The sequence below is a fragment of the Chenopodium quinoa genome, unplaced genomic scaffold (assembly GCF_001683475.1).
Source record: "Chenopodium quinoa cultivar QQ74 unplaced genomic scaffold, ASM168347v1, whole genome shotgun sequence".
In the NCBI taxonomy this organism is placed as follows: Eukaryota; Viridiplantae; Streptophyta; class Magnoliopsida; order Caryophyllales; family Amaranthaceae; genus Chenopodium; species Chenopodium quinoa.
In genome coordinates this window covers 1,492,233-1,564,321 of record NW_018745324.1, presented here as the reverse complement: position 1 = coordinate 1,564,321, position 72,089 = coordinate 1,492,233, and the positions used below count along the sequence as shown (strand labels likewise).

Below are 72,089 nucleotides of genomic sequence, written 5' to 3'. Positions count from 1 at the left end.
CTGTTTGGGCGTGAAAAGAATGAGCCAGCTTATGAGGAAGACAACTCCTCACTCATTCAAACGGTCCTACAAAGCGAAAACTTCGATCCCTCGAAGCTAATTACTCCAGCTGAAGGATTACTGCAAGGGTGGCGCAAGACTATCAAGGTGATTACTCCAAGTGGGAGGAAGATATCAATCACAACAGGACAAGGGCCAATATTTGAAGAATCGTCAGGGTCAGAGTCAGAGTCTGAGTCAGAGTCTTTCCCTTTAGAATCTTCTAAGTCTTTAGTTATAACGCCTTCCCTTCATGTTTCTTCTCCTAGGATAGTTAGTGATCCAGTCCCTGAGGACATATCACTCTTTGATGTAATGATCTCAGAGTATAATAATATCGCTCATTCTCCTTACTTCTCGTGTTCTTCCCTAACCCAAGATGACGAACATTGCTTAGCTAACGATGAAAAAGATAAAGAATTTATTAAAGCAATGGAAACACTTGAAAAGAAAACACCAGTAATTGAAGAGACTGAAACAGTTGACATCTCAAATGATTCAACTCATAAAAGAGAAGTTAAAATCGGACTAACATTGAATAAACAAGAAAGAACCGATTTAATTAACTTGCTTAAAGAATTTATCGATTTATTCGCTTGGTCATATGAAGATATGCCAGGCATTAACAGAGAAATAGCTCAACACACTATACCATTAATTCCAGGAATGAAACCTGTAAAACAAAAGCTACGTCGAATGAAACCCGACATAGCACTTAAAATAAAAGAAGAAGTTCAAAAACAAATAACTGCAGGTTTCATCAAGGTATCCAAATACCCCGAATGGGTCACTAACGTCGTCCCAGTTACAAAGAAAGATGGAAGGGTAAGGATGTGTTGACTATCGAGATCTAAATAAGGCAAGTCCAAAGGAAGACTTCCCTTTGCCACTCATCGATATTCTGGTAGACAATACAGAAAATCACGCGCTCCTCTCATTCATGGACGGATACGCAGGGTACAATCAGATTCTCATGGCGGAAGAAGACATGGAGAAGACAACTTTTATCACACCATGGGGCACTTACTATTACATGGTAATGCCATTTGGGTTGAAAAACGCAGGTGCTACTTACCAACGTGCAGCAACTGCCTTGCTCCATGACATGATGCACAAAGAAGTCGAGGGATATGTAGACGACATGATTGTGAAGTCAAAAGACCGTCCAGGCCATCAAGTAGCCTTAAGAAAAATTTTCGAAAGGCTAAGAAAATATAATATGAGGTTAAATCCCTCAAAATGTGCTTTTGGAGTAACCTCGGGCAAGCTCTTGGGATACGTCATAAGCTCTAGAGGAATAGAGATAGATCCAACCAAGATTAAAGCAATCATGTCAATGCCACCGCCCAAGACCGAGAAACAGATTCGAGGATTCATTGGCCGGTTACAATACATAAGTAGGTTCATATCAAAACTAACAACGATATGTGAACCAATCTTCAAAAAGCTCAAGAAGAATGTACCAATAATATGGGATGACGAGTGTCAAAAAGCCTTTGACCGGATCAAAGCCTATCTCGCAAATCCTCCCGTATTAGCGCCAGCACTTCCCGGAATACCTCTTAGGTTATATTTGACGGTTACCAAAGAGACAATGGGAGCCATGCTAGCACAAGAGGTAGAAAACAAAGAGAATGCAATATATTACTTAAGTAAGAAGATGATCGAATACGAAACACGCTATACACCACTCGAGAAATTGTGCCTCGCTTTGGTGTGGGCCACAACTAAGTTGAGACATTACATGTTGGTGCATACCGTTTTCGTGGTATCTCGATTGGATCCACTCAAATACTTGTTCGAGAAATCAACGCTCAATGGACGTATTTCAAGATGGATAGTCAACTTAGCCCAGTTCGATGTACGGTTTATGCCACAAAAATCTATTAAAGGATCTGTGGTGTCAGACTTTCTGGCAGACTTTCCAATAGAAGACTCGACACCAATACAGGACAGTGAATTTCCAGATGAAGATTTGATGGTCACCGAAGATGATACTTGGACCTTATATTTTGACGGAGCCTCAAACCAAAAGGGATGTGGTGTCGGAGTGTTATTAGTATCACCTAAAGAAGAACACGTCCCAATCTCAATAAAGCTTGATTTCGACGTTACCAACAATGCTGCTGAATATGAAGCATGCGTGGTAGGCCTTGAAACAGCCCTGGCATTGGGAGTAAAGAAGTTAAGGATATTCGGAGATTCCTCTCTAATCATCAATCAAATATCTAAAAGGTGGAAAGTAAGGAGTGAAAGCCTAGCTCCTTACCAAACTTATCTGGAAACTCTTACCGATCAGTTAGAGAAGGTAGAATACACATATCTACCTAGAGAAGAAAATCAATTTGCTGATGCCTTGGCAAGATTAGCCTCAATGGTTAGGATTCCCACGGATATCGAGCAAATGCCTCTAACTATCGAAAAAAAGGCACAAACCAGCATATATACAGGCTATAGAAGACGACAACTTAGTCCAAGACGAAGATGAAGAACAAGAAGAAGAAACAAGGTACACAGACATTCTCAACTATGTCACCAATGGAGAATACCCTCCTCATGCTGCCAAAAGAGTTAAGCGAGCCTTGAGACTTTTGGCTTCTCAATATGTACTCATACACAACGAGCTACATAAAAGGGTACCTAAAGGTCGAGCTCTCCTATGCGTAGGGAAGGTGGATGCACAAAGAATAATGAGAATGGTCCACGAAGGAATCTGTGGAACTCATATAAATGGCAAAATGTTTGTCCGGAAAATAATGCGAGAAGGGTATTATTGGACTACCATGAATAGGGATTGCCATCAATATGTAAAAAGATGCCCTAAGTGTCAAATTTATGCCAATTTACAGCACGTTCCTCCATCTTTGCTCTACACCTACACATCACCATGTCCATTCTCTACATGGGGAATTGACATAATTGGCAAGATCGCTCCTCCAGGGACAGGAGGCCATGAATTTATTCTAGTAGCAATTGATTACTTTACGAAGTGGGTTGAAGCACAATCATATGCTAAACTCACCGCAAAATATGTAGCACTTTTTATCGAGAGAAATATCATTTGTCGATATGGAGTCCCACATGAAATGATAAGTGACAATGGAACTCACTTTCAAGCCGAATGTGAAGAATTTCTACATAAATATGGTATCCAACATCATCATTCGTCCCCTTATATACCTCAAGCAAACGGAGCAGTCGAGGCAGCTAATAAAAATTTAAAGACTATCATCGAGAAAATGACAGAAAATTACAAGGATTGGCCTGACAAGCTTCACTTTGCATTGTGGGGTTATCGTATGTCAATCCGTACGTCAACAGGAAATACACCATTTTCTTTGGTATATGGAATGGATGTCGTACAACCTGTCGAACTAGAAATACCATCTCTACGTATTGCGCTAGAAAGTAAACTCGATGAAGTCGAATGGACTAGGGCACGATATGAAGAATTGATCCTACTCGACGAAAAACGACTAGAAGCTCTACATCACACTCAGTGTTATCAAACTCGTATGGCTAGAAATTTTAATAAGAAGGTCAAGACAAGAAATATCAAAATAGGAGATTTGGTATTAAAGGCACTAAGGAAAAATGTTTTAGATCCAAGGGGAAAGTTTAGACCTAATTGGTCTGGCCCCTACATTATCAAAACAATCCTGTCAGGTGGTGCAGCAAAATTAACTGACATGGATGGCAATGAATTCTCAAACATGACCAATCTTGACCAACTTAAAAAATACTACCCATAAGTACTTGAGTAGGACACTCAAGAGAGCTACGTTCGGCCTGATTCCTTAGGAAAGGATACGTAGGCAACCCATTACGGGTGCGGCCACTTTATTTTTCGACATCTCCGCATTCCAGAATCAACAAAAAGTCAACAAAAGTTGGAAAAGCAACTGGCGTCGCAGAACAGAGCCTGGCGCCAGCAAAAGGCCATTAGCGCCAAACGACAGTATTGGCGCCTGGCGCCAGACCTCAATATCTGGCGCCAATTCGCAATTATTGGCGCCAATTCAGTAATAAAATCTGGGCGAATTTCGGCGTTTTTCGGAAAATTTTCAACTTCCGTACTCGAAGAATTTCTGGAAAATCAATTTTTTCGGTTTTTCATTGCTTTAATAAAACAAACTTAAAGTAACAATTTAATTGAAAGCTGAAATTTCATTAATAAAATAAAATTGCATTGTTAATGGAATTTAAATAAAGCTGAAATAAATTAACTTTAAATAAAAACTAAGAATCTAATAAATCGAAAGCTAATCAATGTTCTAATCTTTCTTCTCCTTCTTTGCTCTTTTCCAATTCTTTTCTGCCTCTTCCTCTTCATCCATTACTTTAGCTAGTAGGAATCCTTTAGAGGACCTACATTCAATCTTGGAATGGATTGTTTCCCCTTCCGCTAGCACCCCATGCTTCTTTTCCACCCAAACCTTTTTGTTTGTAGTGGTAGCTTTCCTTTTCCCCTTGTCTTTAGTAGAATTCTTCTTCTTAGGCATTATGGGTGTCTTTAACTCAATTCGTGCACCTAAGCGTTCCTTGGCCGGTGTCACCCTGTCACCTAGACGATTCTTCACATCAGTTCTACCCTGATCAATTGAAGACTTCTTCAGCAACCACTTCTTTACATCATTAGGCAAAGAAGGGGGAACCTTTTGGGTAATCACTTCCCATAAAGGTCTAGCGCTCCAGTACGTGTCAAATTTATCTACTTCTTGAGATATGGGATACTCATAGGGAGGACGAAGATCCCCGGAAGGAATATTTTGAAGCAAGCCATATTGTCTCTTTACTCTGCAGGGATAATAATATGTCATGAGAGACAAACTTGGAAGACGGCAGAAAGGTTGCTTGTTAACACCAACCATCCTTCCACCATGGGATGACCCACTTGATAGCAAAGTCACGCGATTCAAAGACTTTCTTCCACCCATGGCGCCCAATTTTAGGGATGCGCTTCTTTCTTCTTACAAAGCAAGTGGGCGTATAACTTTCAATGTCGTCCGGAGGGCTAATTAATCCTAGCCTTTCCATTAGCCACATCTGAAAAAAAAAATTAAATTAATATTACAATACAAAAATATATTTTTTAATTTCTGTAATTAAAAATATTATTTTTCTACCTGTAATAAAATTGGAGAACCGCGAAGAGGTGCTTTTGGGTCCCTTTTCAACTCATCTAGACTAATCATAGTCTCTCCAACTATTAAAGGCATCGGATTTCTCCCTGATTCAATTTGTTCTAGCACAGTGGTTATAATTGATCGACCCTCATTAATTTTACCACTACTAAGACAATATTGATTAAGCATGCAGAATAAGAACGCCCTTCTTCTATATATGTGAAGAGATTCATAAAGCGGTTTATCAAAATAATAGCGTGCGAATTCTTTTAAGTTCACCACGTTGCCATTCACTATCCTTGATAAATCCCTTTCCTTCAAATTAAAGAAGCGCTCAAAATCCTTATAGTAATATGCATCTACTATAGGGATCACTACCAGGTCTATTGCAGGGAAGCCTAAAATAGCACCAAATTCCTCTGGCAAAGGGCTAATTTCATCATACCCTATTCTAAAACAATGTGTGTCAATGTTCCAATATTCTAAAGCGGTATGTATGAAGTCTATGTCTAGATCTACCCCTTTAATGCCATATATTCCCCCCAAGTGAAATAAATCCAATTCTTTTCTTTCTCTAGCATTGAGAGATCGACACCATTCATGAGAATATTGGGTGAAGGTTTTAGTGGCTAAAGACATGATTATTATTTTTTTCTAAAGAGAAGAATAATTATTTCGCTGGAATTATGTGAATAATCGGCTGAGCAGGGGGCTATTTATGCACAAATTGCGAGGAATTCCAACCTCACTGGAATACGTAGTCAGCGTCAATTGGCGTCACACACCCGAAATTGGCGCCACACAGAAACTCTTGCTCAGTTTGCATTTTGATATTAAATTGGAGTCAATTGGCGTCACACACCCGAAGCTGGCGCCAAGTCAGCAGGACAGTCGCGTGCTCAGTTTGCGTTTTGATATTAAATTGGAGTCGGTTAATGACTTTATGGCCCTGTTTTAATTTCTTCTAAATATCTTTCTATCCTTTTCTTAATTAATTAAATATAAGCAATTATGTTTAGTTAATTTTTTTTTTTATTCTTTTTTTGGATTTTATATTAAAATTCAAAAATCAGCCTTTCTCTCCATTTTTATTTTTCCTTTTTATTTTTTTCTTTTGGGGGAGAGAGTCGGATAATACCCTCCATCAATAATAAAAATGACGGAATTTTTGCGCAAAATTGTTATCACATTTGCACACACTAACATACACTAACATAATAATAATATATAATAATAGATTTACAGAACAGAGTGTCCAAGTAACAAGTCAAAGGCAAAGTTCTATAAAAAGTCAAAATAAAATGCATATACAGAAATAAACTACGGCGCCGGAGGACGTAGGCCCATCATGCCATAAAACTGCGCCGTCCGAGGAGTCACCTCTCCACCAGCTCCAGCCTCAACACCAGTCCCAGTATCCGTAGGAGGAGGGAAACTCAAAACAGGACCGCTCCAGCCAAGGCCAACCTGAGGCTGAGACCGCGGAGGCTGCTGCGATGACGAGCCAACCTCGTACATCCCACAACCTCTGAAAGCCGAGGTAGCCTCTCCTAAAGGTGCAGCCGGAACCTCCTCATAAGAAGACCTGAGCCCTTAGCAACGTCGGCTCGAGCAGCCTCGGAACGGCCACCTCTACCTCCCGACGAAGTGCGACGACGTCTCGAGCTAGACCTCGCTGGCTCTCTTCTCCCCTCAGGCCTCGTACGAGTGTGAGAAGCAATCGGTTGACCCTGCAAAAAGAAATAAATCAGAAACAAGGTGAAAACTGAAGCATAGTGTAGAAACAATAAGTAAAGAAAAATTACCTCTCGGATAGCGTCGTCTCGACGACAGGTAGCTGGGTTCCTCATCCGGACGAGTTGGCTCCGGAAGGCATCTATGCATCGTGCCATAGCCGAAACCACCTCGCGTGAGAACTGTCAAGGAAAGTTAAGTCAGTAAAAATGCATGATAATTGAATACAAGATTCTACATTAAGAACTAGACTTACCCTGGTCTGGTGACGAGGAATCGACCGCTCCACGAAGCGCTCGCCCTCAGGAGCCGGAGAAATCATCTCCTCGATCGGCCCGTACATCCCCTGGTAGTGGATGGACATACGGGGTGGCACAAACTCAGTAGGACCATCCTGATAAAACAGAAAAGAAATCAGTAAGGTGTTACTTGGGGCTACTCAGCGAAAAACAAAAAGCCAAGAATCTTACCCTCACATCCTCGGCCGGCACAGAGGCTGGAGCTAACAAAGGAAGTAGCTCCTCAGCATAACTCCGCCCAAGGATCACATGGGACCGCCAAAGAGAAACAGGCTCTTCAGCCATGCTCGACAACTCTCTCTCGTCGAACATGTGGCGTGGTGGAGGAACAGGAACGACAAAGACATCGGAAGAGTGTTGTCTAGCAACTCTCTCTCTCCTAAATACGCAACTGCTCCGTAGGTCCCCAGAAAGTGACGGCGCTCAGCAGAGTACTGTGCAGCTAATCTAGGGACTGTCCAACCACCCCATGGCCGGTATTCTACCTCAGGTCCCTATAAAAATACCAATCGGATAAGAACATGTATAAAACATCACAGAAGAGCAAGATAAGCGCCAAAAATTGCACCGAGATGATCCGACTCCGGACGCGTGCAGTAGACAGGTCCACATGGTGGCCGCCCCAAGAGGCGCTCACTGGATACCCCCTCGGCGATGGTCTCGCCGGCGCAATGGAAGGAAAGTATTCATAGAACCAGATCTACAAAAGGCTAAAGCATGAGTAAATGCTAACTAAACATATAGGGCTAAATGTTATAGGGAATAATGTTTACCTCTACAACTTTCCAGAAAGCGGACAAAGCGACATTCGTCCTAAGAGACCGGTGGCGACACGGGTCCCTCAGTGCGAAAACGAAGTCAGTATAGGCCAAGCTGGCCCAGTCATAAGTCCGATCCGCCGGAGATCGCGAACAGTAGGGAGATAGTAAAGCAATGCCCTACTACCCCTATCAGGGGAGAATGTCCCTGACAATAACATCAGCACAAAGATGCGCACCCGCTGCTCTCGAGTGGTCGCATCGTCATCAAGAGCCGCTGCCAGCGTCGAGCGGTGAATCCCTCTAGCACTTAACTGAGTCGTCTCGACCTCAGCTCGGGCCCGAACAGCAATCGGCCTCAGTAGTTCCTCGACCTCTGGAGAAAAGACGTCGATACGGCCGTCGAATGGCAGCGGCACAGAAGAGAAATCCAGTCCTGTGATGAGACTGAAGTCTGTAGGAGTGACCATCATCTCACCCCATGGAAAATGAAATGTGTTGGTGGTGTCCCAAAAGAACTCCACCAGAGCGCGTACTACGTGGTGACCCCCGCTGGAGGCAACCATAGCCTCGGAGGTCTCAAACAGGGCAACCAACCCGCAAGACTCCCATAGGAGTCTCGTCTCTGGATCTCTGGCGATATGCATCCTATACAAATCGCCGATACCATCGCAGCCAAAGCCGTGATGTCGCGTCCTTCCCGGCTTGGTTCCCCGTCTCACCCTCTCAGAAATATGGTGGACAGGGGCAAAGAACAAGGTATGCTCATCCCACTCTGGGAACTGACCAAACGAAGTGGACGATGTAGTGTCGTCCTCAACAGGCTCATGCTCCCGTCTAGTGTTTCGGGACCGTGAACCGGAGCCTCGTTGTCTAGCCATGCTACATTGTGCAGAATCATCATAAATCAAGGTTCTATAGTTTCTAAAGGTTTGCCTAGCCGCATGATACTATGTTCGCAAAAACAGAGTACGTGGTACTAAAATAGAGCACAAATTCGAATTAAGCATGATAAGCATTTTTCAAGCAATCAAACAAATTCTTGCAACACTATAGTGATCATTGTGACAAATTGAACAAGAATTTCTAGCAAAAACATCAAGAACGAGCCACATTGTTTTTCACGACCTTAGGAGGTCCAACAATGGCGGATTGCTCATTTCTTTGCCAAATTGGGTCAAACAAGCCTCAAATTACTCCCAAGGCAATATACAAACATAAACAAGCAATTTAATGGCATAAAACTTGATAAATAAAGCAAATTGAGCATTATAAGTTTCGAATTTTCATAAATTCGTGAATGAACATGCCAATAATTCATAAAAACCGGTGTGAGTTGGAAGGAAACTTACATAGATCATGAATATGGATGAAAAGAGCTTTGATTTGCAACAAATTTGAGCAAATTTGGTTGAGAAACGAATGAGCAACGATCAATTGAAGTTTCGACTTCTTTCGAGCAGCGTTCGAAACAAACCAGAGCACAAATGAACTGAGAACGGGAATTTAAAGTGATTCCCGTGCTGGCGCCAATCCCTAGGAATTGGCGTCACATTATGTTCTTGGCGCCAGACGCCAATTTCAGCGCATGGCGCTAATACGATAAAACTGGCGCTGATCGATTTTCTGCGACGCCAAAGCAGCCAGCCACCTTTTGGGGTAGTGCTAGCCTCCTGCAATAAATTTTGGGTTCCTTGGTACGCCAGTTAGCCCTTTGAGCAATTTGACATGATTAGGTAATTGGCTTGATTACATGAAGTGATCGACCTGATGAAAAGATCGTCTCACTAAGCTTAAAGCGCCTAAGCATTGGCTCATTAGCAAAAGGCACTGACATACAGGTTCATTAGCAAAAGGCACCGACATACAGGTTCATTAGCAAAAAAAGGCACCGACATATAGGTTCAAGAGCAAAGAGCGCCGACGTACAGGCATAGCAAAAAAGCAAAGTTCAGGCGAACTTTTAAAGATCGACGGGCGTGGATCTTCGGTATTTTCCTTTGGGAGATTATCGCATCAAATGAGGATGACTTCAAGAGAAGATGTCTTCGGCATCATTCCCTAGCTTGCAGAAAGTTGTCACAAACAACTGAAGGTAATTTCGGGCGAAATTGTCTTCGATCATAGTTCCTAAGGCATGAAACGTGATCATAATACGGATGAGAATTATTTCAACAGAAATAATTTTCGATGGTATTCCCTTGGACGTGGAATATTATCACGGCGGAGGAGGATAGTTTCTAGCGAAGCAATCTTCTAATTTGGAAGCAGTTACAAGGCGTAGCGGTTTTCAAGCGAGATGACATTCTCTAGCTTGCAGGAGGTCATCAAAGCAATCGGTTACTTTCAGAGACGTGTGCTCGACGGTGCAAGATACACATTTCTTAACTCTTCTATCTGTTTAACTAAAGCTAGTTTTACAGGTATCGGCGTTATAAGATTGATTTAGGATCGCAGAACGTTCTGAATCATTCTCCGTCCCTATCGTTACTTTGACTTTCGTTTTCCGAAACTTGCGTTTCTCCGAACTCAGTCAAAGTGGGGGCTTCTGTAGACACCCATTTGTGTCTCCCCAAAACCAAACCCAGTAATGAGTACCTTTCACGTCGAATCATAATCGAATGAAACGAAAGTGTGGAAAGGTCTAGTGTTGCGGAAAGTTTTATTTCTTTTCTTTTCTCTTCTCTCTGTTTTTGAAAACTTTATTTTAGGAAAACAGCCAATCCAGTTTGGCTGGTACATGATATGGGTCCAATAGTGGTTTAGTTGGATGGGGCTTGCAGAGACCTTTCCAACGATATATTATAAGCCCAATTCCGATGAATATTGAGGAATTTATGGTCAATTTACTAAACTGGGCCTGGTTTGAGTTTTAAGTACGGCCCAATGATCTAGGGGAGGGCCTAATATGATTTATCATTCCTAATGTAATTAGGAATGGTTTTGGTCTTCTAGAAAATTCTAGAAGGTCTTATCATTCTTAATTCAATTAGGATTCTTTAGAGTTTTAATTAGATCAAATAGCATTTTCGACTGAAATTATATTATTTTATCTTCCAGTACGGTAAAATTATCAGATTTTCGAAAACGTGTTAAAAGCCGGTTTGGCGTCCAACCCCAGGCCTTGGCGCTTGGAACAAGGATTGGCGCCAGACGCCATCCATTGGCGCTTGGCGCTAGCCACTGGTCTTAGCGCCAATGAGCCAGGGCTGGCGCCAAGTTGTTTTTGCGATCTTCGGATTCTGTTTTGATAAATTATCTTTTTTGGCTGATTTTCTCTATAAATATCGTATTAATAAACTCCGTTTTGAGAGGACGGATCTACATCTATCATTCACCAATTCTCTTTATTCTTAAGTCTTCATCAACTATCTTCATCATTCACCAATTAGCATTCATCTACAGTCAAATAATCTTTTTCACTCATCTCTTTTCTTCAACTTTCATCATCATTCATTCATTCTTTCTTTTCTAATACTTTGCTTGTTTAATACAAAATTCCGCATTCACAAGATCTTAATACACCTAGCCATATTCGAAGTTGCCTTCGCCCTAGACGTGAAAGGTTTTAATTTCTGAGGGTTTGGTCCCAAATCTCTATTATTTAATTTAATTGCTTTGTTTATTATTTTTCTTGAAGTTACTAACGTGTGTATTTTGTAATTAGAAAGAGGTACGAGGCATCCAAGTAAGTACTTTATTGATTAATTGATTTTATGATGTAGACATCATGTTTATATTATTATTATGATATTCCTAGTATCATGTATAGGGTGTTTTTAATATTAAGCATGATTAAGAATATGATGCTTCCTATGTTCTTTCTAACATTTATGATTATGATTGATGACGATTATTTATTATGTTGCTTGATATGCATATTATTATATATTGTTATTGCTTGATCACCTTTTATTGCATGTTAAAGGGACTTTGGTACTTGTAATCACGCTTAATAAGATAATTAATAATCTTGTTTAGGGTTAATTTGATTATAATTCAAGTGATCGCCAATAATAGTTTGTTTGTGCATTAAATTCAACCAACATAGATTAAACAGGTTTAAGATTAATCATATTGATTGCATGTTAATTAGAAAGCGCATATGACTACGATCAGAATAAAGTAGAGGCCTATTATTAGGGTTGGTTCAATCTCTTTTAGGTTGGATTTGTACCTTCATCCCCGAACCCTTATTTGGTTCATGACCTTATGGAGTTGACGATCTCTTGGATCGTTAAGGGGTGTAACCTTCATCCTGTGAACAGTTTACAAGTTCCTAAAACTTGTTGGCGACTCTTTTGCTCTATCTTCTTCCCTTTTGGACGCCACCGTACTTTAGTGTATGATCACAGTGGGGTTCAAGCTAGTGGGATTTTAAAGGCTTGAAAATATTCCCCACAATAAGTGACTTTTATGTCACTTTTAGGGTGATTATTGAGTCGCTTTCCGGCTTATTTTACAATAATTTAGCCTATTTTGTTCTTTATTTCTTTTATATGCTTATTCTCGTCTTTTATCTTTACTTTGAGTATTTTAGTAGTTTTTAATAGTTTTTAGTTTATTTTCGTATTTTTAGTTAATAATTCGTAGTTTCTCTCATTTTCTTATTTTATTTTATTTTCATATTTGTTTTCTTTATTTTATTTAATTTCATTTGATTTTATTTTTAAGTTATTTTATTTTATTTTATCTTATTTTATTTTATTTTATCTCTTGGTATTACCCTCGTGTTTTTGTTGTAGGTCGAGTTTGGTGTTCCGGGTTTCAAAGTCATATTCGAGTTCAAGGTCCGAGGTTCGAGGCACATAATTTGAGCCAAGAAAGCTGCTGCCCCTTACCTCCTTTTGCTGCCAACTTATCATACACCCCACCTTCTTTATCCTCCACCACATCAACCTCACACAAATCAGCCCACCAATTCACGCACCCACCAATTCACCACCCCTGCTCACTCACCCTCACAACAACCACCTCCAATCACCACCACACAAACCACCAGCCTCCTACAGCAGCCCTGCTGCCCGCCGCGACCAATTTACCACCTCACCAACAGTCCCCTGCTGCCAGCAGCAGCATAACCCAGCCACACCTACCATTTTGCCACCAAAACCGCCAGCAATTACCACCTTTAATTAGACCCCCGAAGCAATTCCACTCACCTTCAATCTACCACCAAAAACCACCCCGCAACAATTCCACTCACCTTCAATCTACCACCAAAAACCACCCCGCAACAATTGCTCCCATAAACCGTAACCAACGTCACCAAACTCCAACCCAAACCACCCACCTTCAGCCACGCAATTCGCACAACAACCCAGCCACACCGCCCCAAACCACCTGAACCACCAACACCACCGCAACAACCAATTCCCCTGACCCGCAACTCCAATAAACAACAACAACCACCCGAACTCACCACCAATTAAGACAACCATCAGCCACCAAAACAACAACAACAATTGCAGCCGCAATTCTGCCAACACCCTAACTCACGGAGCAGCTACTCGCGGCCGCGCAGCCCTGTCAGAAAGCGCACAAATTGGAGTCCAAAATCGAGTTGAGGCAATAGCTTTGCGCGACTTGCTGTGCGACTTCTTTGCGGGCGCGCAAATGTGGGTCAATCACGAGCTTTTCACGTGATTTTAATGAATATCGGACGGCCACGATTCCTTCAATTAATCCAAAGGCCGAGATCTGGTGATGCTAGATGATTGTGGTTGATGAAGGGTGGTGATTTAGTGATAATTACTGATGATGATGGAGTATGAATGGTGGTGATGATGCGTGGTGATGGTGTTTGAAGAGCAGCCACGAAATGAAGAGCAAAAAAAAGGAGTCTGATTGTTTTTCTTATTCATTTCGTGGGTTTATCCTTGTTTTCCCCTTTTTATTTTCTTTTCCTTTTTATTTTTATTTTTATCTTTTTTAAGTTTTTCTTTGGTTTTTAGTTTAGTTATTTTAATTGTTTTATTTAGTTTTATTTCTTTTTAATTTCTTTTATATTGTTTTAACTTGTATTATAAATACCCTCTTTGGGGTTATTTTCTAAAAAAAACTTTCAATCAACATTTTTATTTTAGATAGTTTTAGATTACTTTAGCCTAATTTTATTTTCTCTCTCTTAGGGGTAGTTTAGGAGTAGTGTAGAGAGAGAAAGCTGAGATTTCCATGGAGTTTTTGAGAGGTTGAAGAAGCAAGTTTGTGGAACTTTTCTCATCTATTCAATGAGCATTTTCTAACTTTCTCTCATCTTTATTTCTTTGCTTAATTCTTAGTTTTATTCTTTTTGTTTGTTGATTTGAGTAGATTAATTAGTTTATTTGTTTAATCTTGTTTTTATTCTTATTTTACCTTGTTTTCCATGTCTTTCTTCATTATGTTAGCTTAGGTCTTGTTCTAGGGAATTGGATGAAGGTTATATTAATGAATTGAATGATTGATTGTGATTAGTATGAAATTGTTTCTTGATTATTGTGTATGGGTGATGCTTCTATGGATTAGAATCTTTCTAGCTAATCGATTCTATGCTCTTAATTGTGCTTTCAATCAATTGTGCTAGAGTGAGTTGGTTGAGAGCCCTAAATTCTTCCATACCTTTGCTAGGCTAGTTGCACGAGAGTGAATTAGTTTATTAGGATAATTAACATGCTTAATTGTGCGAGAGTGAGTTAAATGTGTTGATGTTCCTAATCGAGGTCATTTTCATCTAATTGTATGATGTTGTTGAATGCATTGATGTAATTGGATTCCACTTTCCATAGTCTTAGTTATTTGCTCTTAGTAGTATTTGGTTTAATCTCTCTATATCTCACAACCTTTCCTAGTAGTCTAGTTGGCACAAATTAATGCACTTATTCCTTTTGGGTTTGACCCTTTACTTTCCACTAACTAGTTTAGTGTAAGTTTAGGTATTATAAATGATTAATTTGGTTAGGGTAGTAGCATAACGACCTATTTACCCGCGATCAGGATGAAGGTACAAATCCAACCTAAAAGAGATTGAATTTGCCATAAAAATAGGCCTCTACTTTATTCTTCTCGTATTCATGTGCGCTTTCTAACTAACATCCAATCAATAGGTTAACCCTAAACCTGTTTATTCTATGTTGGTTGAATATTAATGCACAAACAAACCTATTATTAGCGATCACTTGAATTATAATCATATTATCCTAAACAAGATTATTAATTATCTTATTAAGCATGATTACAAGTACAAATTCCATTTAAACATGCATAAAAGGTGTGATCAAGCAATAAGAAAATAATGTAATCAAGCAACATAAATAATCACAATCATAATAATATTCTCATCAAAGTATAATAACATTAGCAAGATCTTTATGTTCTTTTCACGGATTAAACTCTCTCATGCTTAGGGCGATTAACTATCATGTGCTGAGTTTCAATGGCGAGGAAGAAGAAGTCATCTCTGAATAATTCGTCTATGGAGAAAGCGGCTGGAATGGTGGAAGGTAATAATAGTTCTGTTTCTCTTTCTTTGGGTGGTAGTAGGACTCCATTATCGGGACTAGGTGCTGGATTGAATAATGGATCTGGATTGAATAGTGGATCTGAGTTGGTACTCTCTCCTCTGGTTCACCCTAGTGCTGGATTGATAACTCGATCTGAACATGAGATTATACTTGGAAGCAATCGGGCTTTGGGTATTCTGGATATTGGCAATGGAACAGTAAATTCTGGGTTTGGGGGAAATGCTGCAATTCCAGTTGTAGATGAAACTCATGAGCTTGATGCTATGGGTGAAGTGATGAAGGAACATGTGAACCCACCATTGGGGGAAAATACTGGAGGAAATTCTTCTGCTCAGAGACGTCTCGATATGAATAAACAATCAAAGTGGTCTAGTTTTTTTTCATAGATCTCCTTTAACTAGCAAGGGAGTAGCTCTGCAATTTGTTGCTCCGATTGTTAAAGAGGGGAAAGTGGTTGCTCAGATGCAGAAAGCTGAAATTGATGCGATGAGTAAGAAATGGATGTCCTCTATTATCATGTAAGTTGTTGGTGACACTCCTACTCTTACTGCTATGAAGAGGTATGTGGCTTCTATCTAGAATCAGGTTCAAACACCTAATATTTTTCTACATGATGATGGTTATTTTTTGGTTCATTTTCATTCTATTGAGGATAGAGATTTGGTTTTAGTTGGGGGTCCTTATACTTTTCTTAACAAACCTGTAATAATTAAGCCATAGTCTGCTGGTTTTAAATTCTATGAGGAGATCTTAAAGGTTATTCCACTTTGGATTAAACTTCCTAATCTCCCTCTTAACTTTTGGAGTGTTGATTCTTTAAGTAGGATAGCAAGTATTCTGGGTGTCCCTCTTTTTGCGGATGATTGCACTCCCAGGCAACAGAGAGTGTCATTTGCTTGTGTTCTTGTGGAAATGGATGTTACTAAGACTCTTTCGGATCATGTTTGGATAGAGGATGAATTAGGGGTGGAATTTAAACAGGCGATTGTATATGACTGGAAACCCTCTTATTGTGCTAAATGCTCTATGCCAGGTCATGATTGTTCATTTCTTGGTAATCCTGTTCAGAAACATATCACTAAACAGCCCACTAAACAAATTTGGGTGCCTAATAAGCAGCAACAGGGGCAGAAATCCGTTCCTGCCCAAGTAGCTACTCCAGAGCATTAGACTCTTGCTGTTACTCAATCTAGTGCATATTTTGGTTGGTAAAGTGAGATTGTTGATAATGTGCATAACAATACTTTTTTCTTCTCTGCTTCCTATGGTTTACACACAATTGACACTAGGAAACAACTTTGGGTTGACTTAAGGAATATTCAAAGCATGATCGGTACAGTTCCTTGGCTGATTTTGGTTAATCTTTCTATTGATTCTCATGGTGGTGGTAGACCCTTTATATTTTTCAACTATCTTGTCAATCATAAAGATTTCTTACCTCTCATTGAATACTGCTGGAAGAAGGATGTTCATGGGACTGCTATGTTCAATCTCTGACCATAGTCCAATTTTGGTTAATCTTTCTACTGATTCTCATGGTGGTGGTAGACCCTTTAGATTTTTCAACTATCTTGTCAATCATAAAGATTTCTTACCTCTCATTGAAGACTGCTGGAAGAAGGATGTTCATGGGACTGCTATGTTCAATCTCTGGTCTAAGCTTAAAAAGGTGAAGGTGGTGCTTAAAACTTTACATTCTAAGGAGTTCAAGAGCATTCATGATAAAATTGATAATGCTAGAACAGAGCTTGCTAATGTTCAGAATAAGTTACAAGTTGCTATTCATGATTCTGAGCTTTGGAAGATAGAACATTAGTGTGTTGGAGATCTTAAGAAGTGGCTTAAAGTTGAAGAAACTGCTCTGAGACAGAAGTCTATGATTCAATGGCTTCATATTGGTGACTCAAATCATAAGTTCTTCTATTCTTTAGTCAAGGAGAGGCATAGGATAAATCGGATTTCTCTTTTGTATAATGATCTAAATGAGAAGCTTGTTTCTCATGATGATATTCAGCAAGAAATTTTGCAATTTTATGGGAAGCTTCTTGGTTCTTGTGCTCCTCATCTTCCAATGATTGATCTTCCTGTTATGAGAAATGGTTCCAGATTGTCTGGTGAACAGAGAACTCTTCTATGTCAACCTATTACAGATACTGAAATTGAAGCAGCTCTAAAAGGAATTGATAATAGTAAAGCTCCAGGTTTAGACAGGCTAAATGCTATGTTCTTCAAGCATACATGGCCTGTTCTTAAGGCTGACATTTGCAGGGTAGTTAAGGAATTTTTTGAGACTAAACATTTGTTCAGGCAGGTCAATATCACTTCAATGACTCTGGTTCCTAAAGTTCCCAACCCTTCAAGAGTTAAGGACTTTAGGCCCATTGCATGTTGCAAAATTATTTACAAAATCATTTCCACAATCTTGACACCTAGAATGCATCAAGTGGTTCATACAGCGGTTAGTGAATGTCAAGCTGGGTTTATCCCGGGAAGGCATGTTTCAGATAACATTCTTTTAGCCACTGAGCTTATTAAGGGTTACACTAGAAAGCATATCTCTCCTAGATGTATGATTAAGGTGGACCTAAAAAAAGCATATGATTCTGTGGAATGGGGCTTCTTGAAAAGTGTTATGCAAGAATTGAGCCTCCCTGAGCTTTTCTTAGTGTGGATTTTTGCTTGTTTGAGCTCTGTCTCTTATAGTATTCTTATTAATGGGAAACCTAGTCCTCATTTTTAAGCAAAAAAAGGACTAAGACAAGGTGATCCTTTTTCTCCTTACCTCTTTGCCATAGGTATGGAGTATCTCTCAAGGAACATGACTCATCTAAAGAGAAATCCTGATTTCAATTTTCATCCCAAGTGTGAAAAGCTTGGTAACACTCATCTAATGTTTTCATATGATCTTCTCATGTTTTGTAGAGCTGAATGTCTTTCTGCTGAGCTTCTTCTGCTTGCTTTTAAAAAATTCTCCTGCTCTTCTGGTCTTGAGGCTAATCTGGACAAAAGCAATGTTTATATTGGGGGTGTTGATATGTCTATGCGGCAGCAAATTATTAATAGCCTTAATATTCCTAAAGGTTCTTTTCCCTTTAGATATCTTGGGGTCCCTCTTGCCACCAAGAAGCTTTCCTATGCTAATTGTAAACCCCTTATTGATAAGGTTCTCTTAAGAGCCAAATCTTGGACTGCTAGATTCTTATCTTATGCTGGAAGACTCCAACTGGTAAAAGTAATTTTGCTGAGTCTCCAATCGTTTTGGTGTCAAATCTTTATTATCCCTAAAAAGTCTATTAAAGAAATTCAAAGATACTGCAGGATTTTTCTATGGACTGGTAGCACTGATGCTTCAAAGAAAGCCTTAGTTTCCTGGCATCAGCTCTGCTTGCCAAAGGTTGCTGGGGGATGGAATGTGAAGGACATGGAGCTGTGAAATAAAGCTACTGTGTGTAAGCTTTGATAGGATATTTCATGCAAAAAAGATAAGCTCTTGGTCAAATGGGTTGATGCTTATTATGTCAGAGGCAGGAATTTGGATGATGTGCATTGTCAAGCTATGTCTTGGGCTGTGAGGAAAATTTTCGATTGTATGGATCTGATTAAGAGTGCTGGTGGCTGGGACAGTTTTGTCAAAGGGGGTTGCTTCTCTATTAAAAGTATGTATAATTTTTTCCATGGTATTCATGATAAAGTCAGCTGGAGTAGGGTAATTTGCAACAATCAGGCTTCTCCACGAAGTTTATTTATTGCTTGGCTGGCTATCTATAACAGACTGCCTACTCTGGACAGACTTTCTTCTTGGGGAATTACTTATGATACTATGTGCAAGTTATGTGGTGATTTTGCTGAGTCTATTGATCATTTGTTTTTCAAATGTACTTTCTCTGCTCAGATTTGGGTTGATGTGCTTCAGATTTTGCATTGCCAGAGAAATCCTGGCTCCTTTGATTCAGAACTGCTTTGGGCTATCAAATGTGGAAAAAGAGGGACTGCTAAACATAAGATTTTCTTAATGTTTTTTTGCTGAGAGCATATATGCTATTTGGATCCAGAGGAATGAAGTGGTTTTTAATCAACACCATAGGCCTGCCAATACTTTGATGAGAGAGATTTCTTTTAAAGTAGCTTCCAGGTGTAATGATAGGCAACGTGAGATCCTTATTGTAAAGTGAGCTTTGTGTTGGTTTTTTTGTAGGTGTGTTGGCTGCTAGTTTTTGGTGTATTACTTGTTCTCTTGGTGATTAATAAAATTCTTTTAATTGCCAAAAAAAGACATTAGCAAGATCCTAGGCATGATACTAACATGATTAATAACAAACCCTAGCATGTCACTAAACAATAAAGATTAAAGCTTTATCCCTAACATGATACTAACATGATATTAAAAAATAAATAGGAAGCATCATAAACGTACATAGTATCAGAAATATTAGTTAGCCTTAAACAAATACTAGGAAGCAATAAAAACATCCTAACATGATACTAGGAATCAACAAAATAATCTAAGCATGATTTCTATCTCAAAAGATCAATAAAGTAATTAAATTACTTACTTCTATGTCTCGTATCTCTTTCTAATAACAAAATACATACGTTAGTAATTTTAAGGAAAATAATAAACAATTCAATTAAATAATTGAAAGGAAAATTTGTTAATTACTACCTCAAAAAAGGGGTCTTTGTGAATTACTACCCCTAAAAAAAAGTTGTTAATTACTACCCTAAAACTGATGCATTTTATAGATTGCTACCCTTTTCCCTAATCAGCCCCTAATTAGGTGATTTAATCTATTAATGATATCATTATATGATAATTTGTAATTAGTTAATTTTAAGGCATGATTAATTAAATAAACCCTAACACCACCCTTAAACCACCACTACACCTCCTCCGGCAGCCCCCTTACCCCATCCCCACCATCTCCGGCAGCCCCCTTACCCCATCCTCACCATCTCCGGCATCCACCCCACCTCTAAACCACCCATTTCACTACCTCTAAACCCCCCAACAATCCCTCCAACCCTCGAAAAAAATCCCTCCTCCCCACCCACCGGCAACCCTAGCCCCTCCCCCTTGCTAGAGAACCCTATTAGGCCCTCCCTAAGCCTCCTCCACCCCCTTCCCCTCTTTAATCACCACCCTAATGTTCCAAAATTAAAACCCTAAAGCCCTAAAATTGAAACCCTAGGGTGGTGATTAGGAGGGAAGGGGATAAAGGAAGATTAGGGATGGTCGAGCAAGGTTTTCCGGCGAGGGGTAGGGGGTCAAGGCCGCCGCGGGTAGGGGATGGGGGTATCGTGAAAGGAAGGTGGTTTTAGGGTGGGGAGTTGGAGGAGGTAGGTTCGGTAGTGGGTGGAGGGTGGTCGGAGATGGTGCAATGGTGGTGTGGAGGTGGTTCTAGGGTTTAATTAATTATTTAAGGTTTAAAAGCAACTAATTACAAATTAGTCGGATAATGATATCAATAATAGATTAAATCCCCTAATTAGGGGCTGATTAGGGAAAAGAGTAGCAATCTATAGAATTCATCAGTTTTAGGGTAGTAATTAACAACTTTTTTTAGGGGTAGTAATTCACAAAGACCCCTTTTTTGAGGTAGTAATTAACAAATTTTCCTAATTGAAATAGGGATTTGGGACCAAATCCTTAGAAATTATCAACCTTCCACGTCTAGGGCGAAGGCAACTTCAAACTTGGCTAGGTGTGTCTAGAACTAATGAATGTGGAATTTTGTGAGATGGAAGGTTTAGAAAAACAATAGAGAGAGAAAGCTTCTAGCTTTTAGAGAGAGAGAATAGGGAGAGATGATGCTTGTGAATAAATGAAAACGGGGTAATACGACCCCTATTTATAGAAAAATAGCCCGGAACCCGAATCAAGTCCCATTAAGAATAAAATACCTCTTGTCGCCAACGACAGGAGTTAGCGCCAGACGACAGACTTGGCGCCAGGCGACAGATGTCAGCGCTAGGCGACAGCTATTAGCGCCAGGCGACAGCCTTGTCGTCTTGAGCTAAGTCAGAATTAAAACGCGCTTTCCACATGGAGTCCTCTTCTCAACACGATTAAGAAGCTAATTTCATGTTGATCATATTAAAATCAGGTTTGTGACAAATCACATATTTTATACAAAATAAAACTCTTTAAAATACAATTATTAATCCTAATCTCATTAAAATTTAAAAGAACCTTCTAGATATTCTAAAAGATTAAAATCAATCCTAATAACTTTAGGAATAATAATTAATAGGCCCTCCTCTAGATCATTGGGCCACACATAAAATCATTTTGGGCAAAATTTAATTTAATCCATAACTACCTCATCATTCATCGGGATTGGGCTTATAATATATCGTTGGAAAGCTCTTTTCAAACCCAATCCAACTACACTATTATTGGACCCTTATCATGGACCAAACTAAATTAGACTAGCTATTTTCATAAATAGAGTGTGAGAAGAAATATTTTTAAAAACAAAAAGAAAGATATTTTAATAAAAACAACCACATCACTAGACTTTTCACACTTTCACTTCGTTCGATAATCAAATAACGTGAAATGTATTTATTACTGGTTTAGTTTCTGGGAGACACATTTGGGTGTCTACATATTCCCCCACTTTGATTGATTTTGGAGAAACACATGTTTCAAAAACAAAAGTCAAAGTAGCGATAGCCGATAGGGAAGGAGAATGATTCAGAACGTTCTGTGATCCTAAATTATTCTTGTAACGCCGATAACTGCAAACTAGCATTAGTTAAACAAATAAATTAGTTAGAAACGTGTATCTTGCACCGTCGAGCACACGTCTCTGAAGTAACCGATTTGTTGCTACATTATTGGTGACGACCTCCATAGTGCCTCGTGAATGCCATCTGAAGGTAACAGTACCTCGCTATCTTCATCTGCTTGTGACAATCCTCCATAGTACCTCGGGAAAATCGTCAAAGGTGATTGTGCCTCGCCATCTTTAAGGGGTTGTGGCAGTGCCTTCCACGGCTGTGCCTCGCCACTATAGATAATCTCCTCTCTACTTTGGAACATCATCAAAGACGTTGCTTCTAGCTATCTTCAGGGATGTGGCAATACCTAGCCACGGCAGTACCTCGCCGATGTAGACAATCTCCTCTTTACCTTAGGACATCGTCAAAGACTGTTGCTTATAGCTATCTTCAGTTTTATTGTGATAATCTTCCGAGGAAAATTATCACAGATCACCGCTTGTTGATCTTCTTGAATCTTCGCTTTATAGATGCTTTGCTGATTTTGCTGTTATGCCAGTACCTCGACGCATTTTATGAATGAGCCAATACCTTGGCACTTGTGCTTCTTTGTGAACCATTACTTCAGTGCTAGCGATGAGCCAATACTTAGGTGCTTTAATCTAAGTGTGACAATCATTTGTTAGGTCGATCACTTACTGCGATTGTAATTGAGCCGATTACTAAATCATGTCAAATTTCTTATAGGGGCTAATTAGCGTACTAAGGAACCCAAAATCGTTGCATAAGGTCCGCATAATCATTTATCGGGCCACACATCTTGTCGCCGCATCGGCACATGCTGCTATATGTTATCGACGCAATACCACTTCTGTCGTCATGCGACAAAGACCAAAGCCAGGCGGCAATCTTGTCGTTTGGCGACAGAGCTGCTATTCGTTGCTCGGCTTCGCTCCGAACCTTCAACTTGGTTGTTTCCTCTCAACCAAATTTGCTCAAATTTTTTGCAAATTAAATCTCTTCATCCTTAAATTACCGATCCATGTAAGTTTTTCTCAAACTCCTCTTATCTTTGAAGAATTTCATGCGTTTATATTCGCGGTTTTTCATAAAATCCGAGAATATTCTTGCTTGCTTGTTCTTTGGAAGTGATAGCTTCCCATGCCTTGAAACTCTGTCGAAAACCCTATCCTTCAAGATTTTACCGAGTCCAAGTTAATTTCCGTAGAGATCTTTCATCTTGGCAGTTAGAGCTAGACGACAGACTTAGCGCCAGGCGACAGGAGTTAGCGCTAGGCGACAGCTATTAGCGTCAGGCGACAGCCTTATCATCTTACGCTAAGTCAGAATTAAAATGCGCTTTCCATGCGGAATCCTCTTCTTAAAACGATTAAGCAGCTAATTCCGCGTTGATTAGATTAAAATCAGGTTTTTGACAAATCACATATTTTATTTAAAATAAAATCTGTAAAATACAATTATTAATCCTAATCTCATTAGAATTTAAAAGAACCTTCTAGTTATTCTAGAAGATTAAAATCAATCCTAATAACTTTAGGAATAATAATTAAAAGGCCCTCCTCTAGATCATTGGGCCACACATAAAATCATTTTGGGCCAAATTTCATTTAATCCATTATTTCCTCATCATTCATCGGGATTTGGCTTATAATTTATCGTTGGAAAGCTCTTTTAAAGCCCAATCCAACTACACTATTATTGTACCCTTATCATGGACCAAACTAAATTGGAATGGCTATTTTCATAAATAGAGTATGAGAAGAAATATTTTTGAAAACAGAAAGAAAGATATTTTAATAAAAACAACCACATCACTAGACTTTTCACACTCTCACTTCGTTCGATAATCAAATAACGTGAAAGGTATTCATTACCGGGTTTGGTTTCTTGGAGACACATTTGGGTGTCTACATATTCCCCCACTTTGATTGATTTTGGAGAAACACATGTTTCAAAAACATAAGTCAAAGTAGCGATAGCCGATAGGGACGGAGAATAATTCAGAACGTTCTGCCGATAACTACAAACTAGCGTTAGTTAAATAGATAAATTAGTTAGAAACGTGTATCTTGCACCGTCGAGCACACGTCTCTGAAGTAACCGATTTGTTGCTACATTATTGGTGATGACCACCATAGTGCCTCGTGAACGCCATCTGAAGGTAACAGTGCCTCGCTATCTTCATCTGCTTGTGACAATCCTCCATAGTGCCTTGGGAACATCGTCAAAGGTGAATGTGCCTCACCATCTTTAAGGGGTTGTGGCAGTGCCTTGCCACAGCTGTGCCTCGCCACTATAGATAATCTCCTCTCTACTTTGGGACATCATCAAAGCTGTTGCTTCTAGCTATCTTCAGGGATGTGGCAGTACCTCGCCGCTGTAGACAATCTCCTCTTTACCTTAGGACATCGTCGAAGACCGTTGCTTGTAGTTATCTTCAGTTTTATTGTGATAATCTTCCGAGGAAAATTATTGAAGACCACCGCTTGTTGATCTTCTTGAATCTTCGCTTTATAGATGCTTTGCTGATTTTTCTGTTGTTCCAGTACCTCGACACATTTTGTGAATGAGCCAATACCTTGGCACTTGTGCTTCTTTGTGAACCATTACTTCAGTGCTAGCGATGAGCCAATACTTAGGTGCTTTAAGCTAAGTGAGACAATCATTTGTTAGGTCGATCACTTACTGCGATTGTAATTGAGCCGATTACTAAATCATGTCAAATTGCTTATAGGGCTAATTAGCGTACTAAGGAACCCAAAATCGTTGCATAAGGTCCGCATAATCATTTATGAGGGCCACACATCTTGTCTCCGCATCGGCACATGCTACTATATGTTATCGACGCAATACCACTTCTGCCGTCATGCGACAAAGACCAACGCCAGGCGGCAATCTTTTCGTTTGGCGACAGAGCTGCTATTCGTTGCTCGGCTTCGCTCTGAACCTTCAACTTGGTTGTTTCCTCTCAACTAAATCTGCTCAAGTCTTTTGCAAATTAAATCTCTTCATCCTTAAATTACCGATCCATGTAAGTTTTTCTCAAACTCCTCTTATCTTTGAAGAATTTCATGCGTTTTTATTCGCGGTTTTTGATAAAATCCGGGAATATTCTTGCTCGCTTGTTCTTTGGAAGTGATAGCTTCCCATGCCTTGAAACTCTGTCGAAAACCCTATCCTTCAAGATTTTACCGAGTCCAAGTTAATTTCCGTAGAGATCTTTCATCTTGGGAGTTAGCGCCAGACGACAGACTTAGCGCCAGGAGACAGGAGTTAGCGCAGGCGACAGCTATTAGCGTAAGGCGACAGCCTTATCGTCTTACGCTAAATCAGAATTAAAACGCGCTTTCCACGCGGAATCCTCTTCTTAAAACGATTAAGCAGCTAATTCCGCGTTGATCAGATTAAAATCAGGTTTATGACAAATCACATATTTTATTTAAAATAAAATCTTTAAAATATAATTATTAATCCTAATCTCATTAGAATTTAAAAGAACCTTCTAGATATTCTATAAGATTAAAATCAATCCTAATAACTTTAGGAATAATAATTAATTGGCCCTTCTCCAGATCATTGGGCCACACATAAAATCATTTTGGGACAAATTTCATTTAATCTATAACTTCCTCATCATTCATCGGGATTGGGCTTATAATATATCGTTGGAAAGCTCTTTTAAAGCTCAATCCAACTACATTATTATTGGACTCTTATCATGGACTAAAATAAATTGGAATGGCTATTTTCATAAATAGAGTATGAGAAGAAATATTTTTGAAAACAGAAAGAAAGATATTTTAATAAAAACATCCACATCACTAGACTTTTTACACTTTCACTTCGTTCGATAATCAAATGATGTGAACGGTATTCATCACTGGGTTTGGTTTTGGGGAGACACATTTGGGTGTCTCAGTGCTGTAAATGTGGGAGAAGCATTGATGTTTGTATTACAATTAAATTGATTGTATGAGATTGTTTGTTAGTTCTTCATGATAGGATTAGCTACCCTTGACTTAGGAGCTTGATTTCATGATATGCTTAGTTTGACATGAAAATGTGAATTGAGTATGTCATTACTTAATGCAATTTTGTTATATATCTTCGATTGCTAAACTAATGAAGAATCTAAGTTTGGTAGTGTGAGTTGTTTTCCTATTGCATGAGGTTGATCTTACATATAGTCCTTGCTATATCTTGTCTATTTTACTCCCCGTTTGCCTAAATGCCTTGGTTTAATGGATCCTATTCCCTAGTGTCTTTAATCCATTAAATTAGAACCATTGTTTGTTTGTCTACTTGACAGACCCCAATTCACCATAAACTTTGAATTAGCTTAAGTGTTAAGATCTTTAGCAACCATATCCCGTTCCTTGTGGACTGAACTCTTACTTATCATTATGCTTGGTTTGTAGGATGTTTGTTTATAAGTGTGTTTGATTGAGTGTGGAATGTGCGACTGTTCTAACGCCCATCAACCCCTACTTGAGCAATCAAATTATAAGATACAGCAGCCTCCACACCTTTTAATTTTTTACTACTATCCCTAACCCCATACAACCATTATGCAACAAACCCAACCCCGGCCCTCACTCTTTCTTATAATGCAAGAAAATTTAGTACTACTTTTATACATAGTAGTATCATCATTATTACCTTGAGTGGTACGATCCACTCTCTGAACTCAGCATTGTCTTTGGAGATGGCTCCATATTGGTAGAAGGATTATTGACATGTTCAGCAAGACTATCAGCAGCCTTATCAACTTCACCCAGAGTACTAGCAGAACTCGGCACTAGCTTGGATCTTATTACCTGTTTCTTGCTAAGTGGGTCTGTTAGTATCATCAAAACTGCTTCTCTTTCCCGAGGTGACTCGGTATTCTCACAATTTGGTAAATTAAACAGCAACTTTCCGGCAGCCCTTGGTGGACTAATCCAGACTGCTTGTGGATCATTGTACATAGCTCTGCGCCCTCCTTTTTTATGTGAAAGATTCTCCACCCACTTTCTTTCTTTCTCACGATAAGTAACATCAAGTTTAGAGCATTGCAATGGAGAGGCATTGAGAAAAGGACCGTATTGAAAGACAACACAACCTTAATTATCATTAATCACTACATTGGTGCATTCTTTGTCATTATGTCCTAGCCTTCCACAGTATTAGAAGCAGTCCCCCAAGCGTTCATATTTGAACCCAACCCACTTTGTAGCTCTGCCAACCATAGCAATCTTCATACCTCTTCATAGAGGTTTGTCAACATCAATCCAAACCTTAATTCTCAAGAACTTTTTCCACCCTAGAGGATCCGAGTCATCGAACTCGATAAATCCACCCATACAGTCCCCAATTTCTTTAGCAAATCTTGCATTACGTCTACCAATAGGAACACTAAACCAAAAAGAGGAGAATTGGAAGGATACTTCTGATAGCTGTGAATTGCCATTCAGTTCTGCAGTAGAAGAATATGGTTGTCAAAATCCCATGGCATACCATCCAATACCCTAAACTTGTCATCTTCGTTAAAGAATTGGAACACGAATAAAATCGTTTCAATCATATGTATAGCGATGTTATCTGTTAATCGCCATAAATTCTTCAAAACCCTCTTAATTGCTTCGCTGTTGAAGGGCTTTTTTGTGAGCAGCTTGCCAACCAGAGATAATGCAATTCGAGATTTAGAAATATTATCACCAGGTTTCTCCCAATAACCCTGTCTTTGTCTTCAGTCAACTGGAATTTCTCCTAATCATTCACAAGTTCATCAGCCATACTTTCTTTCAGGGACACCAACGTACGAAATCAATTTAGAAACAGAAAATTCGATCAAAATTAAGCAGAATCAATGGTGAAATTTGTTAGGGTTAGGTGAGTCTAACTCACCGCGGAAACAAACCCAAAAACAAGACCGCACTCGCAATAAATAAAACCATAAACATAATTAAATTAATCACAAGATTAGGATAAAACGATTACCTTTGGAACGTGCTTCGCCCGACCGATTGGGCTCTTACTTGAAAGCTAGCTTCGAAATTACAAATCCTCCTACGTTGATCCACCCGCACCAATGATTACCGACAAGGTCCAATGTCTTGGAGTTAGCAAGACCCGACCGATAAACCCGAGTAATTGAGTTCAAAGGCTTTCACTAAAATGTGATACCTTTTCCAACTCTTGAGTTAAAGGGTTTTCACTTACTTGTGATGCCCTTTACAACTCTTACTCAAGCATCATTTCCAATGCCCTTACTTGGGTATTTATAGAAAATGATGAGAGTATGATTGTCTCTCCCACCAATGTGGGATAGTGAGATTTCCACATTTTATTTTAAAGGTAAAACAAAATTATTTAAGCAAACTAGTAATAAATCAACAAGTGTTAACTATTCATGAGAGAGAAAGTGAGGACCACTTGGAGAGGGGGGATCAAACTTGCTCCCCACTCTCTTTCTCTCCATGTGCCACATGTCCTCCCTTTCACTAAGCTCCCACTTACTCCTCCTTGCTCACGGCCCAGCTACCCGCGCCACGGCCCAGCTACCCGCACTAGGGAGATGCGGGCTGCTGATGCTTGTGGCTAGCAAGCTGCGCACTCCGAGTGCGGGCTGCTGCTAGCATGTCGTGCACTCCAAGTGCGGGCAGCTGTAGCTTGCTGCCCTTGAATGCCGAGGCTGCTAGCAATGGTGCGCTAGCACGCTGATAGGCCGTCGTCGAGTCTACCAAAGATAAAGTCCTATCTTGGTCTCACTAGCTAATAGCAAGGGTAAGAAAGGGTCGAACCTAAGAGAGGCGTTGAATCAACCAGCGAAATACTACCGCATAAATAAGCTAAATGAAGTCAAAATTGGTTTGGTTTTATGTAACAAGTGCTAGTTCAAGTCAACTAAAGCTAGGGGGAGATTAACAATATTTAGAGAATTCTAGGGCTTGGGATATACCACTCAATTTCGTCACAAATCACAATTAGCAAGTAGCAAACAATGGTAATTTGAGGGGAAAATATAGGGGAAGTCATCTAAAGCACCCAACTACTCTCTCAAGCTAGAGGGATTACTCGAATTATGAATACAACCTACTCTCGTGGTTATAAAGCATAAAACAAGTATTAAAGCATAATCACGATGACAAAAACATTCCCTTGACTGGAAATTCCTATTCTCATGGCATTTCAAGTCAATTAAGCACAAGGGAGCTAACTCAAGTTCATCTCTCGATCCTTCATTGAGAAAACTTATATAATAGTTCTAGCAATGTCCATATACAAGAACTAAGCAATTAAACCACTTAAGCTCAACTAATTAACACCCAAAAATTACCAAATTAACACATGCAACAAGTAATTAGTGACTACATTGAGGGTTTTACCCAAACCCTAGAAAATTAGACTACTCACAATCCATGGAGATTAAAGCAATTAAGGATTTCAAGTAACTCATGAACAAGAATTAACTAAAGATTAAGCTAAATAACAATCTAAGCATACAAGAATTAAGCAAGATAATTAACAATCAAAGCAATTAAAATGGAAGAGAAGAGTGAGAAAATGTTACTGGAAGCTTCATCTTGAATATCAATGGTGGAACTTGTCTTCTACAATGATTGAGAATGAAATTTCCAAGCTAATAATTATAATATAACTAATGATTTGAGAATATTTGTGTTTCTACAATTGCAAACTAAGAGGAAGCACTAAAAACTTGGCTGCCGTACAAATGAGCTCAAGGGGTTATTTATAAAGACCCCCAAATAAAAAGGACGGAGAAAACAAGAGTCGGGCACGGCTACAGATCAGCACGGACGTGCTGAGGTTGGCACGGACGTGCAGCTATACCGGCACGGACGTGCTGAGGTTGGCACGGGCATGCACCTGGGAGGCAGAAGGTACTGTTTTGGCCAGGACATCCTGCACGGACGTGCCAAATATGGCACGGACGTGCAGGCCTTGTTCAGTAGAATACGTTTTGAAACTGATTTGGGCTGAGCAAACTGCACGGACGTGCAGGATCAGGCACGGACGTGCTGAATATCCTGCACGGACGTGCTGAGCTCTGCATGGACGTGCAGGCCTTGAAAGCAGTAGGCAGTAGTTTCTGGTCGTGCTGGAACACTTCTGCACGGACGTGCCATACTTTGCACGTCCGTGCAGACTCTCTAAGGCCTTTATCTTCACTTTTCTTCGGTTTTGCTCCATTGTTTCTGCTTCTAACCTCGGTTTATCATCCAAATGCCTGAAATGGTCGTCTTTGAACCTAAAAACCCAACAAAAACACTAACAACCCGTGAAGCAAGGGATAAACAAAAGTTAAACAAAAATAGAGTAAAAGTGAACCAAAATGCCAATATACCAAGTAAACAAGGTTCGAAATCACTCTAAAATCGTATCAAATAACAAGTTATCAAATCCCCCCAAGCTAAGCTTTTGCTAGTCCTCGAGCAAAACAAACATGTCAAATCATGAAGGAAGATTACTTGCTAATGATCAAACCAAGGAAAGATACTTAAAGAGAAAACACAAACACAAATCCGCATGGCAAGAACCATAAACACTTTCAGCACAAGTGAAAAGCAATTTAAACCCCTAAGTCGCCTAAGAGGACGAGTTTTTATCTCGTGAGGGTTTCCCTTGAGCTTAACCCACAACTCACAAAAACCATGCCAAAATTGTCAAAACACATCATCATCATCAAGGTGATCAATACACACCAAAACCAGTGTTTTTATTGCCCAAGTCAACTCATCGGGATATAAATCACAAGCAAGACAAGTGAGCGACTTTCAAGAATTACCGATCATAAAAATGTGCACATTAGTTGGGGGTAGAGAGGAGAATTAAGCAAGGTTGCACTAGGATACTTCCTTATACCTTTTACTAGTTCATTAGAGCACGTCTAGATATTACAAAGTTGCAAAAAGCCCTCTTTCGGTTATAAAATCTCAAAATGCAAGTCCACCTCCTAAAATGCACTCCCAAGCCCTTTCAACTACGCTCTAATTCGGAAATTTACACAAGAAACATCTTAATAGATAGTGTGTGGGAGGCATCCACAAATTGACCTCTAGAGAAGAAAAAGTGAAAACTTTGAGAAATTTGGAGGAGTTTTTTATCTCCTTTTCTTTTTCTATTTTTTTTTCTTTTTTCTTTTCTTTTCTTTTCTTTTTTTTTTTAACATTCATTGTCGTCGCCTCTTTTAACTGTGAGCGGCTCTTTCTTTTATTCGATACATGTGGCTTATTATGCCACTTATTACACAAGATACAAATAGAACCAATTCCCTAAAAGAGTTTCATTTTGGGGGAGGAGGGGAGGAACATCAAGGGCACAAGGGACCGCAATTCGATTCAAACATATCCTACTTTGGGAAAATTTGAAAATATCCTATACTAGACGTGCAATTGAGAATTCATCGGTTTTCATTTCATATACTCTAATGCAATCAAGATTAATAAGCCTCTAAATGACCCCAACTCTTGCACACACCCTTCTAAAAGAACTTTTACTCATCACTCAAGAGTCAAGCAAGCAAATCATATAAGCATCGTCATTTGAGTCTCATCCAAGGGCCATTTTTTATTTTTATTTTTTTTTTTTACTAGAGGTTACTAGAAAGCAAGAATAGATAAAAAGTTAAGAAAACTAATCTAATCATAAAAAATAAAAAATAAAAAAAATGAAAAAATTTGAAGCACAACTATAAATCTAAATAAATAAAGAGAGAAGAGAAGATAAGTATTCACATATTAAGAGATTTGGATTTAGGGTGTTGGATTTCAAAGGGAGCAAATTTGGATGTTTAGGGGTTTGGATGCTAGGGGAAGGAACAAACTACATGCAAAGTTTATACCAACAAGAACATACAAGAACCAACATATGAACCAAAGAGAAAGACTCCCCCCAAGCTATCATAAACATTGTCCCCAATGTTAAAACAATTAAAGCACAAGAATGGGGAGAAAGAGAACTAACTCATTGGCTCGGGCCTCCTTGGGAGCTTGAGCCCCCAGGGTACCAATGTCAGTAGACGTTCCGGAATTCACCCAATTCCGATCGAAGACCCTCAAAGCTTGTCCTCATATTGTCATAGGAGGACCTCATGTCTTCGTGAGACCTTCTCATAGTCTCGAACTCGGTGGACATGCGGTTGAATCCGGCATTCATCTTTTGCATTTGTTGCTCGAAGGAAAGGGGTGGGTTGCCCTCACCATGCCTTGACCTTGGTACCCTTCTTGGTACCGTTGTTGGTGCTCATATTATTGTTGTTGCTGGAATTGTTGTTGGAAATGTTGTTGTTGCGGTTATTGTTGTTATGGTTGTTCTTGCTCTTGCTCATGCTCTTCTTCATCATCACCGGGAATCCAAGGGTGGTCCCTCTCGAAGACCCAGTTGCTCTCGTCGTAGATGAAGGTCCGCTCCGGATCGGGGAGGTAGGCATAGGGGCGGCCACTCACGTGCCACAAGTAAGGATGCGGCCCTTCCACGTCTGCAACCCATCTCATGGTCCTAAGCGACTGCATGTCTAGCTGCGTCGGCCCTGGGCAAACCTGCTCATCTGCAAATTCAAGGTTAAGAGCAGAAGAAATAATAGTGATCATGCCACCTATGGTGATGTTGCCGGACCCAGTGGCAACATCCTCTAGGTGGTCGACTAACCAGGCCCCTACATCTAGGGCCGTCTACCCTCGCTCAAGTGTCATAGGAAGTGAAGCTCCCTAGTGGACACTACACCCGAACTATCACCTCTAGAGAACGTCGTGTTCGCTATGGTGCACTGTGACATCCTAAAGGCGGGGTGGATTATGGTCGTAGCTTTATCAGTCCTAGGGTTGTAGTCGAAAAGGTCGGTGATCTTCCTCCAAAACTCACCCGCACAATAGTTACGGGGGGGGCTATCCTTTGGCCCTATGGTGCCGTTAATTGGCCACCCAAAAGCTTGGTTCACCCTCTTTATGTTCAAGTTGTGTAGGGTGTCCATGAGTTGGAAGGTAAGGCGGAGTTGGGATCTATTGTTGTCTCGTTGCACTTGAAGGGTGGAGAGGAATTCAAGTGTCAACCTTTTGAAGGTCGGGGCGCTTAAACTAGCCAATTTCCTAAGCCACAACCCTCGAAAAGCATCCTAACATCGTCCCCTACCCCTAAAGCCTCGGCAACACCCTCGTCATAGAACTTTGTAGGTTGAACTCTCCTCCTACTTATTCTTACATAGTTGTTCAAAAATGTTGGGTCATTGAACACGATTCCCATAGTGTCCATATGTGGTGGATCAACGGGAGGAGGAGGAGAGGGGTTGCGGTACCTAGCATCCGTGTTTCTAGGTCGATTTCTTCTAGACATGGTCTGTCTCAATGCAATGCAATCAAACAAACCAAGACAAAATAATCACCTCGCAACCACACAAAGAGACTAAGTCCACAAGTCGACCAACCAAAGCTCAAACAAGGCCAATGAACACAACACAATCAAGTCAAGTTCTAAGTCTCCCACCTAAAACAAGCAAATCACCAAGCAACAAAGACCACTTCAATAATGCATCTACAACAATTCTACATCGATTTCATGCAATATTATCAAACAAACCAACACAGCAATCCACCTAAACAAGCATGTTCTTCCTTCATGAAAATCAATTTTTCAACCTCACTTCAAAAAAAAAATCCAATTCTCAAAACACACCAAAATTCATTCAAACTCAATAATGCTTTTCAATTATCAACTATCAATCACTCACAACCAATTCAAACAAACTTTCTCAAGCAATTTCATGCAAAAATTCAAGGAATTAAACATGAAATTAGTAAAAGGGAGGAAAGATTATACCGAGCTTATCGTGGGTGTAAAACCCGCAAATGAACCTTTCTAACCTTTCTCTTGCTTGCTTGAACTTACTCCTTCAACCAATTGTCTTGAACTTCAACTCCAAAGAAAACCCCAAATTGATTTTTCAAGGTTAGGGTTTGAGTATTTTGGGTGATTTTTGGGTTTGAAGGTGAGAAAGGAGTAGTAGATTGTGAAAATGTTGAAATGGAGTGAAGACTTTGGAGAAAATTGTTGAATTTGGGTGAGGATTTGGGTGAGAATGGAGAATTTAGTGGGTTTTGAAGGAGGAAGTAAGAGTTTTAGAGAGAGGAGGAGTGAGAATCGTGAGATAGAGAGTGTGAAGGAGTGAATTTTTTTTTTATGTTATAACCGTGCTGCTGCCAGCCATTTTCAGGGCGGCACGGACGTGCAGCCTCAGACAGAAACGTGGGTAGGGTACTGACTTATTTGGCACGGACGTGCTAAGTTGCACGGACGTGCTAAGTTGCACGGACGTGTGTAATTTGGCACGGACGTGCAGCCTCAGACAGAAATTTAGGTAACATACTGACTTGTTTAGCACGGACGTGCAGGACTTAGCACGGACATTCTTAGCCACCTTACACGGACGTGCTTAATTTGGCACGTCCGTGCCAATCTGGAGAAATTTATTTCAAAAGTTCTGATTGCTTCTACTGCCTCTGCACGGACGTGCGATGCTCTGCACGTCCGTGCAGACCTGTTGCTGCACGATCCTTTCCTTTTTTTTTGAATAATAGTAATAGTAAGGCATAATAATAATAATAATAATAATAATAATAATAATAATAATAATAATAATAATAATAATAATAATAATAATAATAATAATAATAATAATAATAATAATAATAATAATAATAATAATAATAATAATAATAATAATAATAATAATAATAATAATAATAATAATAAAATTATTATCATTACCATTATTATTATTATTATTATTATTATTATTATTATTATTATCTACTACTTCACTTCCACAAAAACCTTTTCTTACTTTTATTTTCATCAACACCTACAAAAGACATTGAGAGAAAAGTTAGTAATAGTAAGAGTGATGGAAATTAAATAATAGTTTGTGAGAGAGAGAGTTGAGAAACTCGGGTTGCCTCCCAGAAGCGCTCTTTTAACGTCACTAGCTTGACGACATTGCGAGATCAATGAGAGTAGGGAACATCAAACTCATCAAGGTGAACAACCTTGGCTTCCTCATGCACAAAACCGTCAAAGTATGCCTTAAGCCTTTGGCCATTCACTTTGAACGGTTCACCATTGTCATTTGAGATTTCTATCGCTCCATATGGAAACACCTTCTTAACGGTGAAAGGTCCACTCCATCTTGCCTTAAGCTTACCCGGAAACAACTTCAACCGGGAATTGAAAAGTAGGACCTTATCACCTTCCTTAAACTCCCTTTTGCTAATATGCTTGTCATGCCAAGCCTTGGTCTTTTCTTTGTAAATCCTTGCACTCTCATATGCATCCATTCTTAATTCTTCCAAGGCGTGGAGGTCAAGCAACCTCTTCTCACCGGCGCTTTGAAAGTCGAAATTCAATGTTTTGATAGCCCAATGAGCCCGATGCTCAAGTTCTACCGGCAAGTGGCATGACTTCCCATAAACAAGCTTGTATGGTGTGGTGCCAATAGGAGTTTTGAACGCGGTGCGATAGGCCCATAGAGAATCATCAAGTTTGTAGACCAATCTTTTCTAGACCTATCCACCGTTTTCTCAAGGATCATTTTTACATCCCGGTTTGAAATTTCAGCTTGACCACTTGTTTGGGGGTGGTAAGCTAATGACACCTTGTGCCTCACGCCATATTTCTCAAGGAGAGCTTGAAAGGATCGCTTTGCAAAGTGTGAACCTCCATCACTAATCACAGCCTGGGGCACTCCAAACCTTGGGAAAATTACTCTTTTGAAGAGCTTAACCATAACCTTAGCATCATTAGTATGAGATGCAACTGCTTCCACCCACTTTGATACGTAATCGACGGCCACTAGAATGAACTTGTTCCAAAAGAGCTCGGGAAAGGCCCCATAAAATCGATGCCCCATACATCAAAAATTTCAAGTTCAAGGATGTTGTTCAAAGGAATTTCATTTCTTTTTGAAATATTACCGGTTCTTTGACACCGGTCACAAGCTTTCACCACACCCCACACATCTTTGAACATTGTTGGCTAAAAGAAACCGCATGGCAATATTTTCGCCAAGGTCTTGTTGGCACTCATATGTCCTCCACAAGGTGAGGATTGACACATTGTGATAACATCTTCAATTTCATTATTCGGGACACACCTTCTAAAAAGGCCATCAACACCTTGTTTGAAGAGCAAGGGGTCGTCCCAAAAGTATTGGCGAACATCATGAAGAAACTTCCTTTTTTGTTGATAAGAGAGGTCGGGAGGAAGAATAGAGCAAGAAAAGTAGTTTGCAATGTCCGCAAACCATGGTGCTGGTGCTTGGAGAATAGAAAATAGTTGATTATCCGGGAATGAATCGTCGATTGGCAAGTTATCAAGATCACCTACAAGGATAGGCAACCGTGAAAGATGATCGGCCACCACATTTTCGGCACCCTTCTTGTCCCTAATCTCAATGTCATAGTCTTGTAAGAGCAAGACCCACCGTATCAATCTTGGCTTTGGTTCCTTCTTGGACAAGAGGTACTTCAAGGCCGCATGGTCGGTGAAGACTATGACTTTAGATCCCAACAAGTATGACCTAAACTTTTCAATTGCATGAACAGTGGCTAGAAACTCCTTTTCCGTGGTTATGTAATTCCTTTGTGCATCATCCAAAGTTTTGCTAGTGTAGTAGATAGCATGGAGCTTCTTATCCTTCCTTTGTCCAAGAACGGACCCAATAGCAAAATCCGAAGAATCACACATAAGCTCAAAAGGAAGCTCCCAATTAGGGGGTTGAATGATAGGAGCCGAAATCAATGCCTCCTTCAACCTATCAAATAATAGAAAACAATCATTAGTAAACATAAAAGGGGCATCCTTTACTAACAATTGAGTGAGCGACTTTGCGATTTTTGAAAAATCCTTTATGAACCGGCGGTAAAAACCCGCGTGTCCAAGAAAGCTCCTTATCCCCTTCACATTTGTAGGGGGTGGGAGGCGCTCAATGACCTCAATTTTGGCACGATCTACTTCAATGCCCCTACTAGAAATTACATGACCAAGAACAATTCCTTCTTCTACCATGAAATGACATTTTTCCCAATTCAAAACCAAGTTCACCTCTTGACATCTTTTCAATACTTTAATCAAATTCGAAAGGCAAATGTCAAAAGATGAACCAAAAACAGAAAATTCATCCATGAATACTTCAATTGATGATTCAAGCATGTCGGAAAAAATAGACATCATACACCTTTGAAATGTGGAAGGTGCATTACAAAGTCCAAATGGCATCCTTCGATAAGCAAAGGTGCCAAAAGGGCTTGGGTTGGATTGGGATTTGGAAGAATCCCGAGTATCCATCCAAGAAACAATAGTGACTATGTGATGCTAGTCTTTCCAATATTTGATCGATGAAGGGGAGTGGGAAGTGGTCTTTCCGGGTGGACTTATTCAATTTTCGATAATCAATACACATCCTCCACCCGGTGACCGACCTCGTAGAAATGGTCTCACCCTTATCATTCTTGATGATGGTCATGCCTCCTTTTTTAGGCACAACTTGAACCGGTCTAACCCACTTACTAACGGAGATAGGGTAGATTATGTCCGCTTCAAGAAGTTTTAAAACTTCTTTTTTCACAACTTCCTTCATGTTTGGATTGAGCCTTCTTTGGTTCTCAATCGAGGAAGCATGATCATCATCAAGTAAAATCTTATGCATGCATATAGTAGGACTTATCCCCTTAATGTCATCATTTTTTTACCCAATGACACCTCTATACTCCCTTAAACAACTAGGAGTTTCACAAGAGAGGTATTATCAAGTTTAGCATTGACAATAACGGGATAACTCTCACTATCATCAAGAAAAACATATTTAAGTAAAGGAGGAAGGGGTTTAAGTTCAACCTTGTGAGGAGGCGTAGTCCTCTCCTCTTTTACCTCCACATTAAGCACTTCCACTTTCTTTTCGTTGTGGACTAAAGGTTGGTTGAGCAAAAGATCATACCCCCTTGTTTCTTCACCTTCCTCAACTAAGCCTCCCATTAGGATAGCTTGTAAAGGATCTCCTTCAAACAAATTCTCTTGGAACTTCTCTAAGTCCCTTTCCAATGTATCAACTCTATGAACTTCATCATACAATGGATTTTTCAATGTTTGTGGGAATGAAAATGATATTTTCTCATCTCCCACATTCAAGGTCAATCTTCCTTGCTTCATATCAATCACAACACCCGCGGTGTTCAAAAATGGTCTTCCCAAGATTAGGGGCACCGTAGTATCTTCTTCCATTTCCATTACCACAAAATCACATGGCACAAATACTCTTCCAACTTGAACTAGCACATCTTCAAGAATTCCCAAAGGTAGCCTAACCGTGTGGTTGGCCAATTGTAAGGACATTCTTGTTGGCTTCAAGTCTCCCACTTTCAAACTCTTAGCAATAGAATAGGGCATCAAACTCACACTTGACCCAAGATCACATAAAGTATCCATAGCCTCCAAGTCTCCAATCTTCACCGTTATTGCATAGCTACCGGGGTCACCAAGCTTTTGAGGAAGCTTGTTTTGAATGATTGCACTCACCTCCTTAGGAAGGGAGATGGTTGCACTCTCTTCAAGCCTACTCTTGTTGGATAAAAGATCCTTCAAAAATTTTGCATATGTAGGCATTTGTAACATAGCATGAAGAAAGGGGATATTCACTTGAAGTCCTCTCATGACTTCAAGAAAGTTTAAAAACTTTTCATTCAATTTCTTTTCAACAATCCTATGAGGGAATGGAATGGGAGGCTTGTATACTTTCATGGGGGGCTTTTATACCTTTTCCTCATCTCCTTCATTCTTACTTTGTGGCTCCTTTCTCTCAACATCAACTATCTCATTTTCAAACTCACCCTCATTTCTCACCACAACTCCCTCATCTCTCTTTTGTGGCTCCTCTTCACTCATAACCGGCCCTACATAACCTCTCCCCGATCTCAAAGTAATGGCCTTAGCTTGCTCCTTTGGGTTTACAACCGTTGATCTTGGGAAGTGACCACTAGGATTGGAGGATGAACTTCCAACTTGTTGCGCAATTTGAGCCAATTGATTCTCAATTATCTTGTTGTGTGCTTGAAGTTGTTGGATGTTCTCTTGCATATCCGCATTGCTTCTTCCTTGTTGTGTAATGAAGGTCTCAAATGCGGCTTCAAGGCTAGATTTTTGAGGAGGTGGAGGAGCGGGTTGGTTATATTGTTGCCTTTGTTGGTTTTGGTCCCTTTGGTTAGGGTGACGGTAAGGAGCTTGTTGGTTTTGTGGATGATATTGGTTGTATTGGTTTTGAGGGGGGCCTTGATTTTGTTGTTTCCAACCCGTGTTTTGTTGGGGTTTCCAACCTTTATTGTAGGGTTGAGAGTATTGATCGTTTCTTTTCCCAATAGCCGCAGCTTGCTCTTGGTTAGTTGAGTTGCAATAGGAGGACAAGTGATCATTTCCTCCACAAGTTTCACAAGACATGACTTGTTGTGAAGAAGAGCTTGGAGATGTAAGCGTGGCTTGATCTAGCTTGTGAGCTAGCATGTCAAACTTTGATGCAATAAGGTCTATTGCACTAAGGTCGTGGATTCCGCCCTTCTTTGCTTGAGGTTTCCGTCTATCACCTCCGTATGCATAGTGCTTTGCCACTTCTTCAATCATCTTGTATGCATCATCCACCGATAGCTTTTTAAGGCTACCACCGGCACCGTTATCAAGGTTGGCCCTTGAAGTAGGAGTAAGACCATCATAAAAGCTTTGAACAATGATCCATGATGTGAAACCATGGTGTGGGCATTTTCTAGTGTAGTCCTTGAAACGCTCCCAAGCTTCACTTAAGGTTTCATCAATCTCTTGGTTGAAATTGGTGATTTTCCTTCTTAGTTCGCGGTCTTTTCGGGTGGACAATACTTTCCAAGGAAAGCTCTAGTGACTTCATCCCATGTAGTCAATGATCCCTCTTCTACCGTTCTCAACCAATGCTTTGCTTTGTCACGGAGGGAGAATTGAAACATGTGCATATGGATGAACTCTTCTGTAATGTTGTTTTGCTTGATGGTTGTGCACAATTCGAGAAAGTTGTCCAAATGAGCAAAAGGACACTCATGAGAACTCCCACCAAATTGATCACTTTGTATCATCCGGATGAGTTGAGGTGAAAGCTCAAAATTATTTGCATTCGTAGTAGGGAAACGTATGCCACTCCGAAGTGTGAAGGCATTGGGGTGGTCATAATCTCGTAACAATGGTGGAGGAGGATTGTTATCACCCATGTTATCTTCTTCGTTGGTTGCAAAGATTTCCTCCGGATCGGAATCCGAATATACAATAGAGAACTCGGGTGTGCCTTGCAAAAGCCTCCTCACGTTTCTCAGAGTCCTATCTAACTCTGGATCGACGAGAATAAGCGGTGATTGCTTACTCTTCAGTGTCATGCAAGGTCAAACAAAGCTAATAAAAACGTTAGCAATGACTATCACAAGTTGAAAACACAAATATACAAAAATAAATAAGAAAAATTATAATACAAATATACACATTTAGACTCATTCAACAATAATACATTCAATGTGACTTTGCCTCCCCGGCAACGGCGCCAAAATTTGATAGGCCGTCGTCGAGCCTACCAAAGATAAAGTCCTATCTTGGTCTCACTAGCTAATATCAAGGGTAAGAAAGGGTCGAACCCAAGAGAGGCGTTGAATCAACCACCGAAATACTACCGCATAAATAAGCTAAATGAAGTCAAAATTGGTTTGGTTTTATGTAACAAGTGCTAGTTCAAGTCAACTAAAGCTAGGGGAGATTAACAATATTTAGAGACTTCTAGGGCTTGGGATATACCACTCAATTTCGTCACAAATCACAATTAGCAAGTAGCAAACAATGGTAATTTGAGGGGAAAATATAGGGGAAGTCATCTAAAGCACCCAACTACTCTCTCTCAAGCTAGAGGGATTACTCGAATTATTAATACAACCTACTCTCATGGTTACAAAGCATAAAACAAGTACTAAAGCATAATCACGATGACAAAAACATTCCCTTGACTGGAAATTCCTATTCTCATGGCATTTCAAGTCAATTAAGCACAAGGGAGCTAACTCAAGTTCATCTCTCGATCCTTCATTGAGAAAGCTTAGATAATTGTTATAGAAATGGCCATATACAAGAACTAAGCAATTAAACCACTTAAGCTTAACTAATTAACACCCAACAATTACCAAATTAACACATGCAACAAGTAATTAGTGACTACATTGAGGGTTTTACCCAAACCCTAGAAAATTAGACTACTCACAATCCATGGAGATTAAAGCAATTAAGGATTTCAAGTAACTCATGAACAAGAATTAACTAAAGATTAAGCTAAATAACAATCTAAGCATACAAGAATTAAGCAAGATAATTAACAATCAAAGCAATTAAAATGGAAGAGAAGAGTGAGAAAATGTTACTGGAAGCTTCATCTTGAATATCAATGGTGGAACTTGTCTTCTACAATGATTGAGAATGAAATTTCCAAGCTAATAATTATAATCTAACTAATGATTTGAGAATATTTGTGTTTCTACAATTGCAAACTAAGAGGAAGCACTAAAAACTTGCCTGCCGTACAAATGAGCTCAAGGGGTTATTTATAAAGACCCCCAAATAAAAAGGACGGAGAAAACAAGAGTTGGGCACGGCTACAGGTCAGCACGGACGTGCTGAGGTTGGCACGGACGTGCAGCTATACCGGCACGGACGTGCTGAGGTTGGCACGGGCGTGCACCTGGGAGGCAGAAGGTACTGTTTTGGCCAGAGCATCCTGCACGGACGTGCCAAATATGGCACGGACGTGCAGGCCTTGTTCAGTAGAATCAGTTTTGAAACTGATTTGGGCTGAGCAAACTGCACGGACGTGCAGGATCAGGCACGGACGTGCTGAATATCCTGCACGGACGTGTTGAATATCCTGCACGGACGTGCTGAGCTCTGCACGGACGTGCAGGCCTTAAAAGTAGTAGGCAGTAGTTTCTGGTCGTGCTGGAACACTTCTGCACGGACGTGCCATACTTTGCACGTCCGTGCAGACTCTCTAAGGCCTTTATCTTCACTTGTCTTCGGTTTTGCTCCATTGTTTCATCTTCTAACCTCGGTTTATCATCCAAATGCCTCAAATGGTCGTCTTTGAACCTAAAAACCCAACAAAAACACTAACAACCCGTGAAGCAAGGGATACACAAAAGTTGAACAAAAATAGAGTAAAAGTGAACCAAAATGCCAATATACCAAGTAAACATGATTATTTTATGATGATTATTGTGATGATTATTATTATGTTGATTGATTATATATTTATTGTTATTGCTTGATCACACCTTTTTATGCATGTTTAAAGGGAATTGGTACTTTTAATCACACTTAATAAGATAATTAATAATCTTGTTCAGGGTTAATATGTTTATAATTTAAGTGATCGCCAATAATAGATTTATTTGTGCATTAAATTCGACCAACATAGATAAACAGCTTTAGGGTTAATCCTATTGATTGCATGTTAGTCAGAAAGCGCACATGAATACGATCAGAATAAAGTAGAGGCCTATTATTAGGGCAGGTTCAATCTCTTTTAGGTTGGATTTGTACCTTCATCCCCTAACTACCAGTCATGGTTCAGACCTATTGGAGTTGACGATCTCCTGGATCGTTAAGGGGTGTAACCTTCACCTTGTGAATGGTTTACAAGTTCCTAAAACTTGTTGGCGACTCTTTTGCTCTAGCTTCCTTCCTTTTGGACGCCACCGTACTTTAGTGTATGATCATAGTGGGGTTCAAGTTTGGGGTAATGCTTGAAATATTCCCTACATTTTTTGGCGACTCCGCTGGGAAGGATTTCTATTTCAATTCCTAAAATTTATTTTGGCAATTATTTAGAATGAGTGGATGAGACTTGAAAAGTTCTAAGTATTTCATGTGCGTAATTTTGATTAACATTATTGTCATATGCATAAAAAAGATCTCATTGGAAAGACCATCCGTAATGAGTTTAAAACATAGGATTTTTTACACGTAGGAAATTTGAGGAATATCTTTCACAACTAAGATCGAAATAATGCTGTGCGAAACTGGAAAATTTTATCCAGCATAGAAAGCTGCTGAGGCATGTAGGAACTAGCGTCAGAAAATAGAGTCTAGCGCCGAGGATTTGACTCTGGCGCCAGGCGCTAGAGCCAAATTGCGGAACCGGCCTCCGTTTTCTTGCGCCAAGTTCTTTCAATACCGAGCCAGAAATATGCGTTCTAATTTTAACCAGTTTTTAGCACTGTTTGCTTGATCCTACTTCCTGATTGAGTTTTTCTCACTTTTCTGAAACCCATATGTTTTCTACATATGGACATAACCCTCTGGGAATCCATGATCCATCTACCTGATTGAAAGCTTTGTGCAAAAAAGGGTACATCCGAGAATGTTGAATTCACCAAACCATGGAAGCGAGTTTTTAACTCGCGGTGTCCCATCCACTCGCGCCAACCCTTCAAAAGGTAAGGCTTCTACGCGGTGCATCCGGACAATTAACCATGGACCCTATTTGACTAACCCATATCCCGAACTTTAGAGACCTAGAGCCATGGTTAGGTTGCAAACTCATTGCATCATATTATGACTACTTGTGCATTCTTTACTTGTGCATACTCTATGTGTTTTGTCCAACCGTTTGTTTGACTTGTGATTAAGCCTAAATAAACTAATTAATGACTAAAGGACTTTGTTTAATTAATTAATTTGAGCTAAAAAAAATATACCTAAAATCGAGTCATATGTCCTTTAAGTCAACCCGGATTTTTATTCCCATATATTGCACAAGTGTCAACTTGTTTTGATCTTAGTCGGAGTTCTAGGAATAACTACGAGTCGTAGAGCCTATGGATCTGTAGCCCCGAGCTTTATCTTTAATTTGGTGTTGGTTTCGTCCCAATCAGAGTCACAGATAAAAAGTTATGACTAAAATACCACAACCTGTCCAGTTTAATGCATATACATGAAGTCTTAACTTAGTCTTTGCTTGTCTAGTCACATAGTCTAGCCACATGGTCATGGCACGAGTCTTAACATGTCACATACACTCACTAGTATTAGCACACACTTTGAGTATATGTCACCATGACCATGTCTTAGCTTCATGCATGAGTCGTTTTTTCCGTCATTTGAGTTGGAGGTACATTTTATTCCTAATTTTTTTCATATCCCTCCATCTACATCATCTTTCCATTCTCTACATGCTTTCTCCATATCACAACCTTCATTCTTCCTACCTTCTTCCATCCATGCATGTTGAATCGAGTTTGAGTCATGTGATTGACAAACAAAAAAAATAAGGGTAATGATGAAACAAATGCACAAGGCAAGCTTCTCACCAAGATTTCATGCTTTCTTCTTCTTTTTTTCAAACCCTTTCCCCAATAAGTCTAGCATAGGCACCCTTCATCCTCCTTTAATTTATTTCTTAGAGTTTGATTTTTACCCTTCACTTTTTAAATAAAATGAGCATTTATTTTCTTACATATGATCATTGCATTGCAACAAATAAATAAATAAATAAAATCCATGTCAAACTAAGCACAAGGTACACCAATGATTTGAGGTGCTCCTTGTAGCCACATCATATCACCTTTCACCCTTTAAATATGCAATCCTTTCTTAATAAACCACTTTGAGCCTCGTCTAACGATAGACCTTTCTTTTTTCAACCCATATCTACCTAATCTTGGAATGGAATGGTGTGCAACTTATGCAATTTTCAATTTCATAAAAAGCTTGAGTGACTTCAAAAGATTAAAATAGCAAAAAATAAATAAAAGTGTACAAAAGGGCAAGTGTTCCAATGTCTTTGACATGAACATGTCTTTGATATGAACACGTCTTAGATTGCGTCTCTTATCGAGTGCTCGGTATCGTGCCTGAGAAACATGAATGCCAAGTGAGTGATAGACCGCATGATCGGGATTGCCCACACTTTTAAAAATTAAAAAAGAAAAGAGATCAAAAGTGAGAAGCCTCAAGCATAAAAATATAAAGATTTCAAAAGCAAGGTTGCACACCTTGGGGGCTTCTATAGGGGCTTGAGCTTTTATCCCTTTCTTCTTCAACCTTTAGCCTAACCATGTTACAACCCTTAAATACCTTTTTGAGGTATACACACACTTGTGCGAGGTTCGGCTAGAGCTACGTTCGGCCTGATTCCTAACGGATACGTAGGCAACCTTACATCGAGGTGCGGCTGTAATAGACATGCATTCATATTCACATTCACACACTCACATCATGATCATATCAAGGGATCCCCTGTGCTCATCCCTATTCACTTAGAGCTAGACTTGGGGGCTTGATCCCTACATTATTAGCTTACCCAGCCTAAGAGTCACCATCATTTGACTCTTCTAAGAAATTATATATTTTCCACACACTTAGCTCTTGCAGCCTAACTTTAGAATCACTTTTACACACATCATAAATACATGACCAAATATACTCCCCTTATGAACCCTTTGTCATGAAATCTTAACACAACGTTGAAGCATGCCTAGTCATATCAACATCACTCATCAATCATAATCATCATTGCATCACAAAGTATGAAGTGCTTAGCCTCCGTGCCTAAGTTACCCAAATGCTTTCATCATTGAGTCAACTAGGATATCTTAGATGAATTAACCTTTGCACCTTGAAAGATGGCATCAAACGCATATATTTGACTAAGCTCATTCAACATGCACCTTCAAAAACTTCGCTTCTTTCTTTTTTTGTGTCTTTCTTTTTCGGGAGAAAGTCGGTACCCTCCACAAAAATGACAAAAAAATTTTGCTTTTTTGCATTTTCAAGTCGCACGATCACATTACGATGCACACACGAGTCATGTACACATTGAGTCATGTCGTGTTATCACATTGAGTAGTGTTGTCAAATTTCAAACCGAAATCGTTTAACTGCCCGAAACCAACCGACCCAAATGAAAACTGAACCGATTAAAAACCGATTTTTTGAAACCGAAAAACAACCCGAACCGTATTTTAGTAAACCCGAAACCGAATAGACCCCAATAACGTTAAACCGTATAAGAACCGAACCCGTTAACAAACCGAACCAATTCTAAACCGAATTGAAAAAAAATTGGACTGAAAAAGAACCGAACCGTTTCTAACCCGAAACCGCTTCCAACCTGAAACCGTTTGAATTGGGATAAAAAAACCGTTTACACCGAACCGTTTCTAACCCGAAACCGCTTCCAACCCGAAACCGTTTGAATTGGGATAAAAACCGTTTACACCGAACCGTTTATAACCCGAATTGATTATCAACTGAATCGATTATAAACTGAACCATTTACAACCGCTTACTATAATACTATAAATAGAAGATTAAAATCAAGTTGAATGATATTTTATATGAAATTTTATTTTGCACACATGTTAACTAAAGAGTAAATTATTATTATTTTCCACTATGGATTAAGTGTTACAAACTTAGAATATTATTTGACTTCCCTTAGAAATAGCATTTGTTAGTTAATCCATGAGTATTGTATTATTTCCTCGAAAAAAAATGAGTATTGTATAATCAAAACAAGGAATATACATGAATTAAAAGCTACTTCGTATAATTTAGGCATATGCTCACTGATTTGCTAAAATATAATACCTTTGAAGCATATAATAATAATATGAAGTACAGTCATTTCTGTAATTGAGTAATTCACATCAAAATTTATGATTCTCATCACAGTTACAATTAAGCTCAACAAACTCAACTCTGACTTCTCATTACAGTTGAGCAAAATTTTGTTCTTTTTTAATATGTAAAATCACGAGTTAATCGTTCCATAGTTAACTGATTAACTGAAGAAACTAAACCATAATCAAAAGTAAAATACTAGCCAGTAGGCGGACTTGAGGTTGAACACATCAAAGAGATAATTCGTCGAGTTATTGCTTCAGCTTCTTCATGTAGACATCAATTAGAGAAGGGGGAGAGAAAACTATGTTTTTGGGCAGCAACGTTCGAATTCCGGGCACGCAGCAATGGAGGCGATTCTGGGCAACAATAATACTTCAAACAGTTGCAACAAACGAATTGATAATGAGTCTTCAAAAAAAAAAAGAATTGATGATGAGAGGTTAACAGAGAAATGAGAATGAGAGGGGGTCTGAGAATGAGATAAGAGAGAGAATGAGGGAGCAAGGAGATCGGCGCCGTGAGGAGATATAATGAGGTATAGGGAGTGAAAGTGGTAAAGTGGATAATTAGGGTTTCAAAAGTTATAAGAGGGTATATATATGTAAGTTATATGATTTAATCTAGCCGTTGATTTTTTTTTTATTCTTTAAATGTCAGCCTTTAGATTATGATTGCTTTTTTTTTTTTGTATTGGACAAGTGAAGATGATGATCCGTGTGTTGTGGGAGGAAGAATTAGACCGTTGATTGTTTTTAATCTATGGTTGGGAGTAGGTGATGTTTTGTGTGTTGTATATTCATCTACTCCCTAGTCCCAACCATAGATTAAAAATAATCTACGGTCAATCTCTTCCTCCCACAACACACACGGATCACTATCTTCACTTGTCCAATACAAACCTGGCGCTAAATCTCAGCGTCTGGTGACAGAGCCAAATCTTGGCACCAGCAATATTTTAATAGCGACAGAGCTCGAAGCCTCTCATAACGGTTATTTCGACTTCATACAGCAATTTCGGGTTCCTTGGTACGCCAGTTAGCCCTTATAAGCAAATTGACATGATTAGTAGCCGGCTCGATTACAATCGTAGTAAGTGATTGACCTGACAAAAAATCGTCTTACTTAGCTTAAGCGCCTAAAGCATTGGCTCATTACGAACACCAACGTATCGGTTCAAAAGCAAGCACTTATACGACAATTTTTCCAAAATTGGATTGTCATCCCCAGCTGACAATATTTCCAAATGTGGATTGTCGCGCATCTTCTTCAACGACAATTTTTCCAAGATTGGATTGTCATCTCTGGTAAAGTTTCCAAGCGTGGATTGTCGTGCTCCTTCTTTGTTTGGCAAGTCTTTCCTAGTTTGGATTGTCATACATTCATTGATCTTTGGCAAGTTTTCCGAGATTGGATTGTCATAAACCTAGTTCCCTACACTACAAAAAATGAGAATAGGTAACAGACAAAATTGCAACAAAATGACAAATGTTGCCTTTTGTAGTAAAAGGCAACATTACTTGTTTGTTACCTTGATCTTGAACAATTTGTACTATATGACAATGCAACGGTTTGAAAAGTGTTGATTTAGATTTTGTAAGAGAACAATATGTAAAATGTAGCCATTTATTTTACATAAGACAACAATTATTTAAAATGTTGCCCAAAAAGGTAACAACATTAAAATGGTTGCTTATGTAATAATATTAAAAATGCTTTTTCAAGGTATCTAAGACAACGATTGTTCATGTGTTTTCATTGCCTTACATAAGATAGGTTATTATTTAGAACATTGGCTTAAAAATAATAATAAAAAGATTATTGTCAATAAGAACAAATTATTATCTATTCAACAATTTGAAAACGTTAACATAAAGGTGTGTATGACAACAATAGTTGATATTAGAAAAAATAATTTAGCACCGGTAATTTTGGCCTTGAAGGCACACAAATTCAACAAGGTCGGTGCATATGTGTTTGGTGGATTTCACATTGCACAACATCATTTTTATAGCTAAATCAATGTAGAAAATATAACATACATGTAAAAGTTACTATTTTCATACGAGTAGAATTGATGTTATTTATACCGTACAAATAAATTACAAAAGGCTGGCAGTCTTTGTTAAAAAAAAATATATTGACAGTGGAAACAACGTGTAGCGCAGCATTATGTAGAAGCGGGTAGCAGTAGTACAACAAGGTAGCAGCGGGGCATTAGTAGGCACTTCTTAAAATCCAAGTGTAACACAAATCTAATGATATTCAGAGAAAAAATGTGCTAGTGATGCCCTACAATATGAATGTCAGTAATTATCTCAAGTCTCACTAGAGTCTGCTGCTAGCCAGTTCAGGTGACTGTCAAATGTTTTCAAGAACTCTTCAAAAACTTTGACGTCTTTCTGTTAATTAGATTCTTCATCTTCTTGCTATAGCAATATAGGATGATGGCTTTTCCTCCCTTAGTGGCGGTATTGTGTGGCATCTCTGATTGCTTTCAGGGTAAATATGAAAATCATTTCAGGTTATCTGCACACGATCCTGGATATTTCTACAATTCCTTCACATCAATCATACTCCTAAGTTTCTTAACATCCTCATGCCTACCAATTGTTGCATGTATATTAGATAAAACCACGAATGTAGCTCGATTTCTAGGCTCCAGCTCATAAAGTTCCTATGTCATATCTTTTCCAAGTTTTGTATCCAAATGGTACCCATCCAACAACACCAAGCAATGAAGAATACGAACTAGAATTCTCAGGGATTTCCAATATCAATAGTTGAGCTTTCTGATAAACCCAATAGGTCAATGATACAAGCAAAATGAGGCGGAGTTGGTATCATGCCATACTTTGTGGTAATCAACTTAAATTCTTGTAATCCTTTATCGAGTTGACCTGGGTGCATGACAGTAGACAATCAACAAACTTTCTCTTTTAAATTAGATAGAAAACTTCAAATGCAGCAACCTAAGCTGACTTAATCAAGTCAAGGTTTCATGTGCTTCAGTTTATTAATTATGAGAAATCTATACAATGAAGTTTCACTAACCTATCATATATACTAGTAAGCTATCATAGGCTTCCATTTGCAGGCTGCCAGCTGCAGGCTGCCATCTACACGCTGCCATCTGCAGGCTGCCACGAGCAGGGTGCCAGCTGCAGGCTGCCAGCAGCTAACGGCTAGCGACTAACATCAAATCGGCTCAAAATAGTTTGGATTACATCAGATATCTGTATAGATCAGTGTTGCGTCGGGTTAAGTTCATGATTGTCAAACTAGAATCATTTGAGATTAAATTTGGTCAAATTGGTATAACACTTATTAACATAATAAAACAAATTGACTTTAACATTTTTATAAAACTTATTAACATAATTAACAATTTGACTTTCACTCTTGAGTCAAGCCAATAACTATCGGGTCCATATTAGGTTTGAGCAAAGCCATTAACTTCGTGTTGGTTAATGCTCAAATTGGAGTTTTAGGTTCAACACGGGTTTGGATGGGCCTATTTCATATCAGTTAACTTTAGATCTCCTTGATATATTACAGTTTTGCTGATTTCGATTTAATATTACATTTGTATAAAACTTCGTCAAAGGTTATTACAAACAAGACTTTATTGTGTTCACCTTTATTCCCCTTATTTTAGAGAAAATAAGCTCATGTAAGCTTAGATAAAATTAAATATGCTTTGGAGAAACTTGAAATAGTTCAATAAGGTAACTTTTTTGCCATCTTTTGGATAACTTTTAATTTATTGGGTAACTTGAAGCGGATAAGATTTTAATGTAAATTGTCATTAAAATAAGTTTTATAGGGTGTTATGGTTACTTTTACTTACAAGCTTTTAATTTTTATCTGTTTATAGAAAGTAAATTTATCATGAACATAGACAACATTTTATTTATATTGGGGGTAATATTTGTTCATCGCGGACTAACTAATAATCATTTTAGGGAAAAATTAATACAAATATACAATATTTATTGTACATCCAATTTTTTATTTTATTTATATTTTTTCCTAAAAGAAAAAATAGTTTGGATTTTATAATAATTTATTTTTTATCCTAATAATATATTACCATCTACAAACTAGCAAGTTGCAACCGACATTTAACAAGTATACATATACTCCCTCATATAGTCATATATTCTTATTTTGAGAAAATCATATACTCCACATTTATTTTCCAAAAATAAAAATTAAAAAAACAACATATCATCTTCAACAGCTCAACTCCTCAAGACCTCAACTCCTCAACCCCGGTTTCTTCTCCAAACCCGCGAAATGGTGAATTACTTTTGGCTCCAAAATTTATTCATTATGAATCATCAGTTACTCCACTTTTTAGTTGTTGATCTCATTATACAACACACTCATCACCTTAAAATCATCATATCCATCAATCGGTTACTCACCTCCTTTCTTTCTACTCAGGTGAGAGTTAATTACGGGTATAAAGTTTCTGTTTTGTAATTAATTAGTTGCTTTGCTGTCTACTCACACTTCTTCTGTTGTTTTAATGATTACCTAGTTGGGTTTGATGTCGGCAAAGTTGTCGTTGTTTTCTGAATTTCAATTGTAAGTTACCATTGCCCCTTTTATCTCCCAAGTGAATTTAATCTTTTTAACTGCTTCATTTGATGTTGGATCTGATATTTAGATATAAATATCTTCTGGGTTGTCTTAATTCTGTCGTATTTTTTTGTAATTTTTTTTTATTTTTTAATATTTCTTGGTTATGTTTCTGGGCTAGCTTTATGATTGATTGAACTACTAAAAATTATCTAACTTCTGGTTGTTGCTTGCGGTGATTATGCATTTGTTAAGGAGTGGGTATATATAATTTTGACAGGAAATACTTTTGAGTCTTTCACTTGTTTTCATATTGAAAGGAATGCAAATGTAATTGCTCACTTTCTTGCTAAAGTCTTGCCTAAGGAAGGGGATGAACAATTGTTCTTGAATGATTTTCCACCAAGAGTGCTGGCTTTGGTGGAGCAAGATATGATGTAATTGTTTCTTCATTAATGAATCTCCCTGCTCCCGTTTGCTTTAAAAAAAAAGGAGTAGGTATATATATGTAATTGCAATTAGTTGATGATACAAATAATTGTGGTGGTTTTTTATGTTTGGAAAGATTTTGGATTTGGGTTTCAATCAGTTTATACAGAATACTCCGTATATGAGTTCTTGTTATCAATTTAAAATAGGAGTTACAGAGTTAGGGTGTGCTGAATGGTAGGCAATTTGTTATTAGTAAATGGGGTGATACCTGTATATCAAATTTGATATGAAAAAAACTAGATAATTGAATTTAGAGTGAAAATTTAATGGAGAGTTTGCTTTATGAGTGCTTATATATAGTTGTTGTTTGGTTGTGTAATTCTTACTCTATATATATATATGTGTGTGTATATATATATATATATATATATATATATATATATATATATATATATATATATATATATATATATATATATATATATATATATGATTTTTTTTCCTTCTGTATATTTGGATTCATTTTCGAAATTAATTAGCTCCAAGTATGACAAAGAAAAAATCCACTAAGCTTTTTTAGATGTAATATCTTCTGGGTTGTCTTAATTTTATGCCTTCGTCTTTATTTAACTTTTAAGTTTCTAGGTTGTTTATGATTGATTATATTACTAGGAATTATATATTATGCTTTTTGTTAAGGAGCGGCTATATATATATATATATATATGTATTGGGAGTTGTATGGGCAAGTCTCTTATTGTTGGTAACTAGATAGGCACAGCTCTTAATGTTCTCTATTGGTTTGTATTCTATAGTCTGTTTATATGCTTTAGCTAGTCTATTTATATGCTTTAGTGGTTTTTTTATCAATATATGATTTGTCGATTGCTTGGTTTTTTATTAATATGACTGCAATTGGTTGTTTATACAGATAATTTTGGTGGTTTCTTATTGTAAATATTTTGGATTTGGGTTTCAATCAGTTTTATACAAAATATATGATTTGTCGATTTCTTTGAATTGGTTGTGACAATGGAGATGAAATTAGCTTATACCCTATGAAAATTAGCTTATACGGAGTAGTATTACTTCACCACTATGGTCAGTTTACTCCAAGAAATTATATGATACCAAAAATCAGATAGATAATTGTAACTCAAATTTGATGTTAAATAACCTAGATAATGGAATTTAAAGTGAAGTTTTAATGGAGAGCTTGGAACAAAAGAAGGCTATCTTATACTTTATTGTTTTTTTCTTTATACGAGAACAAATAAAACATGAGGAAATTACTTTTGATGGCATTAGTTTAGAGGGTTCGAATACAATTATTTTCACAGATTCCTTAGAGTAAGTCAAAACATTTCATACTGTAGTTGAACATAAACTAATGTACCTGGTCAAGCTGGAAATAAATCCATTTTAGATCCTATAACTCTTTCTATCTCGTCTAAACTAGCAGATAGTTGAAGGAACTAATTTTGTCACCTACTCTTGTTTATATTCCCACCTCTACTATATTTCTGTTCTATATTGTTAAGTGAATACTCTGAAATAATCAGGGATTATTAGAGCTGATGTAATGTTTTTCTTTCTCTACCACCTCGTTCTGTTTTAATTGAAGAAAATAATGAACGTCTGACTAATTTTGTTTGATTCCTTTATCCATTGAAGAGCATGTTAGTCTCACTAACTCAAAAGGGATCTACAAACTTCAATTTTCTTTTTCTTGTTAGATTATTGTTTTAAGAGCTCTCTTTAGTTTTTTTTTTACAACCTATAAATTGAAGCAATGCATCTTATGATTTTTAATTGTTAGAATAATACTTTCTAGTAAGCATTTTGTTTTGAAGCTAGGAGGTTCTAATGTATTCAACTTTATGCTAAACTGCTTTAGACTAGTAAAGTAATTTATGAAAGAATTGTCCCTTTATGATGTCCCTTTATGCTGGCCTTTCAAAAGCAACAAGGTATGGATGAGATGTGTTAATTATAACTTCAGGTCACAGCTCGTCCCTTTTATTAACTGATTGAATTATGTGACGGATTCAAGGTATATGTTGCTGAAATCTGCTTGTTGTGAAGCATCAAATTTTTTTTTTTGATGGAGTCGATGTGTGTCATTTTTTATAGAACGATGTTTGAAGACCAAATTTGTAATAAAAATGTAAGAATAAAATAAAGCTAGAGTCTTTTTGATTAATTGTGGCAACTAGGGTTAACTTGACAATTTAAAGCTATCGTTTGCTTGTATTGTTACTACTCTTTATTTTGTACAACCTTGCTTTATGACAACTTAAATATAAGATTTTTTCTTCTTCTGTGTAATTGAATTCATTTTCAAAATCAATTAGCTCCAAGTATGACAAAGAAAAATGCCACTAAGCTTGGAGCTATAAGAGGTTCAGGTGATGAGCATCAAACTCATGAACCAAGAATGGAAGAATATGAAAGGCAGAGAATGGAAAATATTAAAAATAATATGTCAAGAATACAAGAATTAGGTTTGAAGGAACAGGCTAAGTCACTGATGGCGCAAGTTCAAAATAATAGAGGCAAGCACAGTAAGAATAAAATGAAAAAGGTTTCAGGAGACGATGAGCTCTATAGGCCTAACCAAGATATGGAGCATGAACTTGATTCCACCGATGAAGATTTACCAATTCCACATTCTAACAAAAGAGACAAGTCCAATTCTATTCAATGGAAGGTAGTTGTTTATATGCTGTACATTTATAAATAAGCATGTCTCTGTTGTTTACACATGTAATTTCTGTATGAATCAAAATGTGTTGTGCTGCAATATATATGTGGGTTTTAAATTGAAAATGTGTTGCTATACTTTGTCTTATATATGCAAGGCTTCTGTCTAATACAAAAGATGTTGCCTTAATTCACTTTTTCTTATCTCCATCTACTATGATATGCTACTCCAAATTTGCTGCTCCACTAGTGAGTATTGTTCCACATTCCTGCAAACTTCCCTATTCCCCTGGCCTTCATTCTTAAGCAATTAATTAACTTTGTTCCCTTGTGATGATGTGGTTTTCCCCTTCCCTGATTTTGCAATAGAGGTTTGGGCTTGAGCTGTGGTGGCCCGTCAGTTTGGTCCATCACCTTTTCCTTGTATGCTCATAGCCTCATATACCTAAAGATCAGCTCAAATATGTCCTCTTATGTCAATATGGTGTCTGAAACACTAAAGAACATAATTCCCAAGGCTACATGAACCACATGCTTAGACATTATGTTTAATATCTTATAAATGCTCTAATGAATGTGTGGTCTATGATCATTTAATTGCTTTTAAATTTAACAAGAGTTATAGTGTGTAACTTTTTTAAAATTGACATAATGTCTTTTTGTACAACGTTTGTACATACATATATTAGAGTACTGTATTTCTTTCTTTTTCCATGTTTGTTCCTAATTGCAGATTCACAAAATGAAGGCCCTGACTCGAAAAGCAGTGACAACAGCTTTGGCAAAACGTCGACAGAATGTTGATTTGGATTCTTCACATGATGGCTCATCTACCCCTAATCATACATTGCAAGAACCAGTTGAAATGCTCAGATTAGAAGTTGAACACTTAAATCATGACAAGAATGATAAAGAAAATGGCAAGCTATCTTTCATTTTTGTATTTAAAAATGTTTACTTGCATGCATGATCAGTCATTATCTTTTTTTAACTTTTGAATTTCTTTGCTAATGTTAGCTGAAGAGGATAAGCCTAGAAGAGGACCCACTATGTGCTACAAAGTCCATGGACGCAGCAAAGAAGAACGCTTGGAAATTACCTTGAATGAGCATGGACAACCTGTTGGTCCTGATGACAAAACATGCAATGAGTTCATTAGCTTCTTAGGATCAATAGCTCGAAAAGCAAATATCCTACCATTGACTATCAAGAATTGGCCCGTCCTAAGAACGAGAAGAAAGAAGAACTTTGGGATTATGTGTTGGTGAGTTACTTATTCAATTAAATAAATATAACAGATATATTTTATAATTGCTTAACTTGTCCTATATGGTCCCTTCTATCATGTCACAGTGTCATATTAAACTTTCTTGATTGACATATCTTATGTAAAAAAAATTGAATACCCTACTGTCATTATTGTTGTTGATCTGCTGTGGCGTGTTCTGCGAAAGTCTGCGGCGTTTTCTGAAACCTATTCTCCTACTTTTTTTCTAAGTAGCAGAATAGGTTTCAGACTTTCAGTGAGTAGTTTTCTTATGTTCATGATTTATGATTAGATTAATTAGGTGGCAGTGAGTTGTTTAACATTGCCAATTTGATCAATTTGGTATAACCTACTCTTTTTTTTAATTGTTGTAGAAACATTATATTGTCCCAATTGAGGCCAAAAAATGGGTTTCTCAAACCGTTGGTGCTGCTTGGAGAAGGTACAAATGTTATTTGAAAAGAGTACACTTTCATAAATATGATAATGACAAAAAAAAGGATGATCAAACGACCAAAACGAGTCCCAAAAAAATGTTCCAGGACTTGTTAAAGATTTGGAATGATGACAAATATGAGGTATTTACATTTATACAAGTCTTATATTTCCCTCCCTTTATAACTAATGTATATTTCTTGTCTAAATAAAAAGGTTATTTTATTTAGTTCACCGTCTTAATCTGTCAGGAACGATGTATGCAAAATAAAGCAAATCGATTAGTTGGAAAGGAAAGGAACATTATGCATACTTCAGGACCAAAGAGTTTTGCTAGGGTTCGATATAAGTGGGTGAGTTTGTTTATTGTTTGTTTCTTTGTTTTCTTTTCTCATCACTTTTGTTATTAGTTTTATTTTCTTCATTAAAATGATTGACACTCATCACTCTTGTATAGAAAAAGGATAATAAAACAACACAAAATCCTAGTGTAGCTCAAATGTTCATAGCAACACGCAAGAAAAAGCTAACAAAGCGAAAGCCTGGTGACCTAAGGGACAAATTGATGTTAAAATTCATCCTCATTTTATATTAATTTTTATTGCATTAAATTTTGTCAATATTAAATTTTTTTTCTTTATCTTTTAAAATCTAGAATGAACTTGAGAAAGTAGATTCAAAGAAGGAGGTTGAAAGTGTGATTTCAACTATTATTGGTAATAATAACAAGAAGGCTTTGATAAAGGAAGTTGAAGAGAATCATGCTCTAGAGGTTCAAGCTCTACAAAAAGATTACGAGGACAAAAGGAAACAAGATAGAAGGGAGATAGCAAATGGTCTTAGCTCCATCATTTCTCAACTTCAACAACAAAATCCTCAAATGTCTTTTGATCTAAGCATGTTTGGCTCTTTATTTCTTGATAGTCAATGTGATAAAGATGATAATACAACACAAATGCTTCGACTTCAACATCCAAGGTAAAAAACTTTTAATTTCTATACTACGCAAGTAGAGGTAGATAAGTGGCTAAGGTTTTTGTTTTTGTTTTTTTTTGTTGCATTTATGCGATATTATTAAGTTAGAAAATTTTACACGGATTTTTCTTTCTTTATTTTTTTTATAGGGAGTGAATAATGTGGAGGATGAACAAGAAGAAGATGAAGCAGGCAACGAGTAAGAAGAAGAAGAAGAATGTGACGTCATAATTTGAAGTTGCTCCAACTTTTTTTTATTGTTATTTCTCGCTCGGACATAATTATTTTATTTTGTTTATCAGCTAGACTAATATTATGAAACAATAGTTAATTTAGATAGGATTTGATGTTGTAAACATTTTGATACCGCTTTTGCTTTTTTTTTTTACTATTTAATTTTATAAGTTTAGGATTTTCTAATTAAATGCTTATTACATCTTTTAATGTTTAACATTTTTCTAATATAACTAATTCACAAGAATATGATGCATTTCCATTCTTTAAACATAATGTAGTAATATATTATAATAGAAAAAAAAATAGCCGATTCATTCTAGTCATTCAATTATATATAATAGTTTTCTAAATGTTGTCTTTAAAGAATTTGGCAACGCTTTTGTATTATTACTAGCAAATACAACAAATGAACATATTGTTGCATATCAAAACATTAGGTGATAATTTTAAATTGTCTCCTAAGATGGAAACAATTCTCTTTTGTTGCCTTTGTAAATTTGTTGCCTTAGGTATCATTTTACCTTGGCTTTAAATATTGTTTGCCTTTGTACTAAAATGTGTTGCCTTGTGAATAGACAACGGGGGCATAGATTACACCTCATATGTGTTGCCTTAGGTTCAAGGCAACACTTTTTTAATAATACGCAATAGTTTTTCACTGTTACCTTTGCTTTATTTTGTTGTAGTGTATTATGGCAAAATTTCCCAAAGGATTGTCGTAGGTCTCCACTCATCATAAATTTCGGCAAAGATTCCTCAACATGGATTGTCATTCATTTCAGTAAGTGGCAAATTTTCCCGAAGTAGATTGTCGGTCGACTCTTTTTTTTTTTTTTTTTGCAAATGTTCCAAGACGCGGATTGTCATTTGTGGCAATATTTTCCTAAAAGGATTGTCGCATAGCGTTGGCAAATTTCCAAGGTGGATTGCTTTCAAGATTTATATTCCAAGATGTGGATTGTCGATCGTAACAAAATTCTTATGACAGACTGTTACGAAGCATTGGCAACTTTTCCCAAAATTGGATTTTGGCAAATTTTCCGAGATACGGATTGTTGCTGCATCGTGGCAACATTTCCAAGGATGGAATGTTACGAAGCATTGACAACTTTCCCTAAATCGGATTGTCATACATCATACAAGAGTTGTGTTGGCAACTATTCCCAAAGAAAAGAGGATTGTCATCACAACAAAAGCACCGACATACTGGTTCACAAGCAGCAAAGCGCCGACGCACTGGCATAACAACAGTAAGGATCAACAAGCAGTGGTCTTTTCGAAGACTATCACATCGGAACTTGGAGGCAGTTACACGCGTAGCAGTCTTCAGGTGGTATTCTCTAGCTTGCAGAAGATCGTCAGAACCAACAGCAGGATGGTGTTCCCTAGCTGGCGGAAGGTTGTCACAACAACAACAATGCAACAACAACAAATCGGTTACCTCTAGAGACGTGTGCTCGACGGTGCAAGATACACGTTTCTTAACTCTATTATCTATTTAACTAACTCTAGTTTTGCAGGTATCGGCGTTACAAGAATGATTTAGGATCGCAGAGCATTCTGAATCATTCTCCGTCCCTATCGCTACTTTGACTTTTGTTTTCGAAACTTGCGTTTCTCCAAACTCAGTCAAAGTGGGAGCTTCTGTAGACACCCATTTGTGTCTCCCCAAAACCAAACCCAGTGATGAGTACTTTTCACGTCGAACCATAATCGAATAAAGTGAAAGTGTGGAAAGTCTAGTGTTGCGGATAGTTTTTATTTCTTTTCTTTCTCTCTGTTTTAAAAAAACCTATTTTAAGAAAACAGCCAATCCAGTTTGGTGTGGTCTATGGCAAGGGTCTAATAATAGTGTAGTTGGGTTAGGTTCAAAAAGAGCTTTCCAACGATATATTATAAGCCTAATTCTGATAAATAATGAGGAAGTTATAGCCAAATTACTAAACTGGACCCGGTTTGATATTTATATGCGGCCCAATGATCTAGAGGAGGGCCTAATATTGATTTATCATTCCTAATGCACTTAGAATTGATAATAGTCTTCTAGATTCTTCTAGAAGGTTCTTTTGAATCCTAATTTAATTAGCATTGATAAATTGACTTTGGTTGACTTTTAAGAGTTTTAATCAGAATAAAAGAAGTGTTTTTAAGGAAAATACAATTTTGCCCTCTCGTACGACTAAATTATATCAAAATAAGAAAACGCGTGGAAAACTGGATTCCAGCGCCTGGTGACAGGACCAGCGCCTGACGCCACTCCTGGCGTCTAGCGCTAGTGTCCAGCGTTTGGTGCCAAGTTGTTTTATTCTTTTCGAAACTCTGATTCGTTTTTTTATCATGTCCGACTGATTTTCTCTATAAATAGCCTCCTAAAACTTCTGTTTTCAAGGATAAAAAAAAAATCAACTCTCTAGTTTTCTAATTCTCTCTCTCACCAACTCTCATCAAGAATCTCTTGATTACTCTCTCTCTCTCTCTCTCTCTTTTCTAAACTAGCCTTTTGCATACAAAATTCCGCATTCACAAGATCTAGAAACACCTAGCCAAGTTCGAAGTTACCTTCTCTCTAGACGTGAAAGGTTTTAATTTATGAGGGTTTGGTCCCAAATCTAGTCTAAACTTTCTTAATTCTTTATTTTAATTATTTAATTTTATTATTTATTATTTTCCTTGAAATTGCTAACGTGTGTATTTTGTTATTAGAAAGAGATACGAGGCATCCAAGTAAGTGTTTTAATTGATTTATTGATATTATGATATATAAATCATGTCTAGGTTGTTATTATGATTCCTAGTGTCATGTTAGGGCGTTTTGATCTTCCTAGTATCATGTTTAGGGTAATAACTATAATTTCTAATATCAAATATGGCAATTATGATTCCTGCGATGCTTCCTATTCTCTTCCTAATATTCATGTTAGTATTATGTTAGGGTTAAAGCTTTGATTTTTGATGTTTAATGACATGCTAGGGTTTGTTATTAATCTTGTTAATATCATGTCTAGGATCTTGCTATTATGCTTTAACATGATTATTTTATGATGATGATTGTGATGATTATTATTATGTTGCTTGATTATATATTTATTGTTATTGCTTGATCACACCTTTTATGCATGTTTAATGGGAATTGGTACTTGTAATCACGCTTAATAAGATAAATAATAATCTTGTTCAGGGTTAATATGATTATAATTTAAGTGATCGCCAATAATAGATTTATTTGTGCATTAAATTCAACCAACATAGATAAACAACTTTAGGGTTAATCCTATTGATTGCATGTTAGTCAGAAAGCGCACATGAATACGATCAGAATAAAGTAGAGGTCTATTATTAGGGCAGGTTTAATCTCTTTTAGGTTGGATTTGTACCAGTCATGGTTCCAGAAATATTGGAGTTGACGATCTCGTGGATCGTTAAGGGGCGTAACCTTCACCCTGTGAACAATTTACAAGTTCCTAACACTTGTTGGAGACTCTTTTGCTCTAGCTTCCTTCCCTTTGGACGCCACTATACGTTAGTGTATGATCACAGTGGGGTTCAAGTTTGGGGTAATGCTTGAAATATTCCCTACAACTTTCAAATCTAAGCATTTAGAATTTGATAGTTATTTCACAATAGAGTTCGTAAACCTTTTGTTGGACCTTTATATAATTTACTTTTGCTTCCCACTAAACTTCTTATTCATAAGAGTTTCTATGTTTCTCGATAAGTCAATCCTCTTATTAACTTCATGAGAAAACACGTTCCAATTCCTATATGCAATGCTTCCTTTAATCCCATAATGGATTCCTTGATCTTGCTTTCAAATCTAGCATTTATTTAGTTTTTCAAAACCCTTAGACTATTTTCATAGTCACTTCCAAAATCCTATTTTAGGAAGGCGGTTTTGGTATCTATTTTGCCATATTTCATACGTGCAATTTTGCCAAAACAATCACGAAAAGACTTTAGCATTCTGATTGGAAATAGGTTTTTAAATCAACTCCGTGAATTTAATTGTATCCTTTTCAACCAATCTAGCTATGTATACATATACATTTCCACATTTGTTAGTTTTCTCCTTGAAAACTTATTTGCAATCAATGGGTCTTTCACCCTTTATGCAAATTAATCAAATTTTAAAACATGATTTTCAAACATGGAGTCTATTTTGGATTTTTATGGCCTCTAACCATTATTCGGAATTTGGATTTGTCGTAGCTATTTTACAAGACATTATTCCCTTACTATCTAATAGTAAATAGTATGCTTGTAAGTCTTAGGTTTATTTCTAACTTAATAGAAAATTTATAGGATTCAACCTAAGCCTTTGGTGAATTCTATACCTATACGGGGTTATTGCATCAAACACTGAGTTTCAAGGCGCTTCCAAAGCCCTTGATTTTCTTGATCTTACTCCAACTTTTCAAAAGTTTTGTGAGAAATGAATTCTCTTTTAAGGCACTTGTAAAGTCCTTTTGAGTATTCTTAATCAAGTATTCTTACGAAGCCCTTTTAAGGTCTTTCGTGATTCTCAGTTCTAGTTTGTTGCTAAACTCGATTGTCATCGAGTTCATTTTCCTCCCACTTGTCGTTTTGGAAATGTGTTACTTGAATGCTTATAAAGAGACATGTATATTGTCTTTGGGTAAAAGTTCGTTGTAAAACAAACAGCTAGCTGCCACTTGAGCTATCTAAGCCTTTAATGATCCATTAAGCTCCCACTCAACCACCTAGCTCTTGCTAAGCCGGTGAGCTCCCACTGAGTCACTTAGCTCCCACTGAGTCAGTGAACTCCCACTGTGGCTAAGAGTTTTAGACATATACTTGAAAAGACATTTAGAATTTAACTCTATCCATAACTGAATATGGCGTCCTTTCTTAGCTTCGACATTTTGTTTATTGTAACATTAGTCCTTCGTGCAAATCTTAAGAACTTTATAGGAAGGGATGTGATCCATCTTTGTTCGAGTCATTTTTAAATGGCATCGAGGTCTCCGTGAAGACACACTATGTTCTTTGTGGAGTTATTTATGAAAATTTCAATTTCATAACTTTGTGATGGTCACGCTTGGCTCAAGCAAACATCGCTCGATCTAATCTAGACCTTTTGATATCTTGCCAAGTCAATTATGTACTTCATTGAACTCTTGAACTATTTAAGGTCAAGTTTGTTCACATTTGATGAATATAGCCATATTCTTAATCCTCTTTAGCTTTCGGAGTCAATTATCTAGACCAAGAACAATAGTTTTACTTTGTCAGTTTCAACAAGTAAGACTTGCTTGTCTTAGAACGATTTCGAATCGATCAACTATCAAGAGCCTATCTAATAGAGCCTTGAGTACGTTCTTGTTGATGTGACATTGCTAAAGATGTTCAGAACGCAAATCATGCCCATGACTTTGAGCTTTTGCCAGTTTATCATGTTAAGATTTTTTTTTATAATCAAGCATTCTTGACTCATGGTTTAGACAACCATGTCATTCAAACAACTATTGCTCATTGCTTTGAATGTGAGTCTTTCTGTGTGTAAACGGATCAATTGCTGATTATGGAACACAATAACCATTTATTTGTTCTAGCCTTAGCTTAAAGGTCCTTAAACAAAGCATATGACCTTACAATTGATGTAGCACCATTTGCTTCATTCTAAGCTTGTAAGTCGCTTACTTAGTTTATCTTCAATAGTTTGAGATCACTTTCAAAGTGGAACACTCAAGCAGTATCCAATACTTTGTGAAGATAATGAGTTGCTAAGTTAACTTCAATAACATGAATTCTTTAGTAAAATGGAATCTCATTCCTTTTCTTTGTTCCTCATTTAAGAACCATTTCTTTAAGAGTCTTTGACTTTTATACTTTATTAGGCATAATTTAGCATCTAATGCGCCGTAAAACAAAGTTCCATCTTTTCCTTTAATTCACACTTGTACTACATCAATGAGTCCTACTCATCTATGTATTAAGCGAAAAGATATGTTGGTTGTCAATATTGACAATTTGAGTTTGCAACTCAATACTTCATGTTTTATCAAAATTACCTAGTATTTTGAATACATGATGTCTAATCGTCCTTTCGGACTTTGTTTTAAAATTCATTTATGAGAATTATATTTTAGAAATGCTTTACTTTTCTTTGAGAACCATTCTCAAATATTTCCTTTACCAATCATGGAAAACAATAAAATTTGATTTGGAATTCTACAAATATAAGTGCAAAGTATAACCATTTATCAAGTAAATAACATAATAAGTTTGAAAATTAAAGGTATTCATGAAATTTTTCAATCTTATTAAACGTCTTATCCACACATTAAATTTGTCCCCATTTGGCGAGAATAAGTCGATTCCAAGATCGAAGGAAACAAAGAGTGGCTAAGTATGCTTTGGCTTGTCTTAGCACTCAATATCCCAAGGTAAGAAACGCTTTGCTAATGGCTCCAAGCCACTCTTGATTGAATAAATTGTCGCATCTAATGCTCTCTCAATAATTTATTCACTTTGCCACGACATGTTAGGACTCCATCACTCATATCGTTGAGTTCAACCAAAACCAACTTGCATACCCAATATGCCTTATGAGTCTAGGGAGTAGTATTTATGCCTCGCTTTGGCGTAGCCCATCACTACTCTCAATAGGTCGATAAGTGTTGTTTTGGAATGACAATTTACTCAATATTTAGGGACCTAGGGTTTCTATGTTGGTTGATTTAAGTGAACTTAATTAATCATCACAACATTCGAAATCCTAAACATGCATCTAACATATAATTCATATATAAATAATCATGAATATGTAAAGCATAAGCATTTTGATGCATATTGACAACTAGCATGACCCCTTGAATTCTTCAAGTCTTCAAAAGGTCTTCTTTTATAACTTCATGGCTTTATCTTCCAAGAACCTCCATCTTCAAGACTTGACCATAATTATGCAATACTAGTATCTACGATTAGGACTAATCTAAATATTAAGGTACAAAAATATTCAACGGTACGCAGACCGTATTTAGATTTACAAAAATACATCACGGATCGCAGTCCGTATTTTCTATCCTAATCGGGCCCCACTAGTTGCCATTTTATAAAACCTGTGAGAGAATATACATTCCATTCATCCATTCACTATTTGTGAATGGCCCATGCATTTTACAACGATAAACAAGTAACAATGCATAAACACGCGATAACTAGTAACTAATCTAGGTGGTTAATCCAATTAACACGCCTAATTAAAACTAGTCAAAGTTGTTTTAACCGGTTATGTAAATAAGCACAATTAATATTTGAAGCTCCCATTAAATTCCGCATCCATCTTAATTAATCCAATTAATTAAGCCGGTAAAACCCAATTATTTGCCAAAATAAAATTTTGCAAATTCCGCTCATTAAAACCGAGGCCTACCCTCTAAAATTTATTAAAATAATTAATACCAAATTAGATTAATAAAATAATTAAAACGACAAAATAACCAAACACAAAGTCAACCGTACTCAAGTGGTTCACGCACTACATACGTGCCATATGAAAGTCAAGGTTGTCTAACAACCCCGCACTATACGGCTTGGCACACGTGCCTTCACCACCCCACGTAGCACTAGCTAGGTACACCATAGTAGCGTTTGCTACGGGTTACAAGGTGCTAAACACAAGGCCACGACTGCTTGCCCCTTTACAACAAAACACCAAGCACATACACGCTCGCACACCCACGCACCATAGCAGCCACGGGCTGCGCTACGGCAGCAGCATGCACGCCATGCACATGGTTAGTGTTGGTGCGTTGTTGCTGTGGTTGGGCGTGCATGCCACGCACATGGCCGCACGCATCGAGCAGCCCCTTAAGAGCCACATGCGGGCTGTTATGCAACCCGACTAGCCAAGGGAGGCTTTGCCTCGATTTTCATGCTGTAGCCTCGAGATTTGAATCCCAAATTTTCCGTGACAATTTATTAATTCTAAATTAATTTTAGAACTAATTTTCATGAGCAAAATTGAAAATTTTAACAAGTCTAACTTAAATAAAAAAACCATCCAAGTGCATGTAACCAAAATTATTTCCAAGAACCATTCTTTAATAAAATTGGTTTTACTTGGTGCAACAAAAATAAGAAGGCAATTACTCACTATCAATTTTATTAATTTAAATTAATCTTGAGTTTTTGACAAAATAGAAGGGAGTTGGAAAAATGAACATAAGTTCAATAAAGATTCCAACTTTTATACTTGTGAATCCTTGAAAAATTATATCTTCTAATATGAAGATAAACGAATTTCTATTCCTAATCGGTCAACAAAAGTCAATGACCTATTATATTAGGTCACTTGACACGTGTCAAGCTCTGATTGGTCCAAAAAAAATAAAATAATAATAAATAAACCCAAAAATCACCAAACCACCAGTCAGCTCCCCATCCCCCACCAGCCCACCACCCTAACCACCACCCCATTGCCAGCCTATCGCCCCTTTCTCGCCGGCCAGCTGCATGGAACAACCCACCGCGTTGTCGTCGTCCTCCATCCCCGTAACACCCCCCATTCCCCAAGAAACCACCACCCTAAAACCCCGAATCCACCAATGAAAACCCTTCCCACTGCCAAAATCCCCAAATTGTTCCTCCCACAACCTTGAAACCCTAAGCGGCTGGGGTTTTCGACGGTGGAAAGGAGTTTTGGGGGTTTTTGGCAGTAGGACAGGTGGTTTTAAGCGAATTTCGAGTGGAGGGAGGTTGGAGGTTTCGATTAAGGGTAGTCGAAAAACGGGAAACGGAGGACCAACAAGTGGGGAGGGGGAAATTTGCGCCGGAGGAGGGGAATAAGCGGCGCAGGAGGAGGGGTAAGGGCAACAGCCGCCGCCCTTTGGTGTTAGGCTGGTGGTTTTTTGGGGTTTGGTTGGTGGTTGGGATTTTGGGGTTTGGTTTTTTTTTTTTTATTTTTTTTTATGTATTGTGTAAGCCAATTCACTTGTGACACGTGTCGCTTTAAAAAAATTAAAAAAATTAACCCATTAAACCGGTCACCGGTTTTTGGGATTGAAGAAAAAGAGGAACCCCCAAATTTCGGATTATTCCAGAATAAAATAAAGTTGGGATTATTGTAGCAAATTGATGAAAGTTGAGATTATTATTTCTAATTTTTCCTATAAAATAAGTATTGAACCAATTACATAACCACCATAAATATGCAATTAATTTTCAAGGTTAGAAAGACTTAAAATTTTTCGTAAATATAAAAAACCCTTCGAAAAGTGCATTTCTGGTCGTTTTTTGGATAAAAATCGAATTCTAAAAGGGTAAAACCATTTCCAAAATTCACTATTTTTGGGTCAAAATCTGGGTTCGGAAGCTGAAGTCAGCTCTAATACGAGGTTAAAATGGATAAAACGAGCTATTAATCTAATTAGCAACTTAAAACCAGAAAAATTAAGCCATAAAAACATCATTAAAAATAGGGTATTTTGATTTTTACCACCTTCAAATAACCAAATAATTGAATTTACCACCTCCAAAAAAAAAGATTTACTTTACCACCACCAAAATTTCCAAAAAATCGATTTTACCACCAACTACCAGATTCCGTCCATGAATCCGTTAGTAGGGCCCACATTTTTGACGTTTCTTCTTCATCTTCCCCGATCTTCCATGTCAACCAACCAGCAACGAAATCAACTACCTTGGTTGGTCGGAATTTCGTGTGGGTTTCGCGTCTGGGTGGTGGTGGTTTCGAGTCGCGATGGTTTCGCGTCTGGCTGGCGTGGTTTCTGGTGGGTGGTGGTGGTTTTGAGTCGGGGTGGTTTCGCGTCTGGGTGGCGGTTGTTTCTGGTCTGGGTTTGGATGGTGGTGGGGTTGGTCGTAGCTGTTAGGTGGTGGCTAGGGTTTTGAGGTCGGAAATTGGTGGAAAGGGGTAGAAATCGGTGCGGCTGTGGTGTGCGGTGCGGTGGTAGCGATTAGGTGGTGGGTTGGTCGTAGCTATTAGGTGTTGACTAGGGTTTTGAGGTCGGAAATTGGTGGAAAGGGGGTCGAAATCGGCGCGGCTGTGGTGTGCGGTGCGGTGGTAGCGGTTAGGTGGTGGGTTGGTCGTAGCTATTAGGTGTTGACTAGGGTTTTGAGGTCGGAAATTGGTGGAAAGGGGGTCGAAATCGGCGCGGCTGTGGTGTGCGGTGCGGTGGTAGCGGTTAGGTGGTGGGGTTGGTCGTAGCTGTTAGGTGGTGGCTAGGGTTTTGAGGTCGAAATCGGTGTGGTGGCTGTGGGTCCCGACGGTGGCTGGTAGCGGTTAGGTGGTGGGGGCTGGTTGTAACGGTTAGGTGGTGGGGCTGGTTGTAGCCGGTCCGGCGGTGGGGGTCCCGACGGTGGCAGCAACCATCGTTGCTTGATGGGGATTTTTTATTTTTTATTTTGTTTTTTTTATTTATTTTTTTAAAACTTAACCAATAATATGGCGACACGTGTGCAAGGTAGGCCCCACTAACGGATTTTTGGACGGAATCCGTTAGTTGGAGGTGATTGGTGGTAAAACTGATGTTTAATTTTTTTATGAGGTGGTAAAGTAAATCTTTTTTTTTTGGAGGTGGTAAATTCAATTATTTGGTTATTTGAAGGTGGCAAAAATCAAAATACCCTTAAAAATATTATGATTTTAAAAATAAATGAGCAAGGCTCCAATACCATTGTTGGGGTTTGGTGAGTCCAACTCACCGCGGAAACTAACCCAAAAACAAAACCGCACTCGCAATAAATAAAACCATAAACATAATTAAATTAGTCATAAGATTAAGATAAAACGATTACCTTTGAAGCGTGCTTCGCCCAACCGATTGAGCTCTTACTTGAAAGCTAGCTTCGAAATTACGAAGCCTCCAACGTTGATCCACCCGCACCAACGATTACCGACAAGGTCTAATGTCTTGGGGTTAGCAAGACCCGACCGATAAACCCGAGTAATTGAGTTCAAAGGCTTTCACTAAAATGTGATACCTTTTCCAACTCTTGGGTTCAAGGGTTTTCACTTACTTTGATGCCCTTTACAACTCTTACTCAAGCATAATTTTCAATGCCCGTACTTGGATATTTATAGGAAATGATGAGAGGATGATTGTCTCTCCCACCAATGTGGGATAGTGAGGTTTCCCCATTTTATTTTAAAGGTAAAATAAAATTATTTAGGCAAGCTACTAATAATTCAACAAGTGTCAACTATTCATGAGAGATAAAGTGAGGACCACTTGGAGAGGGGGGGGGACCAAACTTGCTCCCCGCTCTCTTCCTCTCCATGTGCCACATGTCCTCCGATCCCTTTCACTAAGCTCCCACTTACTCCTCCTTGCTCACGGCCTAGCTACCCGCGCCACGACCCAGCTACCCGCACTAGGGAGATGCGGGCTGCTGCTGCTTGCGGCAAGCAAGCCGTGCACTCCGAGTGTGTGCAGCTGCAACTTACTGCCCTTGGATGCCGAGGCTGGTAGCAATGGTGCGCTAGCACGCACCAGCCAGCCTAGGCTCAACTTGGTACGCATGCTAGCCACCATGCTATGCATTATGCCCTTAGCACTCGGATTACTCAGGGGACTCCGATGCTAGGTGTATTTTGGGAATTATGTTGATTTATTACTATTTGAACGTTTCGTCTTTTTATTAATTTTGACTCCACTTCCGACGCTCGATTTCGACGCTCCAAGCTTGAATTTCTGAGGTCTAAATAAATATTACTCGGTCGACTCATTAATTCCTTTCGAAATAATTCGTCGCTTCGGCTCGTTGACTGCTTGGGTGTGACCCGAAGGGTTCAGTCAAGATTAAGTTGTAATATTAATTATGCATTAATATTACTGATCGGAAGCGGCCTCCACCCAAGCATTCCGATCACTTGACCTTACTGAATATATTAGCTTTCTAATAATTCTGAACCCACTATCAGAAAAATACACTTGTTCGAACGACACTATTCCTTTCAAAATTGTGGGGAAAAACGAACGTATTAGGCAAACCCTAGCAGAAACAATGAACCCTACTCAAGGGACTTTTTAAAGGCTTTTGTACATTTAGTTTTTTTCTTTAATTAAAATATCTGTAATCTATAAATAATTGTTTTTTAAAAAAAAAGAATAAATGAATAATAAATCTTATCCAAAATCTAAAAATAATAATTATATTTTCTAAAACTTTTACCGCCAAAATTAAAATATCATTTTGGCTCTAAAACACAAATAGTAAAATAAATTACTAAAATACCCTTTTAAAAAATAATAATTAATTAATTAATTAGAAAATACGTTTCAAAAATATGAGGTATTACATGAGCGAAGGTGGAGGTTGTTGTGGTGGAGATGTGGGAAGGTGGCGCAGCGGTGGCAGCTGCGGTTGCGGCGAGGTGAGAGGTGACTACAATTGAATTTTAATTATTTTTTAAGTTTATTTGGATTGTTTAGTGTTTGATGAGGACACTTCAATGAAATATATATAATATACCACTTGATCTGACACTTTACGAGTATCAAGTTCATTTGCATTGTTCATAAATCTTCTTTGTTAAATAACTATTTTTTTTAATTCATCTGTATTTTTAAAATTGATTGAATGTGAAGGAGAGTTATCCGAAAATCTCATTTACATAAAATTGAGGCAAATTAGATGATATTTGTAAACCGAAAGTAAAAAGAGTCGCAAATTAAGTTAATTTGATGCTAAGAATTCTTCTAGATTTCTGTCAAATTAATTGTCTCATATTCAGATTGTTTTGTTTGTTTTTGTTTTTTTTTATTTGACATTTTATTTTGGAACAAGCAAACTATAATAAGTCATAGGACAAAAATTAAAAGCAAATTAAGGGGAAAAAATTCCTTTAAAAATATTAATTCTAACAAAAAAAGAAAAAAAAAAGAAATTAATCAATCATAATCCCTAAACTTTTGCTCACTAAACTAGGTTCCTCAACTTTTTGGTTAGAAACATTAGAGTGGTGGTTGAGGGACCAAAAGTGCACAAATGAAAGTTGGGGGAATAAAAGTAAACAAATACAAAAGTTCATAAATCGTATTTATGCTTTACTCTTAATTTTATTCCATATTCTACACTATAGTACTTCGTGTTTTTTCTTTTTTGCCCTGTAGTATTTAGTGTCATACAAACAAAGTTTTATTCAATTTTTAACTTACTATGCCACAATTCTCACAAAGTATTAAATTAGCCTCATTTGATATAAAATCGATCCATCAATATCAATATATATTATTAAAACCCATGGCAAGACATGCTATTTTGCCATGTATCATCAATTTTGCCAATTGGCATATGATGTGACATCAATACATCAATATTAAAAACTCCATGAATTAATTTCTATATATTGGTGTTTAATGCAAAAAATTATTCTTATAGTCAAACGGTCAAACCAGCTTTTACAAATAACAAAACCCGGGCATCGCCCGAGCTAATAACTAGTTTTACAAAAAAAAAAAAAAAAAAAAAAAATCATTTTTTTTGTTATAAAACCAGCCCCTTAATTATTACAACAAAAAAACAAATTCAATCCATTTTTTTTTTTCTCCTTTGTTATAAAATCGATCCAATTTCGTAAGAAACAAACAAACAAAAACCATTTTTTCGATTATAGGAAATGTCTGAATCGTCGAACGTCTCGGCGCCGCTGCTGCGGTCGTTGCAAGGGTCGTCGGAGGCGGAGAATTCACCCAGGATGCCACAATCAACGGCGTTAGCCCTTCTTCTCGGCCGAGCTGCCGGCCGCCGTGGTCCATCGATGTTAGTCCGAGAGACGGCGGCGCGTGAGCTCGAGGAGCGTCGAGCTGATTGGGGGTATTCCAAGCCAGTTGTTGCTCTTGATATGTTGTGGAATATGGTGTTTGTTGTTGCATCATTTGTGATGCTGATTTTTACTTTTGATGAAAACCCTAATGTCCCGATTAGGGTTTGGATCTGTGGGTATGCTGTGCAGTGTTTGGTTCATGTTTTGTTGGTGTGGATGGAGTATCGGAGGCGGAGGAGGAGTGGCAGTGTGAGTGCCCGTCGTGGTAGGGATGATGATGTCGATGTCGAGGCGGGTGAGGCGGGGGAGTTTAGGGGGAGGTATGATTTGGATGGGAATGATAGTGATGGGGATGATGATGGAGTTATGTTTGGGGGTTCTGCTCAATCAAGGTATACTATAATAAGTTTTAATTTGTTAGTGAAATTCGACCACGATAATGATCTCATGTGTTAATCTTTTATATTGTTAAAGAATTGCATATGTGTTCTGAGTTAATGTTAGAGTTGTATTCCTTGTTCAATTTGGTGTTGCTTGTTTTAGAAGAACATATTGTGATGGTATAAATAATAATACTCCTAATAGCTTAAGGAGTATAATCTTTTATATCGCTGTAGAATTGCATTCTTGTGAGTAAATGCTAGTGTTGATTCTATTTGATGCTTCTTGTTTTCGATACTATCGCCTCTTATATTATGTAGGCTAGATATATATACTGATAAAGTCCAATATTTAATAACAAAATGACTTGATATTATCATCTTGAAATTTGTAATTGAAGATATAGAAGAGG

The 72,089-nt window shown here is 37.9% G+C and overlaps 4 protein-coding genes across 5 annotated transcripts in view; 2 read left to right on the top strand and 2 right to left on the bottom strand.

The window, feature by feature from the left end:
- Positions 1-35,200: 35,200 nt before the first annotated feature.
- LOC110712713 lies at positions 35,201-35,530 on the bottom strand. The gene has a single exon (XM_021891168.1). The coding sequence runs from the start codon at positions 35,528-35,530 to the stop codon at positions 35,201-35,203; it is 330 nt and encodes a 109-aa protein (XP_021746860.1).
- Positions 35,531-37,964: 2,434 nt separating this feature from the next.
- On the bottom strand, positions 37,965-40,633 carry LOC110712711. The gene is made up of 3 exons (XM_021891167.1): positions 40,110-40,633; positions 39,003-39,954; positions 37,965-38,825 (listed from the first exon to the last, which is right to left on the bottom strand). Exons 1-3 carry the CDS (start codon positions 40,631-40,633, stop codon positions 37,965-37,967), a joined length of 2,337 nt encoding a protein of 778 aa, XP_021746859.1.
- A 10,410-nt stretch (positions 40,634-51,043) lies between these two features.
- On the top strand, positions 51,044-57,835 carry LOC110712652. Of its 2 annotated transcripts, XM_021891126.1 has the most exons (8): positions 51,052-51,362; positions 51,460-51,506; positions 54,287-54,642; positions 55,369-55,899; positions 56,277-56,480; positions 56,589-56,690; positions 56,993-57,315; positions 57,462-57,835. In XM_021891126.1, exons 5-8 carry the CDS (start codon positions 56,436-56,438, stop codon positions 57,466-57,468), a joined length of 477 nt encoding a protein of 158 aa, XP_021746818.1. In that variant the 5' UTR covers positions 51,052-51,362; positions 51,460-51,506; positions 54,287-54,642; positions 55,369-55,899; positions 56,277-56,435; the 3' UTR covers positions 57,469-57,835. The 2 variants fall into 2 exon arrangements, with proteins under 2 accessions (XP_021746817.1, XP_021746818.1); XM_021891125.1 differs by lacking the exons at positions 56,993-57,315; positions 57,462-57,835 and having other exon boundaries at positions 51,044-51,362; positions 55,369-55,555; positions 55,653-55,899.
- Positions 57,836-71,051: 13,216 nt separating this feature from the next.
- LOC110712649 (E3 ubiquitin protein ligase RIE1-like) overlaps positions 71,052-72,089 on the top strand; it is a 7,002-nt gene continuing 5,964 nt past the window's right edge. The window contains exon 1 of the mRNA XM_021891122.1: positions 71,052-71,688. Coding sequence (XP_021746814.1) covers positions 71,150-71,688 — 539 coding nt within the window. The 5' untranslated portion in view covers positions 71,052-71,149. The remainder of the gene's footprint in view (positions 71,689-72,089) is intronic.

What these genes read in the sequence shown, in the direction of transcription:
- LOC110712652 (XM_021891125.1), top strand. Translation starts at nt 54,295, where the DNA reads ATGACAAAGAAAAATGCCACTAAGCTTGGAGCTATAAGAGGTTCAGGT. An exon ending in CCAATTCTATTCAATGGAAG is followed by an intron (nt 54,643 to 55,368) that starts GTAGTTGTTTAT and finishes TCCTAATTGCAG; the next exon opens with ATTCACAAAATGAAGGCCCT. An exon ending in CAAGAATGATAAAGAAAATG is followed by an intron (nt 55,556 to 55,652) that starts GCAAGCTATCTT and finishes TGCTAATGTTAG; the next exon opens with CTGAAGAGGATAAGCCTAGA.
- LOC110712711 (XM_021891167.1), bottom strand. Translation starts at nt 40,633, where the DNA reads ATGACACTGAAGAGTAAGCAATCACCGCTTATTCTCGTCGATCCAGAG. An exon ending in ACTAGAGCTTTCCTTGGAAA is followed by an intron (nt 39,955 to 40,109) that starts GTATTGTCCACC and finishes CATTGTTCAAAG; the next exon opens with CTTTTATGATGGTCTTACTC. An exon ending in ATGAAGGAGATGAGGAAAAG is followed by an intron (nt 38,826 to 39,002) that starts GTATAAAAGCCC and finishes AAATTTTTGAAG; the next exon opens with GATCTTTTATCCAACAAGAG.
- LOC110712713 (XM_021891168.1), bottom strand. Translation starts at nt 35,530, where the DNA reads ATGGATGCATATGAGAGTGCAAGGATTTACAAAGAAAAGACCAAGGCT.